Genomic DNA, 72005 nt, shown 5'->3' on the forward strand with positions numbered 1-72005 from the left:
CTTTCGCGAAATAAAATTGGGTGTGGCTCCGCTATCGACTAAGAACAACATCGGAATCTCCCCAATCAGCCCACGTAGCTTCATAGTCCTCGATTGATCATTTCAGTCTCTCGTGAGGGAGTAGAGATTTAACGTTGTGCATTCTGCCACCACCTCATCTTCGTCATCCCTCTCCTCATTTTCCTCTTCATCGCCTTCACATTCGACTTGGATTTCCTCATTCACCATGACCACCCTCAGCTGCTTAATAGGACATTGATGAAGGGTACACCCCATCACATTTGAAACATAAGCCCTTTTGTTTTCGGTCGAGAAGTTCTTGATAGGAAAGATGATTTGCTCCTCTATCATGTGACCCCCCATTTACTCTTCGCACCCCAATCCTTCTGAACACTTGGGCTAGGCCCATTTCCTCCCCAACTTCCTCCATTTTGTTTTGGATCGGTTTTTCCCACCACAGTCGAAATGGGTCAGTACCCTACTTGAGATTTGTCCCCTCGTGACTCTCCCATTCCCTGCCATACTTTATTTCTCCCTGATATCTCCACATCGATGGCGTGAGCTACATTCATCATGCGCCCCCTGGACAAAGGATGTGCCACGTGCAAACTTCGTATTCTCACATGTATTTCATACTTCAGCCCCTGTAAAATACGAAAAATATTGTTCATCGGGCATTCGTGTCACCTGGGCAATGAGACATTCAAAACTTGTGATATATTCTTCAATACTTCTTCATATTTGTTTTATGGCAGCCAATTGATCATAAATACTCCCTTCTCTCCTGCCTCCATATCGCTGCAACATCTCTCGTTTCAATTCTTCCCAAGTTAACTCATCATATTCATTCAACAAAGCATGGAAAAAATGAATCGTGCTCCCTTCCATACAAAGTTGAGCGAGATTCACCCGGACGACCTCTCGTGTCTCCTATACGTTAAAATAAACTTCAGCTCTTGTAATCCACCCTGCTGGGTCTTTTCCATAGAACGGTGGTAATTCTATTTTCTTCATCGATTGCCAAAATTCGGTCAAATCGTCCCCCTCAAGTTGTCTCATACTTTTCGTTCTCTGCGTATTCACCGATCCTAACCCCAACTCTTCGTTCTCCTCCTCATTAACATTGGTGAACTTCTACATTAAGTTAAGGAGCTTTGATTGGTTCTCAGCGGCTTCTCTGCGTACGGTTACGATCTGTTCTGCTGAATCGTTATGCAACTTTTCTAAGTTGGTTTGGCTCTGCAACGATTGCGCCACAAGCTCCTCGACCACCGCTTTGAGTTTAGCGACCTCACCCATTACAAGCTCCGCCTCATTCTCCTCAACTGGTGGTTCTCCTTGAACATTGTTCTTTCTTGGTGGCATGGTTTCCGATAAGAAAATATTGATCCGGCAGGTCGGACCAATTAATAGAAATCAGAGTTTAGGAATAAATGGAACAATCGAAAATATGAAGTGTGAAAAGTAGAATGGTGAAAATTCACTGTTATGATAAAACAGAAAGCTCAGAAGGTTCCAAGACCCTCTGCCTAGAGCCACGCTCTTGAGAAGAATTGTAATAATTCTTCTCCTCCCACTCCACCGAAAAACAAAACGTGTCCCCTCTGACCTCCTACAGCTTAGAATATAAAACAACTCATACTCTTTTTCTCTCTCTTCTAACTAACACATTTCTCTCACATAGCCACGTCACCCTTTTCTCTCCTCTTATAAACTTTGCCCCACTTATTTTTATTATTTCCTCCTCCTTGAATCAAGGGTTCATTGACTTCCTTAACACCTGGGTACGTATCAAACTCACTTCATAATAGTAACATGTCAACAAATACCATTTCTCAGTATTTCTAATGAACTATAACAACAACAGAAATGCACAAGTTCAACAGCTGCATTGGTCATTTCAATATGAATACAAATGGAAATGATTGAATACAGACAATAGAAAACAACATATATGCAAATACACAAAATTCATGGGCTGACTACCTCACTACAGATTATTTTCCAATTATACCTCAACCAAAGATCTTCCTACAAGATTTCCTGACCAGAAACATAGCAAATGAAATCACATTATAAAACCCCGTATAATATTTTGTTAGACTTCTTTTATCAACAAGTCAGTCAACCCAAAATAGCACTCAAGAACTAACATAAACCAATGGAGAATACTTGTATCATCGAATCAGTAAAAGAATTCAATGTACAACTGCCTCACTCAAGGAAGCATGAACCTTCCCTTCACTAGACAATGTTCCAGTACAATTTCAAAGATACAAAAAGAATCCCCTCCCTTTACAAATTAACTTCTATTTATACTATCTCTTATTTCGCCCAACTAAACAGATAACCAACACCTTTAATGTTGCTCCTGTTCCTGCTGTTGTTCCTGTAGCTTTTTCTGTTTTCTTTTATAAGTCTGTTAATTAAATGTTCAATTTGGTTAATAATAACTCAACCATTAAAAAAAATTAAATACACATAAACCTAACATGTAAGTGATTTTTTACATGCATAATCTCTATATTAGGCATGTTCATTGCTTCATGTATCCTTATTGGCTTAACATATAAAAGAAAACAAAAATAAGACCGTCACATCACTCAAAAATTGGGCCAATATTAATGAAGTATAAACTATTATACATAATTGTTATTCCTACTAAGTTAATGGCTTCCAGAAATGCATTATCCATTTCTGTTGTCCATGTTAATCGTTTCTTTAGGGATTTGGCTTTCTTCATTGTTGATATACGAGAAACTATGAAAGTCATCATGGTTTTTAGTTTACACCCATAAATAGGTTTGTGCCAATAGTCATTTGCACCCAAGTCATACGGCTTGCGCTGATCCGACCAATCATAACTGTGGGACATCATTGCATATGAGATGGTAAAAGGTTAAAAAATTTAAATAGTTATAATAAAAAAGATTAAAAAGTTGATAAACAACCAAGATACTTACTGATAACAGGAACATCAATGTTATCTTTAACATGCTTTAATACCTCGAAACTATTAAAAATTTCCAAAGTAGTATCAATTATGATAAGGTCAACCTTTGGCTTAACCGTTAAAAACACCATAAAATGCAATTCATCACCGAATGTTGTAACTGCACATTATTCAAATTAAATTAATAAGAAAAAAAAACTATTTATGGTCATAAATAAAATACTAACCTTCAAAGTGAAGTCTTGGATCAGTACAAAAAAAGTTAGAGGAGCTCTTGAAGAAATGAAGAGTAGCTTCATCATTATCAACTACAAATAAGTTGATCACACTAGGCATTCCAGAATTTAGTACCATGGCCTATGATAACAAGCAAACCTAATAAAAAGTGAAAAAAAATCCTAACATTATAAAGAGATATGCACGAGAATAATGTCAATAATCCAAAAGGTTATGCACAACTAAATAATGAAAATACTAAATGTGAACTCCAGTGACATTAACATATAGGACTAAGCCGAATTATATAAGCTTCTTTGAGCGTCGGAGTGCATTCGCAGGTACCTACCCCATTCTCCCTAAAAAGCTCTATGCAAGAGGAAGATATAAGGAAACATTACATTGCTGGAAGGAGAAGACGTCATTCATCAGGTTCGTATCTCGGCCTGAACAACTATACCGAAACATATAATATTACTAAATTTTCAACAGGTTATCTTTTTTTTTTCGTTTGTTTTGTATCTAAACTCTTAAAAAATAGAAGCACCATCATTTTTCATAGATTATTACTATTTTTTGAAATCCAAATCTTTGACAACATGACGCATGTTGATAACAATCCTTAAAATCATTGACAGAATAAACAAATAAATAACATAAGTTAATCTTATAATGTACATAATATGATAGACTTCTTTAATCAAGAAGTCGATCAACCCTCTATAATACTCTCAAGGAAGCCTGAACCTTCCTCTACTAGACAAAGTTTCCCGAACAATTCCAAGAATACAGAATCAATACCCTTCTCCTATCAATTAACTTCTATTTATACTTTCCCTTTTCCCTCCTAACTCACAACCAACTAATATATGGTATACTACTGTTTCCCGCCTTCCTTACTCTATATCATTCCCTTTGTTCTTATTCCTTCTTTTGTACACCTTTAATTCTCTAACAATACCCTCCTCCTCAACTACAACCTTGTCCTCAAGGTTGAAATCTGGAAATTGTTACTTGATCAAAATCTGTGATATCTCCTCGCCTTGTTGCTTACTCTTGCTTCGTTGCAACACTTTTAAAGGCCAGTGTAATGGTCCATCCACCTGTAGTCCCACTGGTAAATTGCCTTCCACCTGATGATTGCCCTCCGCTATCTTCAATTGCGAGACATGGAACACTGGATGAATCCGGGCAGTTGCTGGTAATAGCAGTACAGGTCCCAGTTGCTTTTCTACTAAAAAGGGTCCATAATATCTAGCAGACAACTTGGGATGCAACCTGGTAGGCATAAAAACCTGCCCTAATCTTGAGGAAAACCTAATCCCCCTCCTTAATTATGGACTCCTTCCTCCTTCTGTTTGCATATTGTTTCATTTGATCTGTGCTCGGGTTAAATGATGTTGCAATTCCTTCAATGCTTCATCTCTAGTCTGGAGATCCTGTGCCACCGCCTTCACTACAGTTTCCCTGGGAATGAACCTGGTTAGGGTGGGAGGTAGCCTCCAATAAACATCCTCAAATGGAGTGCATTTCGAAACTCCTTGATAACTGATATTATAGCAGTATTTTGCCCATGGCAGCACTGCATTCCATGCCTTGGGCTGTTATGAACAAAAGCACCTCAAGTCTCAAGAATCCAATTTAATACCTTTGTTTGACCATTCGTTTCAGGGTGGTATGCTGTATTTATTCTAAGCTGAGTCCCCTGCATTCTAAATATCTCCTATCAGAATATGCTAAGGAAGGTGGGATCCCTATCATTCACTATCGACACAGGTATCTCGTGCAACCTAATCACTTCTTTCAAGAAAACCTCAGCTATCATCTTGGCTGTATACAGATGTTTTATGGGTATGAAATGCCCATACTTACTCAGCCTGTCCACCACCACTAAAATCGTTTCATATCCTTGAGATTTTGGTAGTTTAACCATGAAATCCATACTTCTTCCTATATAGCTTTGGGAGTCAGTAAGGGTTGGAGGAGTCCTTGTGGAGATGAAGCCAGGTACTTATGTTTTGGCATACTAAACAAGCTGCCACGTAGTCCGTCACCATCTTCTTCATACCCACCCAATGAAAAGCTTAGGCAATCCTTCTATAAGTTCTGTACACTTTAGAATGTCCCCCTGTTGATGTATTGTGAAACTCTACCAGGACTTTCGGTATCCACTCCGATTTATCTAAAAGAACCAGCCTCCCCTTCAAATGTAACCGCCCATTCTTTAACATGTAAGCAGAATGAGAGTTGGGATTAGCTTCCAATTCCTCTATAATCTTCTTTAAAGCCCCATCTTTCTCTACTTCCTCCACCACCTCATGAAAATCTGGTCAATAGGACCCGGTTATCAATTGTAGAGCCTTTTCTTCCTCTTCCCCTTCCTCTGCTTTTTTGGACAAACCATCACATACTCGGTTAGAGGCTCCAATCCTATAATAGATGTCAAATTCGTACCCCCACTAATTTGGCTAGCCAATTTTGCTGGTTATACGTTGCCCCAACAAGTATTTTAAGCTCTTCTGGTCCGTATAAACACTAAACCGTTGGCCCAACAAGTATGGACGCCAATGTTGAATAGCTAATACTAATGCCATTAATTCCTTTTCATAGATAGATTTCCCAAGTGAAGATTCTGACAAAGCTTTGCTATATTAAGTAATTGGTTTCTTACCCTGCGTCAACACAACCCCAATCCCCTTCCTCGAAGCATTGCACTCTACTTGGAATGTTTTGGAAAAATCTGGTAATGCCAAAATAGGGGTAGTGGTCACTGCCCTCTTGAGTGTCCGCATTGCCTCTACTCCCTCCGGTCACCACGCAAACTTTCCTTTCTTCAGGAGATTAGTGAGGGGCCTTGCTATCTTTCCATAGTCTTGGATAAACCTCTTGTAGTGTCCTGTCAGCCCCAAAAATCCCCTCAATTCCTTAATGTTGTTGGGTTCAGGCCACTCCATTACTGCCGCCACCTTTTCTTTGTCCATTTCGACCCCCCTTTTAGATATCCTATGCCCCAAGTATCGAATTTATTTTCTGCCAAACTCACATTTTTTTAATTTGCAAATAATGTGTGTTGAACCAGCACCTCTAGCACCTGTCTAAGGTGCTGTTCATGCTCTCCCCACGTCTTACTGTACACCAAGATATCATTGAAGAATACCAATAGGCACTCCCTCAAGAAAGGCAGCAGTAAGGAATTAATCATGTCCTAAAATGTAGCAGGAGCATTTGGTGAGGCCAAAGGGCATTACAAGAAACTCATAATGCCCTTGATGAGTCCTTAAAGCAGTTTTTGATATGTCCTCCTCCTTCATTCTTATCTAGTGGTACCCAGACTTAAGATCCACCTTGGAGAAAAACCTTGCCCCTTGTAACTCATCGAGAAGTTCTTCAATCACAAGTATAGGGTATTTGTGAGGAATTGACTCAGTTTAATGCCCTATAGTCCACACAAAACCGCTAACTTCCATCCTTTTTTTTAACCAAGATCACCAGACTCAAATAGGGGTTGTTAGTGGGTCGTATGATACCCAGATTTAGCATTTCTCCAACTTGTTTCTCGATTTTGGTCTTCATAATATGTAGGTAACGGTATGGTCCCACGTTGATTGGTGCCACCCCCTCCTTTATGGGTATTTGATGGTCTACTCTCCTAATAGGAGGAAGTCCCTGAGGCTCCTGGAACACCCCTTTAAACTCCTCCAATATCTGTCCCAAACTATCCTCCTGCCCAGTTGACAACCTTTCTTCCCCTAGGTCTATGGTTGCCATTTCCGCCTGGCTCAGACTCCAAACTAAGGCCATAGTTTCTACCTCCATCTCCTTCAGTAATGCCAGTAATCATCCTCCTTGTCAACGTGGGATCCCCCTGATCATTATTTATTTGTTTGCTGGGCCATATTTCATAGACATTTTCTTCCAATCCACCTTGATTTCTCCTAAACTTGCCAGCCACACTACCCCTAAAATAATGTCCATTCCCCCCAATTCAAAAAGATAAAAATTCTCCTTAATCTCAGCCCCTTCCAAGTTCAATGTAACCCCTACACAGCATCCTCAAGCTTCCTTCCGCTATTCGTCACCCAAACTCACACGATATGGCGGTGTTTCTTCCTTCTCCAGACCTAGTTCTTCGACTAGTCTAGTTGAGATGAAGTTATGGCTGGCTCCACTATCAATTAGTACCAATACTCACCTTCCTCGAATCCACCCCTGCATCTTCTTGGTGTTGGATTGAGTCAACCCCCTGTGGAAAACATCGAGAGTTCCATACACCTCTGTTTCTTCTACCTCTCCTTCCTCATCTTTTGCCCCCATAATCATCACCCTTAAAGTCATCTCAGCACATCTGTGTCCAGGACTATAGGGTCCCCCACAATGAAAACAATGTCCTTCCTCCCTTCTCTTAATGTATTCTTGATAGGGTAATGTGCGCACTCTCAGCGTTGCTACCCACTTTGGAGCTTGCCGCTTTCGATACCCCTTCCTTCTTCGAGAAGTTTCCTCCCGCCACGCTCCCATGGCTATCCGACACTCCGCGATAAGTCTCCGTCCTCGAGAGGATGCCAAAGTTGGTTGGGTACCGTCCTAAGCTTGCCCTCCTTTATGCGTCGTTTGTCGCTACTCCCTCGCGGGTAAATCCCAGCCTTTTCCATGGCTGTTAGTAGATCGCACGGATCATGGGGTCTGATGAGATCCCTCAACCTTTCTTGCAAACCGAGAAGAAATACCCAAGATATTGCTCCTCCGTAACTCCCGTCGCCGGAGCCAACAAAATTTCGAACTCCTACACATAATCCTCCACCGCCCCTTTTTGCTGCAATACCGCCAGTTTCTCAAACATAGTTCCCCAATGCCTTTCGCTAAATCTTCTGACCATCGCCTCTGTAAGTGTCGCCCAAGTGGGGATCTTGATTTTCTTCGCCAAAAGCAGAACTAATAGCTCCCCATTCCATGCATATGTAGGCTAACTTCATGTTCTCCTTCTCCGTCACGTTCTGCAGTTCAAAGAATTTCTCCGCTCTGGCAATCCAACCCATGGGATAGTTGCCTTCAAAGGTGTATAATTCCACTCTTTTCATCCAACTTCTTTGAATGTCACCGCACTCCCGCGCCAGTTAGTCATCCGATTCCTCTTCGCGTTGCTCCCTTCCTCCATTGACAGAGTCGCGATTGCCCTCTAAGCTCCTCTCGTGGTTCCCTCTTCTTCTTCCAAGAGCGCGACCCAAATCTTGAGCCATCCCTCTCATCTCCGCACAAAACTCTTCCATCGTTGCTTCCATGGTGTCGCAACCAGAATCGCGACGGGACGACGATCCAAAAAAAGACGGGTTTTGAAAAGAGATTTTGGAGTCGCCACCATAGTTTATTATGGAAAACTACGGAAAAACCATAAAATAATAAGACACGGTCCACGAAAATCATATTCTGGGTTCAGGAGTCGGTTACGCGTAGGGAAGGCGTTAGCACCCTACAACGCTTGCCCTAAGGCAGTACCTTTAACTAAATGCACGAATATGATGTGGTTTTCAAAATGTTTAACTATCCCGTAAAATAAAATTATAAATAAAACACATTTTTAGTTTTTTGGGCCCGACAAGGATTGACATTGCTCCTACGTATTCTCATTCAAAATGAGAAATCAGGGTTACGTAGTTCTTTTGGAAACTATTTGGAAAGTTTGTTTAGGAAATTGTTTGAGAATTTTGTTTCGAAATGATGTTGGATTTTTGGGAAGTGAACCTGATAAGGACTGGCCTTGCTCTTACGTATCTCCACTCTTGATGGAGAATCAATGATCACGTAATTCTGGCTGAAAGGTTGATTGTTGTTTGAAGATGTGAATGTTTTATATTTTGGTATTTTCATATGAGAAGGAGAAACGTTTTTAGCACAAGGACGATGCGAACGATCACACATGTGCCTAAACCTTAAAAACATATTTTTTGTATTTTTTTATAAAAGAAATAGAAAAGATTTTTCAGCACAAGGACGATGCGTGCGATTACACATGTGCCTAAACCTTTAAAATTATTTTTTTATTATTATTTTTTCTTTTAGAAAAGAAGAAAAGATTTTAGCACAAAGACGATGCGTGCGATCACACATGTGCCTAAACCTTTAAAATATTTTTGTAAATTTTGTATATATATATAAATATTTTATTTTTTAGGTATTTTAAAATAAATAAATATTTAGAATAAATAGATAAAATAAAATGAAAACAATAAAAACCAAAACAACAATAAAAATAATAAAATAAAATAAAAAAAAACAAATAGAATAAGATAAATAAGGGAACAAAATAAAATAGATAAAGAAAAGTAAATAAATAAATAAGTAATAAAAATAAAACAAATAGCAGGGGTTGTCCAAATGAGAAAAAAGGGGTGTCTAAATCATTTTTCCTTTTATAAACAGATTGGGCCTAAACCCAAACTAAAAGGGGGTGAGGAAGTGAGAACAGGGCGCCTAAACCAAATTTATTTCTAACAGCAGACTGGGCCTAAGCCCAGACGGAAAGGATGCAAAATACTAATAAAAGGGAGTGCAGAAACAACTTTGTTTGATTTTTATTTTGGGCTCGGCCCAACAGTGGCCCGATGATGTATGGGGGTGCGCGGGTTAGAAGCGGGGGTTGCACGAAGGAGAAAGCGTTTTTTCTTCTTGGGCTTGACCCAGCACTGGCCCGGGGTGGCTTTTCTGACCTAGAATCCCTTAGGGGTTCAGCACTTCCCTTCCATTCCTCACCCACTCAGATCCAACACTCTCCCGTAAGCTCACTCCCTCAGCTCACACACTCTCCAGAGACCCAAGGTCTCTTACTCTCTCCGCAGGCTCACCGCCGCCTCTGCCAGAGCCGACCACCGTCGCCTCAGCCAGAACTCGCCTTGGCCTCGCCGGTGACAACTCGCGCCACCAGACCCACTGCCGACCGCGGCGCTACTGCCTTCTCTCCCTCGCTTCTCTCGCACTAGCCTAGGGTTGAGGCTTTTCCACCTTGGGCACCGCCTGCCGCCGCTTCTCTTCCGCCGTCGTCAAGAGCTGCCGCCACAGAAACACCCCCCAAGCCCTAAAATTGCATCGTCCGCCTTCATCGCAAGCGCCACCAGGACCGCCAACCCCCATGACCGTCGCGACAACGCCCTCGTCTCTTCCTCGGCCACCTCCACGGCCACCATAAGAGGTTTCATTTTTCTCCTCCCTCACAGCCTGAGTGGGAGGAACTGGCTTGGAAGGCAACTGAGTCAGCTTGCTCTGCTGAGCCACCGCACCCACGCAGGGTCCAACCTTTCCCTGCTCTTTCTTCGGCGCCGCGGTGGCCTCCAACTACTCAGCCACGATCAACTGCGACGGGTCCTCCGTGTTGTCGCCCAATAAAACAAAGGGGTTGGCAGTGGCCATTTTGAAAATCAGCCCCTCTTAGGAAAATCCCACAAAGCTTACTTCTTTTGACAGCACAGAAAAGGTTCATGGTTGATTTGAGACAAGAGATGAAGATGAAATGGGAGAATGAAGAATGAAGTATGGGTTTTTGTTTTGGTTTCTGAGTTTGGTTGATTGCAGGTGAGGGGGAGTGACACGGGTTATGTTTGTTGGGGTTGATGATGAATGTTGGCCGTGTTGAAGATGGTTACGGGTGAAGACGATGATGCTGGAGGTGGTATCCCGTGGGGAAGACGAGATGGATGTTGGCTGGGAGGTAAGGATGAAGATGGGGTGGCGAGCAAAAAGGGAATTGTGTCAGTGTGCTTGAGATCAAGTGTTTTGGAGGTGAAAACGAAGAGGGAAGGGATGAAGATGATAGATGTTGGCCGTGGGTGTCAATAACAATTGATGCTTAGAGGAAAAGGATGAACGAATGCTATAAGATTCTAGAATGGGGAATGTGGCAGACTCACCGTAGCATAAGCAAAATGGAATAAGCATAAACGCAAAATGGAATAAGCATAAAAGGCAGTTATGCAGTAAGCATACATGACCACACAGGTGAGCAAGAGGCTTACCTCTCGGAGCTCTATGACTGCTGCTAGCTGTGTGTATCCGGTGACTTCCTCTCCTTCCTCCTCTGGCCTTTGTCTTTCTTTGCCAGTGCCGGTGGATGCCCTTCATGAGTCCACAAATATGATAGGTTTCTTTAGTCAAGAATCCGATCTATACTCTCTAACATTCCTCTTTCTTCTATATACTCTTAAAGTCCTATAATATGTCAGTCTTTTTCACCCATTAATGGTTGCTTCTTGGTGAAAAAAAATAAAGAAAAGGATAAATAAAGTTTGATTGGCTAACTACATGAACACCTGTGCTGTGAAGTCTATCCTAACTATAACAAGACTATTATAAACAAAATAACTCTTCCAAAATTCCATTCTCACAATTTTTCACATGGATTCTCCGAATGTTCTCGTAACTCACTCTCTTATCTTCCTCGTTTCTCTTCCCTTTCAACCCTAACTTTTGTTTGTTTTTGCGTTCTTCAGTTCACGGCTCCATCAATAGGTAGGAAGAATGCAACCTTAATCTGCGTCCATGTAATAGCGGAATCAGTTGAAAAAATGAGCCAAAACCGAAGGTGCAAACCTCGTCGAACTTCAATTGGACTTGTTGAACACCTTCGATTCCTCTCAAGATATTACCAGTCTCATTCACCACCCTCCGCTCATTAAACGTTCATTCAATTGGACTCGTTAAACGTTCACCCGCTCATAATATTATAAAATGATGTTATATTTAATTATAAATTGTATTAATGAATATAATTTTTAAAACAAGTAAATATAATTGTAGAATGGATAAATATAAATATATATATATATATATATATAAATATAAAAGTAAATAAATAAGAGTATACAAATATTTTTATTAATAATAGAAGAGAAATAAATGCCTATTTTAAGACAAAATCATATTGAAGACTAATCACATTACTAATTAACTTGGAGACTTTAAATTAAATAATTCAAGTTTTATGCGTACAAATATATTTATATTTTAATAATTTAAAACGTTATTCTTATTTCATAATCTTTTTCATTTGTATTTTAATAAATATGTTATTATTAAAATAAAAAATAAGGGATAAATGACACCTAAAAATAAAAGAAATGAGTTTTATATAAAACTAAAACAATATAATTTTTTATTAAAAATATAAGAAAATCAAATTTTTACTTTAAAATTTTTATTCTTGTATAATTGCACCCTCCTAACAATTTGTGCTTTGGACCACACATTAATTTTAACTTTGGATCCGCTTTTTACTCTATTTAACAGCAAAAGAAAATTAAAATTCTAATGTAAATACCATTGTTCAGCAAGAATATTTTAGAATTAAATTAAAATGATTTCCATTAAGATATTTTTAATATTTTAGTTTTAACAAAATCTCTAGAATATATATGATTTTTCCAATAAGTTTTTCACAAGTATTTATAAAAGGAAAAAACGAAGTGAAGTTTTATGTAAATTTGCATGCATATATCATTTCATATATCATTATTCGCATGCATATTTATCTATAAATCTATCAATCATTCTCATATAAACATCATGAACTAACTACCATTCATAACATTCACAATATCATACATTAAACTTATCAAAATAAAACATGTACTAAAATAGAGTCAAGCTTTGTAATTTTTCTCAGCAAGAATATCTATTCTCTTAGCAAGTAGTGCTTGAAAGTTCACTCGCCCAACGACCAGATAGCTCGTCCATTGAAATAATCACTGAAACTCATAAACTTAAATTTTTCCAAAAGTCACCCAACAAGACTTGTCTTGCCCAACTACTATTAAGTCAGTGAACTTTCTAACTTTGATTTCGTACAACGCATATATTTTCGTCCAACAACACAAAGTCAATAGCTCTTTGACTTTGACTTCTCCTAACAAGTATCTTCTCTCCTAACGACCACCAACTCAGAAGTTCTTTGACTCTGGTTTCGCCCAACGAGTATATTCTCGTCCAAAAAATCTGCATAATTCTGCAGATTTATGTTATTCCAATCCTAAAAATTTAGTCCAACATTAAACACAGATGCCAAAATATACCAAATTCGAATTACACAACCTTCATTAATTCAAACAATATGATTTGCAATACCAATCAGACAACATTCCCAATTTCATCATACAATTCAAGTAAGCTAAATCAAAACCCAAATCTCAACTCAACTTATCATTTTTCATCACAGAGCTCAATCATGCAAGAAAATCATAGTATAATAATACAATTACCAGTTACAAGATATCAATCACATAAAAACTATGCAATTAGTTTCCTTGGAAGAGAAATACAATTTCTCTAAGGAATACCAAATCCCTTCAAGTTCACATAATGTCATATTTATACCTAAGAACAACACAAAAATGATCAGGACAACCATTAGAACCATTGATCAAAAGAGACTCGTATAGAAAACTCAAACACTGCATGCGAACCAAGATAACTCACATGCATAGAAAGAACGTACAGACCAAAAAAATAGACAAAAAACTAACTTATTATTGGAGAAACTGATCGAATAAAAATGAAAACCTCGTTGAAGGATCACACAAACGATCTCTGATATTCAAAGAGATAAATAGAAAGTGAAAGAACCATCTAGAAGAAAGAAAACTCTAAGAAAAAGGTTTTTTTAAAAAATTATCTTTTTAAATAATAAAACTCTTTTATAAAATTTATATTTATAATTTAAATTTTAATATTAAAATAATCCAGTTTTATCATTTTAAACACACTATCATTCTTAAAACACACTTTATATACTCTTATAGAAAATTTTATTATTACTCTTTAATAAGTTTTATCATAACATGTATCATAAAACTTGTTATGCTTTTCTAAATACAAGTATTTATTATATAAATTTATTAGAAAAATATTTTTAATAAATATCAATACACAATAATTTCAACCACAGAATGCTTAGAGAGTTTTATATTGTGTTATGACCTATGAAATAAAGATTACGGTTTACTGTTTATCCACATTTTTATTATATTTAAATAATACAGCTTTAACAAAATATATAATTTTGTAAAAAAGTTTAAAAATATGTATACGGTTCTTCTTTTTTATGCAAAAAAGTTATATAAATTATCTTTAAATTAAGAAGTTATGAAATTGAAGGACTACATATTTAATTAAATAAAAGAAATACTTTTGTTTAGCTAAAGATAAAATTATTTAATTAAAAATAATAAATGCTTATAAAAAAGGTGTATCTTCTTATATAAAATGGTAGAAATGAGCTTCTTGAATAATAATAAATGCTTTCTCTTTCGTAAATGATTTAGTTTTATTTTTTCTCAAGAAACAGTGAAATTATTCTATTTCTGAATCAACTTAGTCTCTTTATGAATTATTATTATACCTGTTACTAGTTTAGCAAAGAGACTATGGTCAGCCTCACCCAAGAAATGCTTCGCGTTGAAATGTGAAGTAAAATAAAAAAAAGTTCTTATTGTAATATTAAAATGGCAACAATCTATCCAACTTAGTGTTTAATTTGGACATGGAAAAGTGAGGAAATAAAAAAAAAAGTAAGAAAATAAAAGTAAAATTTTAGGTAAGGTGAAATAGAATATTGTTACTATATGGTCAGACCTGACCGATCGGTATGACTGTGTGTTATGTAGAATGGACCAAACGGTTAGGGTATGGAAAAAAACTTTGCAGCCATTCGGTCAAGACAACAGTTGAGCAGAGTTAAAGCGTAATCAATACGATAATTGTTATTGATAATTGGTTAAGGCACGTGTTAATACCTCCAGAGAAAAATTCTGACGTCGGAGTGTCTTTTGCATATCACCCCTCAAACCGATCAGTCAACCAACGCACGTAAGAAGCGAATGCTCATTGAGATAGGAGTGCAGCGCTCGTCCAGATAGGAGTACTACGAATGAGTCATTCTCGTTCTATTTCAACAGAAACAAATATAATCTTTTTATTTATTTACTTTAATTATTTATTATTATAATAACGAAAACAAAATAAAAACCTATAAATGATAATAACATATAACACTTAAAAAACGTTATTCTTACTACAAAGAACATAACGATAATGGATTATACAAGTCAATGAACTTATTTTTCTTCCATATGAGTAATTCAAATACGAAGTTATTCACACGAAAAATTTGAAAAGTAAAGTTGAAAATTTTATACTGACCAAAATGTGCTATATGCAAAATTTATAAAGAGAAATAATTATAATGTTCTAAAGCTTTTGGATGGACGAGTCTTATTTAAATTATCAGATTCAAATATTTTGAATCTGTTGACCATTAGTTATGATGTGATTTGAAATCGGAAGATTTTATCGTTTTGAAGGATGAAAATTCAATGCTTTTCTAAGGCCGAAATGGGAGGGTGGTATGTATGATGGTGACGTAAACAAACGGTTGGACGCACTAAGGGTAGCAATGGAGTTGGGAGCTGATTACATCGACGTTGAACTTCAGGTTCCGTTTAATGTTTTGCCCCCCATTTGATGAAAGCCAGATTATATAATGTTTGAACTACGAACTTAGATGAAACATTTCCTATATGTCATATTTCTAAAGGTGGCGCATCAGTTCTATGACTCTATACGTGGGAAAACATACAATCAAACCAGGGTCATTGTTTCATTTCACAAATTTAAATTTACTCCTTCAACTGAGGATCTGAGCAACCTTGTAGCAAGAATACAAGCAACGGGAACAGACATTGTGAAAATTGCGACAACTGCTGTGGACATTGTTGATGTGGCACGCATGTTTCAAATAATGGTGCATTCTCAAGTAAGGCATGTATGTCTAGGAACAGAAATTCAACAAGAAATTTTAACTTTTTATTCAACTTTTCTATACCCTATTGTTGATCTTATCCATTAGTGACTTTAATTTGTGTTATTGTAAAGATAACTACTGTTCTAATTTAGGTTCCGTTGATTGGACTTGTTATGGGTGATAGGGGGTTGATTTTCTCGTGTACTTTGTGCGAAATTTGGTGGATATATGACTTTTGGCACCCTTGAGTCAGGAGTAGTTTCAGCTCCTGGTCAACCTTCACTTAAGGATCTATTGCATCTATACAATTTCAAAGCACTGGCACCTGATACAAAAGTATATGGCCTTATTGGAAAGCCTGTCAGTCAGAGTAAATCACCCATGTTACCGAATGAAGCCTTCTAGTCAGTTGGTTTTAACGGTGTTTATATAATTCTATTGGTGGATGACATTTCCAATTTTCTCAGGACTTACTCTTCTACAAATTTTGTGGGATTCAGGTTCCAACTTCTTGTAAGAAATTTTCAATTTATATAATCTAACGTTAGATGATTTTTGAAATAGAAATTGATATTTAGCATTTGTATATCAGTGTTACCCTTCCTCACAAGGAGACGGCAGTTAAGTGGAACAATGAGGAATTTTAACAGTAATAGCATAATGGCAAAAGGACAATTGATAAGTCGTGAAATAAGAACCAAGTCTGTTTCAGATTGCACTTCCTATGGGTTCAAATGAGATCATAGGGAATCAATCCAATTACAGGAAGCAAAAAGAAAATGCAGAAAAGGAAGACAAAACCAGTGCACTAGCTTAGCAATGAAAAAGTAAATTACAACCAAGAGAGAGAAGAGTAATTCCCAATCATTGCCTACCTCCCTCCTACCCCAACCCTGTGCTATATAACTAATTTCATTTCCAAAGATACCCTCTCAAACGTGCATTTGGTTGCCTCACATGTTTCCCCTTTCCTTCCACATCAGCTCCCTAAGGTGATGCCACCTGTCCTTGGTTGTTTCTGCTGGCCTTAGCATTTCCTTTAGCTTCTAGACCCTCCTCATCACGTGCTCTAGTTACAATACTCCACCCTTTAAAACAAACCTTGTCCTTAAGGTTAAACTGTGGATAGCCCGAAACTATGTCTTCCTTGTCTTCCCAAGTTGCTTCATGTTCCATTAAGCCTTCCCACTGGACCAGTATTTGAGGAATTGTGGTTGCACCGCGCATAATTTGCCTTTGCCTGAGCACTCAGAATGGTGCTAAAATATGACCTTTGATAGCTGTCGTTAGAGGTAAGGGAACATAAACAACATTAGTAGTTCCCTTGTACTTTTTCAGTTGAGAAACGTGAAAGATGGGATGTATCTTGGCATGATGAGGTAAAAGGAGTTTGTAAGCAACTGTGTCAATTTTTTGCATAATAGGAAAAGGTCCAAAATATAGGAGGCCTAACTTTTGATTCTTTCGCAAAGCAACCGAGTGCTGCCTATATGGTTGTAACTTAACCAACACTGAGTCACCAACCTCAAATACACGATGAACTCTCTTCTAATCTGCATATTTCTTCATCCTTACCTAAGCCTTAAGCAAATTCAACTTTAATTGAGCCCAAACAACATCTCTCTGTTGCAACATCTCTCTGTTGCAACATTTCTTGGATTGAAGGGGGATCTAGTGATGAGTAATGGTACTTGAGAAGTGCAGGGGGATCTCTGCCATAAACTATCCTGAAAGGTGTCATTTTAGTACTTTGATGATATGAGGTATTGTCCCAAAATTCCGTCCAAGGTAGAAATTTTAGCCAGGCTTTGGGATTTTCATAAGTAAAGCATCGCAAGTACATTTCTAAGCATTTGTTTACCACCTCTGATTACCCATCAGATTGAGGGTGGTAAGCAGTGGTAAGGTTCAATTTGGTTCCACTGACCTTAAGAAGATGTTGCCAAAAGGAGCTAGTGAAGACCTTGTCCTTATCGGAAACAATTGAGTTTGGAAACCCATGAAGTTTAACCACTGTAGAGAGAAACACTTCTGCCACTTTTTTGCTATTGAAATCAGACTTGAGTGGTGCAAAATGTGCATACTTGGATAATTTATCGACAATCACAAAGATTACTGTAAATCCCTCAGATGGTGGCAACCTAACTATGAAATCCATGGTGATGTCTTCCCAAATTTGATGAGGAATTGGTAAGGGCTGCAACAATCCTGCAGCTAAGGTTGTTGAAGTTTTGGCTTGCTGACATACCATGCACTGTTGGACAAAAGCAATAATGTCTTTGTGCATATTCTTCCAAAAGAACCGAGCTGAAACTCTTGCCATTGTCCTCGCAATACCAGAGTGACCTCTAATTGAAGAGGAATGGTATTCACGGAGAATTTGGTCTCTGATTGTTTGTTCACTTGGAACCCGATTTGTTCTTTCCAATACAACACGCCACTTAGCCAAGAGTAATGAGGATGAACCAGTGTCCCTTGAGAACAATTAGCAATAATGGATTGCAACTCTGGATCTGAATGCAAGGCAACCTTGATCTAAGGAATGAGATCATTATTGATCTGAGAATAAGCCATAAAGAATGATCTTGAAAGGGCATCAACAGCTAAATTTTCCTTCCCTGGTTTGTATTCAATCGTGAAGTCGTATCCCAAAAATTTGTGCAGCCAAGCATGCTGCTCTAGGGTCTGCAAGGATTGATCCATGAGAGATTTCAAACTCTTTTGATCCGTGCGAATTATGAACTTGTGACCCAACAGATAATGCCTAAACTTAGCAATGGCTTCTATTATAGCATAAAATTCACGTGTATAAGCTGACTGCTTGGCTAATTTGGTGGACAGTTTATTTGAAAAGAAAGCAACAGGATAATAGGATGTCTGTCCTGGCTCAGGATTGCACCAATTCTTGACCCGGATGCGTCAGTCTCAAGCACAAAGGGTTTGGAAAAGTCGGGCAAGGAAAGTACTGGTGCAGTAGTAATGGCGTGTTTCAATGACAGAAAAACATTAGATGTTTCATTTGACCATTTAAAATTATCCTTCTTTAATAAGTTTGTTAAAGGATTGACAATGGTTGCATATCCTTTAATAAACCTTCTATAATAGTCAGTGAGACCTAAGAACCCTCTTAGTTGTCTGATAGTTTTTGGCACAGGCCACTGCAACACAGCTTGAACCTTGTTGGCTTACATTTGTACTCCACTGCTAGAAACAATGTCCCAAATAGTCTATTTGTTCGAGCCTAAATGAACACTTTGACATATTTGCATACAACGCATGATCCTCAAGAATCTGCAAGACCTGTTGTAAATGATGCAAATGAGCTGACCATGATGGACTATAGACCAGGATATCATTAAAGAACACCAAAACTAACTTCCTTAATAGTCCTTGGAATATATCATTCATTAGGTTCTGAAATGTGGCAGGAGCGTTGGTCCTCTTTCTCTTCGAGATTGCATTTCACTAGGGGACATTTTCTTAATGGTATTGTTTCTAAATGGTGCAACATTGGGTTTGGTGTTGGGCGTGGCCAAAATGGGTTGTTGAACAGGGTTAGTGTATGATTGAGTGGAGGCGTTGGTATGAATTTGTCTATTATAACTCACATACTGAGATTTGTTTTTGACAATATATTTTTCTTCGAATAAGCGAGCTAAGGAAATGGCCTTTAATATAGAACCAGGTGCTTATGCAATAACCTCACATTTAATGTTAGGTTTAAAACCACTTACAAAACAGTCCAATAGAGCTTCTTCGCTAACGCCATAAATCCGATTAGCAAGGTTAGTAAATTCAACATAATAATCATTTACAGAGTCTGTTTGTGTGAGTTTAAAAAGTGTTGATCTAGGTGAATCGAATGGAGAAGGACCGAATTCAAGTTCGAGTGACCTGACCAACATGTTCCAAGAAATAATTGGACTGGTTCTCTGCATCATTTGGTACCATGGCACTACATTCTTCTCGAAGTGGACTGTTGCAATCACAATTTGTTGTTCATCAAGTGTATTATAATACTCAAAGAATTGCACCACATGGAAAATCCATTGAAGGACCTTAGATCCATCAAATTTGGGGAAATCCAGCTTCACGTTCCTCACTTGCAAAGGATGTGTAAAACCTTTTGAGTTCATGCCCCCACCTTGAAGATTTGCTTTGAAATCTTCAATTTCATTTCTCAACTCTGTCATCTCACGTGCGTGGTCACTATCGCGTTTCTCAAGGATTTCTAGGATTTGGGAAAGCTCAGGTGAAGGTGTGCTCGTCGTCATGGTGGAGGTAATGAAAGCACCAAATGGAACAATGAGGAATTTTAACAGTAATAGCATAATGGAAAAAGCACAATTGATAAGTCGTGAAATAAGAACCAAGTCTGTCTCAGATTGCACTTCCTATGAGTTCAAATGAGATCATAAGGAATCAATCCAATTACAGGAAGCAAAAAGAAAATGCAGAAAAGGAAGACAAAACCAGTGCAGTAGCTCAGCAATTAAAAAGAAAATTACAACCAAGAGAGAGAAGAGTAATTCCCAATCATTGCCTACCTCTCTCCTATCTCAACCCTCTACTATATAACTAATTTCATCCCCAAAGATACCCTCTCAAACGTGCATTTGGTTGCCTCACACGTTTCCTCTTTCCTTCCACGTCAGCTCCCTAAGGTGATGCCACCTGTCCTTGGTTGTTTTTGTTGGCCTTAGCATTTCCTTCAACTTCTAGACCCTCCTCATCACGTGCTCTTGTTACATTAATTTTGTGATGAGGTTGATCTAGTGGCTAAGGTAAAATGATTTATACTATTCATAATTTTGGATCCATAATTGGAAATGATTTTATTTCGTTTATCTAAATTCTTCCAATTGGTTGTGAGCACAGTCTATAGGACTTGTGAATTGCATTATCAGAAGACCAACTGACAAGAAATTAATCAGGTATAACACATATTATGTTGGTGTTATTTCTGTAATTGAGGATGGGTTACGAGGTAGTTGTCATCTTTAGTGGCTAGCCAATGTTCAATCATTGTTCTTGGTAACTGTTATTCTCAAGATGTTGTGTGTGTGTGCTTCAATTACTTCTTGGTCAGGTAAACATAATGGTAGTGGCACAACTATTTCTCCATTAGCCGATAAGTTGTTTGTTGTAATTGGGGTCGGTGGTGCTGGAAAAGCAGTTCCTTATGGTGCAAAAGAGAAAGGAGCAAGGGTTGTGATTGCAAATCGTACCTACGGTAAACTTCATGATTTGCTTTTTTCTTTCTTAAAGTTAAAGTGTGTTAAACTTTCAAATTTACTTCTCGGATGTTTCTAACAAAACATCCTATGTAGGAGATAACTGATAATGTGCTCAATTCTTAATATTGATCTTTTGGATGATAAATGTCTTTGGGTTCAGAAGAGAACAATAATTTTAGTGAACAATTATATGGTGTTCAAGTTTTGGGTACAAAATCAGTGGTTTGAAGCATCTCAGTTGTTTTTCTTTTGAGTTATATCTCTCCTAATATCTTGATAACGAGTTTAAGAAAACTTGGATTTAGTTAATGGTAATGTCAAACCTGTTTCAATTTTTCTCTTTTGTTTACGTTGTATACACTATTGTGCTTTTTCCTTTCAACGTTCCTTTCTTTAAATGGTATTTTATGTGGTCCCAAATTTTCATTTTACGTGTGGATAACCTTCCAACATCAGTACTTACGAAACAACATTGTTTATGGTGTGATGTTGTTTGGTCCTCTAACAAGAATGTGTAGCTTTTTTAGCATAAACAATCACAACATTGTTTACGTTTGGATAACCTTCCAACAGCAGTACTTACATTCAATGTGTAGCTTTTTTAGCAGAAACAATCACAACTACTATTTCTTGTCAATTTTAAACATATTTAAGGACATATTACATATGTACTGCATTGTTTATATACAGATCGAGCCAGAGAACTTGTTGATGCAATTGGAGGAGATGCTTTATCCCTTTCTGATTTGGATAATTTCCATTCGGAGGATGGTATGATTCTTGCAAACACAACATCAGTTGGAATGATACCAAAAGTTGACGAGAGGCCTATTTCTAAGGTTTGCTCCTTTAATGTAGATGTGCCATACCAATTAGGACCTTGAAATACTGGTGGTGTAAGTTTTCAATTTGATATGTTATTTTCAATCATATATTCTTCTATTTGCTGATGAAGTTGGTTTTCTATTAAGATGAAATTTGTTTATTGGTGTCTGAAAATGCTTACTTCATTTCTAGATCTCACAAAAACTATGACCAATATGATAACTTCCCTTTTGTTTTTTATGCAGCATGCTTTGAAACATTACTCCCTTGTTTTTTATGTTGTGTACACACCCAAGATGACTAGACTGTTGAAAGAAGCAGAAAAAGCAGGAGTCACCATTGTGAAAGGATTTGAGATGTTTTTAGGGCAAGCATATGGTCAGTTTGAGAATTTCACTGGATTGCCTGGTAAGTTGAATGTAAAAATTTAATTGAAGAGAGTTTCACGTATTAATTTATCTGATTGATTTTGAAATCTTGTATTTCTTTGATTGTATTTTGAATTTGCACCACCAAAGAAGCTTTTCAGAAAAATTATGAAAGATTATTAATGAGGTTTGCAAGTCATTATCCTTATCCAATTGAATTTGAAATCTTGTATTTATTTGATTGTATATAAGAGTTTTAGAAGAACAATAATTGAATTGAATATCCTTCATTTCAAATGTGCTTAAATTCAAACAACCATTTATATTTTTATTTGTTAAAAAGTGGATTTTAAGCTTAACTCACCCCACTCCCTCATGTCGAGGTATATACATCTTGAACGTGAGACTAGACATTAATGGATGATCTAATAGCGAGTGGACTTTAAGCCTAACTCAACCTCACAAAACCGGCTTGTAAATAATACAATCTCTAAGTCAAGGTTAAATTGATTCAGCAACAACTTCATTTGTTGAATGGTAGTTTATATTTCAAGATAAGATATAAGAGTTTTAGAAGAACAATAATTGATTTGAATATCCTTCATTTTAAATGTGCCCAAATTCAAACAATCATTTATACTTTTATTTATAATTTTTTTTGTTAAAAAGTAGATTTTAAGTTTGACTCAGCCCATCCCTCATGCTGAGGTATATACATCTCGAACGTGAGACTAGACATTAATGAATGATCCGATACCGAGTAGACTTTAAGCCAAACTCAACCCCACAAAATCGACTTGTAAGTTAAGGTTTATATCCACTTATATACTCTAAATTTCTAAATTGGTCTTATCCCTACTCAATACGAGACTTCCAACATTTTTAACAATAATACTTTATACATACAACAAATATTCAAACAAGATATGAAAACTGCTAAAAGTAACAAATTTTATAATAAACTAAAATAAATAAAGTTTAAAATTCTAACTAGTTTTATAAGTCAAATTAAACCTAATCTGTACACAAATATGTTGAATGCATAATATGTGTAAACCACCCTAATAATAATCACATGAACAGCATGTGTTGGCAAGGATGTGGCAAGCCAGATCCCTAAAAAACTGAAACAAATCCTCTATATAATACTGAGCATTCATTATTGCTAATGTCAGAAATAGGTGAAAATAACTATACATCTACTTTTAACTCATGATAAAATAGGTAAAAATAACAGAAAAATGTCAATTTGAGATATAAATAATTTATCACTGAAATCATTATTGTAACAAAATCTTATTGTTAAGATCTTCACAAGTTGACAATTCTTAAAAGAGATTTTGAGTGTAATCAAATCTTGTGATATGGAGATATATTTTTTAAGAGATTTGGTTTGTCACAAGAGAATTAAACATTATAAATAGCCAAACACGTGACATTTTGGAATAAAAGTGTACGAAATGAAACGTTTGTTTAATATTTCAAGTAATTGCACACATTTAGAGAACAATTATTCAAGCTATGAATTAAATACAAGCAATTTGATCCTATTATATAACCTGATTTGGACCTAGTGGGGCCAATATTTATGCTTTTTGTTTTCTATATACGTTTTTCTTTTCAAAATTATTTTGTCTCATTTTAAAGATAATTGTTTTAATTTTAGTTTCTTATTTTAAATGATTTTAATAGAATCTTATTATTTAAAAAATGAATTATTAAAATTTGTTTTGTCAAATTTTATTACAATGTTACGCGTATTTTTGTGTGTGTTTATATTATTTTTGTTAATAAATTAATTTTAATAAATAATGCATCACATGTCACATGTCATTACCAAAGTTACATGAACTTATTTTTTACCTTTAGGATAAAATTGATCTATTTTAATAAATGCAAAATAGTTATTATAGTTTATCTAAATAACTTTTATATAGTTTATCTATTATGTAAGTTAAAGATTCAACGTTTGATTAATAATATGATAAAATAATACTATATAAGTAAATGTAAGAGTTTAATTAGATTTAAAGTTTATTCTGGCATAAAAAAATTGTGTTAAAAAATGCACATTAAGTAGTTATATGATTGTATTGTTTTTACAATTTTAGATTTTATCCAACCTAAATTATATCTTTATTATCGAAGAGTAGAATTTATGAAACATATAAAGTATATGGTTAAACCAATAACGAAAGTTTATAAGGGAAGATTACCATGAGACAATTTTTTTAATTTAAAATTAGATTGTATATTATGAAACATATTCATATTGTGAGCTCTGGAATTGAAAATGAAAAAAAAAATGATATAATTGAAATTTTAAAATGCATGAAGAAATTATGGAGGTCTAGGAAGAAATGGCCACTTTTGCATAATTGCAGGAAGTATGGGTCTTGACCCATCAACGCCAGGTGGTAGACCTGTTACCAAAAATAACGTAAGGTGAAAGCAGAGTGGTGAAAGCAGGTGGATGTTTATAGGGAATTTTTGTTAGGAAATAAAATATTTAAAGAATAATTTGGATGTATTATTTCAAAGACTAGAGTACCATATATATACATTTAAGGATCTTATATTTTTTCATCTATTAAAGGAATGACAGGTACACAAATATACACAAATTATAATAATATCTAAATTATAACTAACATAATATTTGATTGTCTAATATTCTTTAATAGAATATTTGGCATATCTTAACATCCCACTCAAGTTGGTGCATGAATATCACACATTCCCAACTTGAATAGAGACTCATTAAACAATCTTCTTGACACTCCTTTGGTGAAAACATCAGCCAACTGCAATTCTGATCTTACAAAAAGAAATGAAATTATTCCAGCTTCAAGCTTCTCTTTGATGAAATGTCTATCAATCTCCACATGCTTTGTTCTATCATGTTGCACATGATTGTGAGCAATTGCTATAGTCGAAGTATTGTCACAATACAAACTCATAGCTTCATTTTGTTTAAAGCCCAAATCTGATAGTACATTTTTAATCCACAAAAGTTCACATACACCTAGTGTCATGCCTCTGAATTCTGCTTCAGCACTAGATCTTGCTACTACAGGTTGTTTTTTACTCCTTCAAGTTACAAGATTCCCTCCTACAAAAGTAAAGTATTCAGAGGTAGATCTTCTATCATCTTTTGAACCTGCCCAATCTGCATCAGTGTACCCTTCACTAGTACAAAATGTGTTTTTAAACTCGCACATTAGACCTCTGTTTACACCAAACTGATGTCTATCCAGACGCGGTGGCAGTTTCGTAATTAAGGAGACCTTATAGGCCTCGGTTCAAAGAAGACCGGTGCAGAACAACTCTACTACTTCGGTTTCAAAGGCAACCGATGCCTAAACATATACTAACTTTCCAGGCTTTTCGTTTGAAATGGTCAGAAAAAATGATACTGCTTCGGTTGCACACAGAACCGAAGCATAAAGATCTGCAACACGTCAAATCAGTTAAGTCAATATTAATAGGCACCGGTTAAATTGAAGAACCGAAACAGAAACATAGTAATATTACCTCTGTTATATTTTGAACCGAGGCCGTATATGCCCAGATCCTTTCTCTACGATATTACCAAGTGGGCCTAGACCTAATTGAGGGTGAAGCTTCTTTCCCTTGAACGTGCACCGCACTAGATCCTCCTCTTTCCTTGGCGCACCAGATCCCTTTCGGAGCAAACCCAATCTTTCCCTTGAAGGCGCACCAGATCCCTCAGATCCTCCTCTTTCTCTTCAACGCGCACTAGCAGCCACGCTGTTTCACTGAAGCTTCTTCCCTTTCTCTTCTTCCCTTGAACGCGGACGAGCAGCGAGAGTGTTGTGATGGAGGTGAGTGGCCAGCGAAGACGTGGAGAGACGCAGCAAGGCGCGGCTGATAGCGGCGAGGTCGCGTCTAATAGCGGCGAGGTCACATCTGATAGCGGCAAGGCGCGGCTGATAGCAGCGAGGCGCAGCGAGGTCACGTCTGATAGCGGCGAGGCGCGTTGCGAGGAAGGCAGTGGCGCGTTGCGAGGAAGGCGGTGGCGCGTTGCGAGGAAGGCGGCAGCGGAGTGAATCGTTTTTCGATTTGGCATTTTAGGGTTTCTGAAATTTCATTTTCAGATTTGGGGTTTTTGTTCTTGTTTTTGCAACTTAGGGTTTCAGTTATTCATCTAATTTTAGGGTTCCAGTTGTGTTATCTGAGTTTGTTGAGTTTGTCAAACAGCGTGGTGGTTATCTCCTCGGATTATTCAATTTTTTATCTGAGTTCTTGTTCATTTTTAACATTTTTCAGTTTGGGGTTTGAAATTGAAATCTGAAATTGAAATCAGAAACGAAGTAGGCTAAAGAAAAAAAATATCCTACTACCTCGGTTTAGGTTCTAACCGAGGCCGTAGAGACAGACAAAATAACACGGTTTAGAACCGAGGCAAAAAGGCTACCACTTTTTGCCTCGCCTGAATATGCCTCAGTTCAAAAACCGAGGCCTATGAGTGAAATTAACCGGTGTCATATCCTCTTCGTGCATTAGTGCTTCTACCTTTAAGTTTTCATGATTTGAGAACAAAATTCCTTTTCCAGGAACAGACTTCAAATATCTCAAAATCCTTTCAACAGCATCCATATGAAGCTTCTGTGGGTCATGCATAAATTGACTAACAACATTCACTGCATAGGTGATATCTGGACGTGTATGGCACACATAAATTAATTTTCCTACCAGCCTTTGGTATCTTCCTTTGTCTATGCTCGCTGAATCTAAGCATTAAAAGAGTTTATGATTTTGTTCGATTGGTGTATCAGCTGGTTTACTCCCAAGCAGCCCAGTTTCCGACAGTAAATCAATAATATATTTTCTTTGACATAGAAAAATACCATGTTTTGATCTAGCTACTTCAATACCCAAAAAATATTTGAGGTTTCCAAGTTGTTTCATCTCAAATTTAGATGCAAGGTATTGTTGTAAACTAGAAATCTCATATTGGTCATTTCCTGTAACAATCATGTCATCTACATATATAATCAAAGCTGTAATTTTTCCTTTTCCTCTCTTAAAAAATAAGGTGTGATCAGAGTTACTTGCTCTATAGCCAAAAGCCTTCATAAACTTGGTAAACCTTCCAAACCATGCTTTTGGGAATTGTTTTAATCCATATAGAGCCTTCTTTAATTTCCAAACCTTCGTTCCAATTGAATCAATCATGCCTGGTGGAGAATCCATATAAAACATCTCATTATTATAGTTAATAATGAATGAATGTATATTTATTAAATGAATGTATATTTTTGCAAATAATTTATTAAAACATGTCATTATTATAGTTAATGAGTTTTAACTATGGATACATTAAAGATTTTTAAAATTATCTGTGCTGGTATTCTTTATAAGTTTTCTTTGGGAAACTACCAGACATTTCAACGTGATTGGATCAGACCCTAATGGAAATTTGGGTGAGGCTCGTTGGCCTGAACTGCGAGAGCAAGGTCGAATATCAGGGGCTTGCTTTGATGCTGCTCGTGGTATTGTACCTGGTTTAAAGGTATGCTGATACTGAAATTTTCATTTTTTTTTCTCTTTCATGGCTGAAAAGGAATTCTTTATAGAAGTCAGACTGTGTTTTCATATGTATAATGAAAAGTGGAATAAAGTTTGCATTTGATTGGTTTAGTAGGGTGTTGATTGGGTGGTGGCACTATGCAGGTAAGAGAAACAGACTATAAGACGGCTGATGGAACTTGCATACGAGATTATATCGATGTAACTGACCTGGTCGATGCTCATGTAAAAGCTCTAGAAAAGGCACAACCTGCTAAAGTTGGGATCTACAATGTTGGCACTGGAAAGGGTAAGTTAAACACTTGGATGGTGAAAACAGCAGAAAACATTCTGAACCAAACCAAACAAAACAAAACAACCTTGTACGTTTGATTATAGTATTAGTGTATGTTTATCAGGTAGTTCAGTGAAGCAGTTTGTGGAAGCTTGTAAAAAGGCGACAGGGGTGGACATTAAAGTGGAATTCCTTCCTCGTCGTCCTGGTGATTATGCTGAGGTGTACAGTGACCCGAGAAAGATCAAACGTGAACTGGATTGGAGTGCTAAGTACACTGATCTTCAACAGAGTTTGAGGATTGCATGGAGATGGCAGAAATCTCATTGTGATGGTTATGGGGTTTCAAATGAATTGCGTTGAATTACTTGAAATTCTACCAATGAAACCCCTGCTGCAATTCTATTTATCTATTTATATATTAGAAAATTTGTTCTTAGGGACCCTGTAGTTCATTCGTTACATGTATTCACCTTATTATATGATTCAGTAATATAATGCTGAGCCCCTATTATAGCTTTCTTCAATATCCTACCCCCCTATTTCAACTCTTTACACCATTCATAGCACTTGTTACAATGAAATTCTTTCATCTTGATTTAATATTTTATTGTCAAACAGAGAGAAAAAAGGTATCAAATAATTTTTTTTTTTCAAAGACAGGTAATACTTTGCATTGACACCATGATGCATGTAGTATATTCCAGCGAAATTAATTGCATATGATTTAAAATTAAATTTGAATTTAACTTATTGTAAGTATTGATGGAAGAATAGAAAAAAAGGAGAAAAATGTCAGAATCAAAGGTACGAGAAATGTGCACCAAAACATAAGTATGCAACTACTTTTTTATAGCATCGTATAATTACAAAAATCAATCACCAACATTTAAAAATTATGCCTATTCTAAATTAAACAAAAAAAATTATATTGATCTTTCAAAATTAAAGAAAAAACTGGTTTTAGAATCTGCAAAAATTAAAAAAAATAAATAAATCTGAAACTCTAAATCTTATATGTCCTAAATCCCAAAACTATAATTTTAGTCTTTTAAATTTAGTGTTTAAAAACTAAAATCGAAATTTTATCAGACTTTATATATATATATATATATATTATATGACTAATCAGAACTGATTTCTTTTCCCAAATTTATTTACTAAAAATATAATTAATCTCTAATCAATAGTAAAACCATATAGTTAGATTTTTTTTTATATTTTATTTTGAACAGAATAATTTTATGTTTGACTTTTATTTTGCGTTTTCTCTCTTCCGAGGTTTTTTAATCTAAATCATCACACATTCATATTTATTTATTTTGTCTCATAAATCGAACAGAAAAAATTCAGAGTTATAACTATGACGGTTTTAACTTTCTGTTTACATTGGATTTCGTTGTCATCAGATTCCACACATGATATCCATTATAATAATTTTTCCATGTATGTAGAGAGTGCCTATTCTAATATTCTTATCACTCTGGGTACGAGTTTCCTGATGGCCAGTGAGTCCAACATTACTTGTATTGAAATACTCGTTTTTTTTTTTCAATTATTTGAATGGTCTTCGGTTTTTGTCTCTGTTATCTTCTGTGTATCTACAAGTATATTTGTTGATTTTAATGGCTTTTTGTGCAATAACCATATAACTTTGATACCATGGATGTCAAGGATTATTTAAGTTGCATCTGACAGATTCAAGATTCCTGATATTCTTTTTAATCCATCTTTTGTTCAGGTGTGTGGCTTTTATGCTTGGATGTTTTAATTTTATTCAATGGGATTTTTAGCGGTGTTCCGTGCTTTTATGCTTCAGTTCAGTCAAATTTCCATTCAAGCTTTTAGAGTTAAAGTATTTGAATGCTACTGAAAGAAGGTTCATGTGAGATGTTCATCTGTGCTTGTCTGTACTTTTCTCAATTTCACGCGTCTCTGATGATATTAGGATGAGTTGGTTCATGTTGCAACATCTGCTTGAATGGTAGGTGTTATTTTCTTGTGGTTGTGTTGGCTAAAATGGTGCATGGTGCAGTTGAACCTACCAATAAACAGAATCTGCTTTCGAATCATCACGTATCCGGAATTGGTGGGGAGGTGCGAACTGTATTTTCGGATTCATGTTTCTGGAACAGTAATTTTACAATTTAGAAAACTCATTCTGGAAGCACTGAAAGAGTATTCCAAAATTGGTGGAGAATATTTTTCTGGAAAACATATTATGGGATTGTGTTCCAGAATGTTCATCTCGCTAACATATTTCGGAATGGTGACTCTGAATTGTTATTTTTGGTAAGCACCGACTCCAGTTTGGTTAACTTTTGAATTACCTATACCGAAAACTAAAAGAAAATTTCTGATCTCAACTGCCGTAATCACCACTATGGTCGGCTGCAAACCTAATCTTCGATACTCCAAATGCAATGACACAAGTGCAATCAAGGCCACAAAGAAGAGACAAAGAAAAGACAAAGAAAAGACAAAGAAGAGACAAAGGACAATGGTTTGAGATAGAAACAGAGAGAATAAGAAGGAGAAGAAAAAATAAAAAAACGAAACGAAAATAAAATAAAAATAAAAGTGACACAGACAAGCACACATCTCATAATCACTAGGCCAATTTCACTGACATAGTAATAATTTAATATTTATTTAAGACTCTTATTTTAACTTAACTAATTATTATTTTATTTTATTTTTCGAAAGACATAGGAACGGAGACCCTTACCCCACCTTGATAAGCTTTAAACAAATAAATATGATACTTTTATTTTATTTAAAAACACACAAGATTCTCATACGAATCAAATATTCAATAACGTCTACAATTAAGGTCTTAACAGAAAACGCTTGATCGGTCTTTGTCGTGCTTCTAGGCATGAATCATAGGATGGCTGGAGACAGAAGCACGCAGTTCAAAAGTGAGACTGAGCTGACTGAGAGACATCTATGATTAGTTATATGAACAACTGCAGCTAGAGTACGTTACTCGTGCATATTTGTTGCTTTTTGTTGGATGCATTATTTTTGTTAATAAAACTTTCACATCCATTTGCGTGTTTTACTTATTCAAAGACTTATACACATGAGATCGATATGCATAGAACGTTCCTATACTAGCGCACATGTACGAGCATTAAGGAGACGTGAGTTTGGTTTCAATAAAGCAAATGACATGATATTTGACTATTTTGCAAGTACACATATTTTTGCACTTTAATTTTCTCTAATTGTTTTAATTGTTTCAATGTTGTTGATGAATGATTAATTAATTTTTTTACAAAGTTAGATTTACAAGTACTTTCCTAGGATGGGGAGGAGGTGTGTATTGTCTTCTTACGATGGAGAAATATCATGTATCGCTTGTTGCGTGACGTCGAGGCATACTTGCAATCTAGTAGAGCGCGAGGTCACAACTAGATGGCTTACATACAATGCAATGATTTGGTATCTGCATGGGTCATATCGAGTCAATCATCCATTTATGGACATCTCTATGTTTTTTGTGTGGATAAAGATTAGCAGGAGACTTTACTGAAATTTTCCTTAGCGTGTCTTGAGGCAGTTTGGGTTTCAGCAGATAATCATATAAAGAGGCACACATACTAGCCATCGATGTTTTCTGGTTGTACTATATAGATCACATTATCATGCCTGTAACATTGGTCTCATTTTTGTCTGATTGTGTTCAAGATACCTACCGTGGTTCACGAGGGTTTCTTTTCTTTTCAACTAATCAATTTTTGTTCACATGTGATGAGTTAATTTAGGTTTGAGAGATTATTTTTTATATTAGTTTTGTTGTTGTACCAGCTCATAAAATTTATTGTCAACTTGGGAGAAAAACATGTATTTTAAATATGAAAAGGGTGAAAGGTAAAGGAAATACAAATATATACTTTCAATTTCTTAAAATATTCTTAATTAATATGTTGTTTATTTATTAATTTTATGTTTGTTGACAATTTATGTGCCAAGCATTGACTATATCTTATTTTCTCTTTATCACAAAATATGCACCGGCACACCCATTTCTCATGTATTAAAATGAAACCCTACATCCCATTGCAGCTCATTTGAATTGTAACTGTGATCATCTCTTGTGTTCTTTAATATTTTTAAATTTATGTATAAATTTGTATGAATTTATTAAAATAATAAAATTATTTTAGAATAAAAATGTAGTATCGAATATAAAAATCAAATTTTATCTATCGGATGTGGATATATAATATTTTTATTTTCGAATGTTATATCCGATTCATGTTTAAGATGTTATATAAAATTTAATTATATTAGTTATTTAATTATTTTATTTGTTTATAATTATTTTTAAATTTATGTATGAATTTATAATTTAATTACAAAATTTTTAAATGTTAAAAAATAATTTGTATGAGTTTATTAGATTTAATAAAAATATTTATAAAAAAATAAAATTTCTAAAATGTGTGTATTAAATATAAAAGTTCGATAAAAAGATTATGATGAACAATTGGATATACATATCCGATTTAGTTTTAAAAATGTTTAATTATATTACTTATATTATTTTACTAGTTTATAATTATATTTAAATTTATGTATGAATTTTTATAAATTTATAATTTAGTTAAATAATTTTTAATTGTTAAAAAATAAACTTTATAAATTTTTTAGATTTGATATAAATATTTTAGAAAAAATAAAATTGTAAAGATGTTACCGGATGAAAATACGAGAAGACTCGAATGGTATGTATCTGTAGTTGCAAAGTAAGAACAGAGTAAGAAGAGAAGAAGAGGTGGAGAGTGAGAAACACAGCGAATGAAGGAATGGAAATGGAGTCTGGTCCTCCTCCCAATGATCTCTGTTCAATCTGCAATGCCAACTTTCACATTCCTTGTCAAGCCAATTACTCTCACTGGTTTTGTGGTATAAAACCCTCTTCTTCGCTTTCTCTTTTCACCCTTCAATCTTTCATCCATCAATTCGCAACCTTTTCTTTTTGCAGCAAATTGCATCATGCTCATCAGGAACAAGCTCTTGCAAATGCCCTCTCTGTCGCCGACCCATCACTCTCTTAATCCCCACCGAACACTCCCTCAGCCAGCGTCATGATCCTGAAGTTGCTCAGATTCTCTCCAAAATTCATGCATATAACCGTGTCTTCGGTGGCCAATCCTCCTCTTTTTTTAAGGTGCCCATCTTCTTTCTTCTTGCTTTCTTCCCTTTCATTGTACTTTTATGTGGAATTGATTCCGAATGGTGATTCCAGAGAGTGCAAGATTTTCCTTTTCTGTTGCACAGGCTGCTTCGGGAGTTCCTAAACCCTCAAAGATCCCTTCTGTGTGTGGCTGGAGTGTGCTGTGTGCAACCAAGGAGAGGGAAGAACAAAAGAGAGCAAGAGAGGAGATGTTTCAAAATGTGCAGAGATATGCGTGAAGGAAAATATCTCCTAACACCCTAAAAAATCTTTGACCATTTAATTTATTAAATATTAATACAATATAGGTAATTTTGTGATTCTGAAAATATTTGGAATTGAAGAATGAAGTGCTTGGAGGAGGTGCAGGGTGAAACACCCACTCTTTATTATCTTTCCAAGTATTTCTTTGTCATATAATCCTTATATTTCTGAATCGTGCTATGGTTTTCTGTAGGATTCCAGTGGTAGAAGAGGATTTATAGATCTATTATGCCATATATGCTAGCAGCTTTATCGTTTTTAGGGCTCATCAGATTAGGGTTTTCTGATTGACGAAGCTCTTCTTCTTCGTTAGTCTCCTACGATTCACTCAGCACCGTGCTTTGTCTATGCGATTTAGTAGTCATCTCCTCGCGTTTCGCCCTCGCTCGCTTTTCCCCCTCGCTCGCAGTCGCCGTCGGCCGCAATCTCGCCGTCAGCGGTGGTCGCGTCGTGCCTCCTTCGGTGGTCGCACTGTTTCTCCTCTGTTCGTGTGATCTATTTCGTACTCATCTGCGTGTGCCTCTGTTTCACTCATCTGTTCACATCCCTTTGTTCGTGTCCTTCGTGTGGTATAATGTAATGAAATATTTTTTTTCTGAAAAGTAGTTTCACTCAACTGCTGCAGTGTTTTTTAGTTTCTATGTTTTGTAGTGAAAAAAACATAGAGCATTATGTCTGGAATAATTCAAGTGCATCTTCATCCTCTATCCATACATTTTCTCATCTCTCCCAAAACCAAAACTTTATTGTGTACCAATTTCTTAAGCTTGGTCTATATAGCTCTCTATCAACAGGTGCCTAATGGAGTGAGTGTGTTAGAGTAATAGAGTGAGTAGTTGGTTAAACTGTGCAACTCAACCTGCTTTAGGAATTTTACCAAAATTGAAAATACTTTTATGTTTGTCAGATTAATAATAAGTAGATTAGTATTGAGTTCTAAAACTAACTTTTTCATTTTAAATTTAATGGGCTTAATGAGAAATTAAGGAAAAGGTTTCCCACCGTGGACAAACCAATTTTTCCATTTTGGTGTGTCTTTTTAAGTTTCATTTGTCATCTATCTTTATAGAACCCTCTTTTTTTGCCTAATCAAACTTTCCTTTGCCAAGCACTCAGCTGCTTCTTGTGGATCCTCAGTGTCTTATGAAATTCACAGCCTCTTGGTTCTTCAATTCTGGGACTTACCTCCCATATGTCATTGTTTGCTAGGATAAAAAATTCAGTATCACAAGCTTTTCTCCATTTATCACAAAACAGTTGTGCACAAAACAATTTTGCACATGTTATGATGTTTATCATCGTAACAGCATACATAATAAATGATACCAAAATCCATTGATATATATAATTTTGCACATGTTTGTTTACCGTTTTAGGATTCCTATTTGATGGTGTTTTGGATTTTGGTGCATTCGGTTTGTTGCTGGAATGGAATGTGAGGTCTCGATTTCTAGGTGCAATTTTGTCTAGGTCCCGCAAGAGATGGTGTTTCTGGTTTGAATGAAGAATATTGGATTCCGGTTCCTGGTTGTCTGAATCTTATTTAGTATGATTAATTGTGGTAGAATGATGTAATATGCTTTATTGTTTTAATTTGATTTAGTTTGAGCTGTGACATTTGTCTAACATTCGCTTGTGCTGAAATTTGCTGGGTCTTTTTAATTACCCGGATATTTGATTTATGTTGTTTCAACCTTGGATCAGTTCAGTAGGGGATTTGGATTTTGTTAAACCATGCCATATGTATTCATTTCTTTCAATTGCTTTCTCCATTCCTAGTCTAAGGTGATAGTGGAGAGTGATGGCCGGAACTTCGTCTTCTGCAATTCACATCGCTGAATTTCCACCAAATCTCAATGTCCTTGTCATTGATACTGACCCCGACCCCGGAGCTCTTGAAGTCATCGAGAAATCATGCAAAGAGAATTCTCATCAAGGTTAGATATATATAATATTCTATTCGTAATCATTCTTTAAGAGAAATATGTAATTCTTATGCTTGAATTGTGTGCAGTGGTAATATGCTCTGAATCTTCAAGGGCTGTGGATGTTTTCTGAAAAAAGAAATAGACATTCGTTTGATCATCATGGAGCTTCATATGCCAATGATGGATGGCTATGAATTCCTGCAATTTCTCAATAAAGAAGAAATTGATATTCCTTTTGTCAGTAAGTAACTAGTCCTTTACATTTTTACTCAAGTTTACAACTTTTGACTGTTTAACCATCAAGTAACTAGTCTTACATTTTTACCAAGTTTTCAACTTTTGACTTTTAACCATCAAGTAACTAGTCTTTTACATTTTTACTCAAGTTTTTAACTTTTGACTTTTAACCATCTGCAGTGATGTCTGAGGATAGTACTTGGTTTTCCATGTCAAAGGCTTTCCATCTTGGAGCTATCCATTATTTCTTGAAACCCTTCAATAATGACAAACGGTTAGATTTGTGGGCACCTTTGTTAAAGCATTATTACGACAGGCGGAACTTAAAAGATGATGAGACAAGTGATGGTTCTGAATTTGCTTCTGATAGAGAATCTGATGGAGAAGCCGAAGCCGATGATACCCTCCACAAGAAAGACGATACCCTCCTCAAGAAAGAATAGCCGATGATAAAATAAAATTAATTTATAAATAATTAAATAATAATTAAAAAAAAATTAAATAATATTTAGATATTAATTTAAAAACTTAAAAGAACCAAAAACTTAAAGAAAAAAAAAACTAAACGGATGTGGGACATCCGTTAACGGATAGGACACATCTGTTGAAGGAATTTTTCTTCAACGGAGTTCAAGAGAAAAGGAGGGAGTGTAGGATATTTTAAAATATAAAAGATAGTTTTAGAATTTAAAAAAAATGTGATAGTGTAAGGAGCAATGTGTGGTGGTACAGGGAGTAACACTTCGAGATCTAAAATCTATCCAACAGCTGTCATTTTAACTTGCAGATGCTACTTTTGAGATCTAGCCCATAAAGCTTCCCATTGGGACAGAGTTAGAACTTTTTATTATCTAACCCTTGAATTTTTGAATCGCCTTTGTAGGGTTCAAGTGGTAAAAGAGAAGAATCGGTACCTTCGACAAGGTTAGTATTCATTTCAACAACTTGAGAATTATATAGATCTATTATGTCATATATGCTAGCAGTTTTGACGTTTTTAGGGCTTTTAGGGCTCATCAGATTAGGGTTTTCTGAGTCAAAGATTAGGGTTTTCTTATTCAGGTTGACCTGACGAAGCTTTTCTTCTTTGTTAATCTCCTACAATTCACTCAGCACTGTGCTTTGTCTCTACGATTTAGTAGTTGTCGCTCGTGTTTCGCTCTCGCTCGCTTTTTCCCCTCGCTCGCATTAAATAATTTTAACTAACTTCATTCAATGGAGAGCATTTAGGGAATGTGGAAATGCAGGGAGAAAGAGGTGGAGATGTAGGGGAAGCGGTCTTAGACCTTTTTCAAATTCTTAAAGAACACAAAAAGACTATTGTATTGTATTCTAAAGTGAGTAAAAGTCCCCTCGATGATACCTACATCGGAGAAAAGGAAGAGATACTATCCTCTTTCCAATGGAATTAGGAGGTTATGATTAGCAAAACAAAAAGTTCAACATGTGATGAGAGTTCACGGAGTGAGTGAAATCTGCATTGGATTAAGTCAACAAAATACTCCATAGATAAACTTTCATGTACCTGAGTTGTGACCACACAAGATATTCCAACCCACATGTTAGTATTTAAAAAGGATAGTTAATTCATCCTTAGTTATGAAGCTAAACGTAATGATTCCATATTTTCACCAGATATTTCTTATCCCAAGTAGCAAAAAGTAACTACATTTCATCTGCTTGACACTGAAGTTAATTGAATATATTCTGTGTTTCTAATTAAGAATTATGAACTTGTAGACCAAGATGCAGATATAAGCTAATGGCCGCAAAAAAAGTTCCTTCAATTCTTTTCAAATGTCCTATATATCACCTTGTCAAAGAAAACAAAGCACTTGTTCAATAATTTAGTAATGAATTTGTCACCATGCAAGGACAACATGATTTAGGAATCCTTCAAAGCATCAAGTAAAAATAATAATAACTGTTCTTACAATACATTTTTTATGACATTGTTATGGACCAAATTGTATTGCTTTGAGCAAGCAAGACAAGACAGAACAAGCACACACCCCTTTAACATGAAACACTGTCCCAGACGGAGGTCGTGTCGTTTGTCTTAACTATATAGTTCAAACTTCGTGTCGTTTGTCTTGACTATATAGTTCAAACTTCAGAGATCTGAAAATAATTGTTGTAAGGAAGGATCTTGGGCTGTTCATGTAGATATATCAATGATAGGCAAAGATATGTTTGGGTCATGATGGGACTAAGGATTGCAGCTTCAACAAACTAATGGAAAACAAGGGTAGCCAAAATAAGGTTAAAGTTTAATATAATTTAGAAAGAAATGGAAAATAAATAATTAGATTTGTTCTTGAAAAAAAGAAGAAAAGAAAAGAATTGGAGAAAGGGAAAGGATTGGTCATGTGTTTGTCAGAGGGTGGATGCATACACTTCCCATTCCATTATACTGTGATTTGAAGGCGAAAGGTCAATTTGGTGGCATGTCAAGAGAATGAGTGTGTTGTTTTTTAGAGAATAAAAACAGAAGAATATTAGCCGGCTGGAAGTATGTTTTCTTATTAAATGCAACTTAATTTAAATATATTTAGAAATAATTAACTAAAAATTACATCTCGTGATTCTAGCCATCACTATTAATAACTTGGCTACAAAATAGGAAATAACTAACCTATTAATAACTATTGACTAATTAAAATAAATAAATATGAAATCTTTCTAAAATCATGCAACTAACAAGGCAGTTCTCAACACTCCTCCTTGCTTTGGAGGTCCCAAACTCCTAGCTTATTCCTTAGGAATTCAAATCTGTTGAATGAAAAAGATTTGGTAAATATGTCAATAGGTTGGTCTTTCGTGCAACAGTAAACTAAACATGTCTTGCCATTTTCTTGAACTTTTTTTAAGTGAAATAACTTCACATTTAAAATGCTTGGTCTTCCCATGAAATACAGGATTATGTGAGATTGAAATTGTTGCTTGATTATCAACAAAAACTTCTGGGCATTTATCTTGCTTCATACCCAAATCTGTTAAAATATTCCTCAACCAAATAACTTGATTCATAGTTGCTACAGCTGAAATAAATCCAGCTTCTGCTGTTGATTGAGCTACAACCTCTTGCTTCTTGGAACACCAAGAGAAAACACCTGAACCCATACTAAAACAGTACTATTGATTGAGCTACAACCTCTTGCTTCTTGGAGCACCAAGAGAAAACACCTGAACCCATACTAAAACAGTACCCTAAAGTACTCTTCATATCATCGAAGCTACCAGCCCAATCCATGTCAAAGAAACCAAATAATTTAAAGTTTTGTACCTTGTAGTACTTAACTCCATAATTGACAGTTCCTTTGATGTATCTTACAACTCTCTTTGCTGCCTTCAAGTGCAATTCACTAGCACAATGCATAAATCTTGACAATAAGCTAACTGGGAATAATATGTTAGGCCTTGTGGATGTAAGATGCATTATACACCCAATCAAGCTTCTAAAATAAGTTTCATCAACTTTATTTGTTCCATCCTCCTTGATAAGCTTCTCTTTTTGAATCATTGGAGTGTTCATTGGTTTGCATTCACCAAGGTGAAATTTCTTTAGAATCTCCTTTGCATATTTTTTCTGGCAGATAAAAATCTCATTCTTCTTTTGAGTGATCTCCATGACCAGAAAATAAGTCATAAGACCAAGATCTGTCATCTCAAAGACCTTTTCCATTTCTTGCTTGAATTCTTCAATTAGTGCTAGATTGCTTCCTGTCATCAAGAGATCATCAACATATAATGAAATAATTAAAGTATCAGCACCATCATGTTTTACATAAAGTGTAATTTCAGATACACTCTTTTGAAAGCCCAAGTGCAGTAAATGATCATTAATTTTGTTGTACCACACTCTTGGGGCTTGCTTTAAACCATATAAAGCCTTTTTGAGCAAGTAGACTTTTTCTTCTTGTCCTTTGATAACAAAACCATCTGGTTGTTCAACATAAATCTCCTCCTGCAGAAAACGCAGAAAACCATTAAGGAAAGCTGACTTGACATCCATATGAAACATTTGCCACCCCTTTTGTGCTATAATGACAAGTAGTAACCTAATTGTATCATGTCTTGCTATTGGAGCAAAAGTATCTAAATAATCTATCCCAAATATTTGAGAATAACCTTTTACAACAAGTCTTGCTTTGTGCTTGTTTACAGAACCATCAGGATTGAATTTTGTTCTGAACACCCATTTCACCCCAATGACATTTTTGTCATAAGGTCTTGGAACTAGCACCCAGGTTTGATTTTTCTTAATCATGGACAACTCCTCCTGCATTGCAACTAACCATTTCTCCTCCATAGCAACTTCTTCAAAACTGGCAGGTTCACAAATAGCTATATTGCACAATAATACATTGCTTTTTTGATAGATATCAGAGAGTAACCTTGTTCCTCTAACAAATGGATCATCTATAGTGTCTTCAACCTTGAATCACTCCAGCACCAGTTTTCATCTTCCATGAAATGCACATCTCTGCTTATTAGAATTTTTTCAGTTTGAGGTTGAAAAATCCTATAAGCTTTAGAAATTGTGTTGTAGCCAATAAATAATCCCGCTTCAGCCCTTTTATCAACCTTATCACGTTTAATCTGATGTATATGTGAGTAACACAAGCAACCAAATACTTTAAGAAAGTCCAAAGAAGATTTAAAACCAAACTAGGCTTGAAAAGGAGTTTGATTTTGCAAGGCTCGTGTCGGAAGCCTATTCTGTATGAACACGATTGTATTTGCAGCTTCAGCCCAAAACTTCTTTGGTAATTCTTTTTGATGAAGCATGCACCTGGCCATCTCCATGATTGATCTATTTTTCCTTTCACTCACTCTATTTTGTTAAAGAGTGTAAGGGGCTATTAATTGATGCTCAATCCCAGCTTCATCACAAAATTGTTGAAATTGATTTGCTATATACTCTTTTCCATTGTCTAACCTCAATATTTGAATATGGCAAATGCTTTGAATTTTCAGAATACTGCAGCTACTTCTGATTTTTATTTAAGAAAGAAAATCCATCACATTCTTGTTAGGTCATCAATAAAAATAATATAATAAAGACTTCCTTTTATGGATGGAGTTCTTTGTGGTCCAACAACATCAGTGTGAATTAGCTGCAATTTTTTACTAGCCCTCTAACTACTTTTAGGAAATGGTTTCCTTGTTTGCTTCTCGAATCTACAAGCCTTACATTCAGCTGGTTTCTCTGTCATGGAAGGAACTCCACAAACTAATTGATTTTTCAGCATGCAGTTCATTCCCAAATGATGGAGATGAACCCAGCCTTTTGTGCCAAAGATTGACTGAGCTTGCTGTTATTGGAAATGCAATGTGCTCCTCCTTCATTGGATTAAATGAGAAACTCTTGCTCCTCATCTTGACTTTAAACATTTCAAGGCCTGTTGGATCTTTAATTGTGCAGACTTTATCTTCAAAGATAACTTTGAACCCTTTCTCTAGTAATTGTCCGACACTAAGCAAGTTTTGATTAATTTTAGGTACATATAAAAACATCAGAGAGGGTTTTTGTACCTATGTGAGTTGTTATAGCTATTGAACCCTTGCCTTTTATTGGAAGTTGTTCACCGTTTCCAATTCTGACCCATTTGACTTCGGTCATGTCCAAACACTTGAACATTTTTTTGTCATAGGTCATGCGGTTTGTGCAGCCGCTATCAATCAACCAAGATTCATTCTCAGCGGCTTCTCTGCGTAGGGTTACGATCTGTTCTGCTGAATCCTTACGCAACTTCTCTAAGTTGGTTTAGCTCTGCAATGATTGCGCCATAAGCTCCTCGACCACCACTTTGAGTTTAGCGACCTAACCCACTATAAGCTCTGCCTCATTCTCCTCAACTGCTGGTTCTCCTTGAACATTGTTCTTTCTTGGTGGCATGGTTTCCGATCAGGAAATATTGATCCGGCAGGTCGAACCAATTAATAGAAATCAGAGTTTAGGAATAAATGGAACAATCGAAAATATGAAGTGTGAAAAGTAGAATTGTGAAAATTCACTATTATGATAAAATAGAAAGCTCAGAAGGTTCCAAGACCCCTTTGCCTAGAGCCACGCTCCTGAGAAGAATCATAATAATTCTTCTACTCTCACTCCACCGAAAAACAAAATGTGTCCCCTCTCACCTCCTACAACTCAGAATATAAAACAACCCATACTCTTTTTCTCTCTCTTCTAACTAACACATTTCTCTCACACAGCCACGTCACCCTTTTCTCTCCTCTTATAAACTCTGCCCCACCTATTTTTATTATTTCCTCCTCCTTGAATCAAGGGTTCATTGACTTCCCTAACACCTAGGTACGTATCAAACTCAACTCATAATAGTAACATGTCAAAAAATACCATTTCTCACAATTTCTAATGAACTATAACAACAACAGAAATGCACAAGTTCAACAGCTGCACTGGTCATTTCAATACTAATGGAAATGATTTAATACAGACAACAGAAAACAACATATATGCAAATACACAAAATTCATGGACTGACTACCTCAGTAAAAATTATTTTGCAATTATACCTCAACCAAAGATCTTCCTACAAGATTTCCTGACCAGAAACATAGTAAATGAAATCACATTATAAAACCCCGTATAATATTTTGTTAGACTTTTATCAAGAAGTCAGTCAACCCAAAATAGCACTCAAGAACCAACAGAAAACAATGGAGAATACTTGTATTATCGAATCAGTAAAAGAATTCAATGTACAACTGCCTCGCTCAAGGAAGCATGAACCTTCCCTTCACTGGACAATGTTCCAGTTCAATTTCAAAGATACAAAAAGAATCCCTCCCTTTACAAACTAACTTCTATTTATACTATCCCTTATTTTGCCCAACTAACTACTAACAGATAACCAACACCTTTAATGTTGTTCCTGTTCCTGCTGTTGTTCCTGTTCCTGCTGCTCTTGTAGCTTTTTCTGTTTTCTTTTATAAGTCTGTTAATTAAATGTTCAATTTGGTTAATAATAACTCAGCCATTAAATAAAATTAAATATACATAAACGTAACCTTTAAGTGATTTTTTACATGTCTAATCTCTATATTAGGCATGTTCATTACTTCTTGTATCTTTTTTGGCTTAGCATCTAAAAGAAAACAAAATAAGACCGTCACATCACTCAAAAAATGGGCCGATATTGATGAAGCGTAAACTATTATACATACTTGCTATTCCTACTAGGTTAATGGCTTCCAGAAATGTATTATCCATTTTTGTTGTCCATGTTAATCGTTTCTTTACGGATTTGGCTTTCTCCACTGTTGATACACGATAAACTATGAAAGTCATCATGGTTTTTAGTTCACACCCATCAATAGGTTTGTGCCAATAATGATTTGCACCAAAGTCATACGGCTTGCGCTGATCCAACCAATCATAACTGTGGGACATCACTGCATATGATATGGTAAAAGGTTTAAAAATTTAAATAGTTATGACAAAAAAGATTAAAAAGTTGATAAACAACAAGATACTTACTGATAACAGGAACATCAATGTTATCTTTAACATGCTTTAATACCTCGAAGCCATTAAAAATTTTCAAAGTGGTGTCAATAATGATAAGGTCAACCTTTGGTTTCACCGTTAAAAACGCCATAAAATACAATTCATCACCGAATGTTGTAACTGCACAGTATTCAAATTAAATTAATAAGAAAAAAAACTATTTATGGTCATAAATAAAATACTAACCTTCAAAGTGAAGCCTTGGATCAGTACAAAAAAAGTTGGAGGAGTTCTTGAAGAAATGAAGAGTAGCTTCGTCATTATGAACTACAAATAAGTTTATCACACTAGGTATTCCAGAATTTAGTGTCATGGCCTATGATAACAAGCAAATCTAATAAAAAGTGAAAAAAAATCCTAACATTGTAAAGAGATATGCACGAGAATGACCTATGGATTATTGACATTATTATCGTGCATATCTCTTTATAATGTTAGGATTTTTTTTTCACTTTTTATTAGGTTTGCTTGTTATCATAGGCCATGACACTAAATTCTGGAATACCTAGTGTGATCAACTTATTTGTAGTTCATAATGACGAAGCTACTTTTCATTTCTTCAAGAGCTCCTCCAACTTTTTTTGTACTGATCCAAGACTTCACTTTGATGGTTAGTATTTTATTTATGACCATAAATAGTTTTTTTTTAATATGAATAATGTGCAGTTACAACATTCGGTGATGAATTGCATTTTATGGCATTTTTAAAGGTGAAGCCAAAGGTTGACCTTATCATAATTGACACCATTTTGGAAATTTTTAATGACTTCGAGGTATTAAAGGATGTTAAAGATAACATTGATGTTCCAGTAAGTATCTTGTTGTTTATCAATTTTTTAATCTTTTTTGTCATAACTATTTAAATTTTTTAACCTTTTACCATATGCAGTGATGTCCCACAGTTATGATTGGTCGGATCAGCGCAAGCCGTATCACTTGGGTGCAAATTACCATTGGCACAAACCTATTGATGGGTGTAAACTAAAAACCATGATGACTTTCATAGTTTATCGTGTATCAATAGTGGAGAAAGTCAAATCCGTAAAGAAACGATTAACATGGACAACAAAAATGGATAATGCATTTCTGGAAGCCATTAACCTAGTGGGAATAGCAAGTATGTATAATAGTTTACACTTCATCAATATCGGCCCATTTTTTGAGTGATATGATGGTCTTATTTTGTTTTCTTTTAGATGCTAAGCCAAAAAGGATACACGAAGCAATGAACATGCTTAATATAGAGATTAGGCATGTAAAAAATCACTTAAAGGTTAGGTTTATGTGTATTTATTTTTTTTAATGGATGAGTTATTATTAACCAAATTGAACATTTAATTAATAGACTTATAAAAGAAAACAGAAAAAGCTACAGGAGCAGCAGGAACCGGAACAACAGTAGGAACAGGAGCAGCATTAAAGGGATTGGTTATCTGTTAGTAGTTAGTTGGGTGAAATAAGGGATAATATAAATAGAAGTTAGTTTGTAAAGGGAGGGGATTCTTTTTGTATCTTTGAAATTGTACTAGAACATTGTCCAGTGAAGGGAAGGTTCATGCTTCCTTGAGCGAGACAGTTGTACATTGAATTCTTTTACTGATTCGATAATACAAGTATTCTCCATTGTTTTCTGTTGGTTCTTGAGTTCTATTTTGAGTTGACTGACTTCTTGATAAAAGAAGTCTAACAAAATATTATACGGGGTTTTATAATGTGATTTCATTTGCTATGTTTCTGGTCAGGAAATCTTGTAGGAAGATCTTTGGTTGAGGTATTATTGAAAAATAATTTGTAGTCAGTCCATGAATTTTGTGTATTTGCATATATGTTGTTTTCTGTTGTCTGTATTCAATCATTTCCATTAGTATTCATATTGAAATGGCTAGTGCAGCTGTTGAACTAAGGAATAAGTGGTTAGAAATATCTGGCCATGATATTGCAAATCACGGAACCAATTGACCTAGTATCAAGCACGACCGAGGGGTTGAGTTTTCCAAGTACTTAAGTTCTCCAACCAACCAAATTTTTAGGTAAATGATTTATCTTACTTTTAGATTAAATACGAAAAACCAGAAGAGAAAAAGGGACGTTTTTTATAATAGAAAAAGAGAGAGAAAAGATTATATTTTCATTATTGAACTAAAAGGTTCAGTCATTCCTTTTTCTGACTTGAGCGTCGGAGTGTCTTCGCAGGTACCCACCCCATTCTCCCTAAAGAGCCCTGTGCAAGGGGAAGATATAAGGAAACATTACATTGTTGGAAGGAGAAGACGTCATTCATCAGGTTCATATCTCGGCCTCAACAACTATACCAAAACATATAGTATTACTAAATTTTCAACAGGTTATCTTTTTTTTCGTTTGTTTTGTATCTAAACTCTTAAAAAATAGAAGCACCATCATTTTTCATAGATTATTACTATTTTTTGAAATCCAAAATCTTTGACAACATGACGCATGTTGATAACAATACTTAAAATCATTGACAGAATAAACAAATAAATAACATAAGTTAATCTTATAATGTACATAATATAATATACTTCTTTAATCAAGAAGTCGATCAACCCTCTATAATACTAACAATCAGAAAAATGAATAGCTCTCATGTTATTGAATGAATCAAAGAATTCAATATATAATAGGTTCTCTTAAGGAAGCCTGAACCTTCCTCCACTAGACAAAGTTCTCCGAACAATTCAAAGAATACAGAATCAATACCCTTCTCCTATCAACTAACTTCTATTTATACTCTCCCTTTTCCCTCCTAACTCACAACCAACTAATATATGATATACTACTGTTTCCCGCCTTCCTTACTCTCCTTCTCTTTGTTCTTATTCCTTCTTTTGTACACCTTTAATTCTCTAACAATACCCTGCTCCTCAACTACAACCTTGTCCTCAAGGTTGAAATCTAGAAATTAGCACCTTCCATTCCTTCCTGCCACTTGATCAAAATCTGTGATATCTCCTCGCCTTGTTGCTTACTCTTTCTTCGTTGCAACACTTTTAAAGGCCAGTGTAATGGTCCATCCACCTGTAGTCCCACTGGTAAATTGCCTTCCACTTGATGATTCCCCACCGCTATCTTCAATTGCGAGACATGGAACACCGGATGAATCCGGGCAATTGCTGGTAATAGCAGTACAGGTCCCAGTTGCTTTTCTACCTAAAAGGGTCCATAATATCTAGCAGACAACTTGGGATGCAACCTGGTAGGCATAGAAACCTGCCCTAATCTTGAGGAAAACCCTATCCCCCTCCTTATTTAGAAAAAAGAAAAAAAATTTAGCACAAAGACGACGCAAGCGATCACACGTGTGCTTAACCTTTAAAACATATTTTTGTAATTTTTATTTAAGAAAGAAGAAAAGATTGTAAGCACAAGGACGACGCAAGCGGTCACAAGTGTGCTTAACCTTTAAAACATATTTTTGTAATTTATATATATATATATATATATATATATATATATATATTTTAAAATAGGTAGATATTTAAAACAAATGAAATCAGATAAATAGAGAACAAAACAAATGAAATAAAAGTAAATAAAATAAAAATTGGAGGTGCCTTAATGAGAAAATGGAGTGTCCAAACCACTTTTTTTAGAGACAGAATGGGCTTAAGCCCAAATAGAATTGGGGTGCGAAAATGAGAATAAGGGGTAGAGGCAAGAAAAGAAATTTTGTTTTTTTTTTTTTATTATTTTTTAGGAACAGGATGGGCCTGAGCCCAAGCCAAGGGAACGGATGGGGTGTGCGGGTGAGAAACAGGGGTGCCCAAAGGGAAAAGGCTTTCTATTAAATTTATTTTTCATTTTTTATTTATTATTTTTTTTGAAAGCTGGGTCAGAAACAGGCCCAAGCCTTTTCGTTCTTCAGCGGTTCAGGAAACCTCAGGGGTTCTCCCATTCTATGCATCACGCCACTTCACTCAAATGAGACCCAGGGTCTCTTTCTCTCTGAGCGAGGAAAACCCAGAGACGCTCACCTCCGACCACGTCCCAGCCACTGCACAAACAGCCATCGCGGGAGGACCCTCTACCCGGTCCGAAGCTTCGCCGGCGACGCCAAGCGACACCCGGACCGCCGCTAGCCACAGCCTCAGATCCCCTTTTCCTACTATCCCATCTCCGCGCGTGAGAGCGTCTCCCATTTTGCGTCCTCGCCGCCGCTGCCGCCACCGATGACGGTCGTCGCGAGTTGCGGCGCAAAGCGCCAAGCTCTCCCATCTCTTTCTCTTCTTCGTTCGCAAAGGGGGCAATCCCTTTCCCTCTTCTCCGCATTTGAGAACGACAACCAGGGAGGGTTTTGCCTCTGCTGCACGTGCGCCACCACTTCTTCAAATTGACCCCGCGCCACCACCTTCTACTCGGTTAACGATCTTCTTCCCACTCCGATGAATGGTGGTGCCAAATGTTGAAGGTCGCAATTCTGAATACGTGATTTCCTTACGGAGTCTTCATCGTCAGCAAGCTCATAGATAACCGAAGATTGGACAATGAGGTGCTAGAGGTATGAAGCAGAAAGACCGCATTACCAATTTCTTGTCAGGATCAGAGAGCAAACAAGAAGTTGATTCTTGAGTGCCCTTGGGTGTGAGTATTTCGTGCGGTTGGCCAAAGGTGGAAATGACTCTATGCCGAAATCACTAGGGAAGGATGAGGGGTTTGGCTGGGATATTGATTTGGTCTCTTCTGTTTGTTTTTTTTTATATATACAAGGAGGAACTAGGAACAAGGTAACCTGGAGGGTGAAACTGATGATATTAGGGGCAAAATCATATATGGAGTGAATATGTGAGGGTGATAGTGATGCTGGGTAAGGGTGTAGGTTACTATAGTAGTCTGAGGTAATGGTGAAGGTTCATACAGAATCATTCTTAACAGAGCAATAGCAAGCGTAAAAGCGCAATAACAAGTATAAAAAATGCAATAGCAAGCATACAAGCTCCAGTGCTTACTCCATTATACATGACAATATGAATGAGTAAAGGAGTTGCTTACCTCACGGAGCTCCTGTGCTATTGCTTGGCGTTTCCAGTGGCTGCTGCAACAGGGGAAGTGAAGTTGGCGCTGGTATTGGAGATGTCCCTGAATCCCCGCCTCAGCTCTTGATGATGCTTCTATGAAGCCAAATTTTTTCTTGCTTTCTGATCCTCCTCCCTAAAACAAATCTCCCCTCTTCCCTTATCTCGTGCCCTTTTTTTTGTGCTTCTTCTGTATGCGCCAAATTGCCATGTAGCAATTCCGTACGCCCCAACGTCTCTCTGCCAATCCGTATGCCAAATCGCTTCTGCCGCCACTTTTGCTCTTTGCAGAAAATCATTTTTGTCCCCTCCCCTCCAACACACGTACACGTTGTACCCTCCAACCAAAACACTTTTCTTTTCTTATATATTTTTTACTAAAGACAAAATGCCCCTTTTTTTTTCTTTTTTTTTTCTTTTTAGCTATATTAATTATATTAAAACAAAATAAAATAAAAAGGTAAAACTAAAAAAACAAAAACTAAAGACATAAACTAAAAACTAAAAAAAAATATATACATAAAAGAAAGATAGAATAAAATAAAATAATAATAATAATAAAAATTGGAATGAAAAAATAAATAAAAAAGTAATAAAAAAATAAAAACGAAAATAATAATAATAAAAAAAGTAAATAATAAAACATAGGAGAACAGCCTACGATAAAGCCAAAAATCAATCCGGACAAAATTTGGTATTGACATTACTGATAGGTGCGAACACATAGTATAACATCTTGTTGGGATGATCATCGCTCAATATCTTAGAGACAATTGTATCTACCCTCACCTAGCCATGAAGTTGATATCTTTATCAAGAGACATCATCATAGTCTATGGGATCAGAAGCTATAAATATCACATAAAAATAACTCTAAATAACAATTAAATTACAATCATTGAAATAAAAAAAAAATAAAACAACAAAAATAACATATCCTTATTTTCAAAGGAGTCATAATTAAAGTTTTACTATATATTATCATCTTTTTGTTATCTTGTTAAAACTTTGGTAGACATTCGTGTTTAAATTTTTTTTATTATTTTCATTTGTTTCAAATATCATTCAATTTCATAGTCATTAATAAAGAGGTCTTGATTGTGATGATGTTATTAATGACCTTGGTTCACCTTAGGGTGGCGAAACAGGTCAACTCAAAGGTCGGCTTGTCAACCTATTAGAAAATAGGTGGGTCAGATCATATATTTGAACTCGTGAGTCTTTATTATCTCGATTTCTTTGATCCGTTAGTTCGTTGGGTTGCAAAATGGGTTGGTCGTGAGCTGGTCTATGGCTCGTTTTAGCATATGAAAATAAAAGTGAAATCATGTAAAACAAGCTAGCCTATTACCCATATATGAATTTTATTATTTTTTTTAACTAACCTTAGCTACATCATCGTAGTAATTTAAAATAGTGAATGAACAAAATAGGTTCACTAAGTCCCTAGCATAATATTGAAAGCAGATAAAGCAAAAAAAAATTCTAAAAAAAATCAGGCCCATTTAAAAAAAAAAAGACGGACTACCCGTTCAGAGATAATACGATTACATTTCATAATCCATCTTCAATGAACCAATAACGAGTTGGCCAAAATAGATTGAACTTACCACTCCTAATTAATCACCCACAAACGTTTGGATTAAGAATGTCATATGAAAGTGGAAGAATCATTCCATTGTCCTTGCATTTTGTCATGATAAAATTAATTAATATAAATGTTATTTTTTGTGACCATGAAAATATCTTCATGTAATAACCTTACAAATTTGTTGGCTCGAAAGCTCAAAATATGTAAATACGAGTAATGCAATAATTTGTCTTGTTTCAACCACATTTATGATATTTCGACCCTCAATTTCCAATCTCACCATAAAACTCAATTTTGTTTCATAATTATACTATATGTCTTTAAGGATGTCTGAAAATGATAACTTTTTTTATACATTAGATTAGACACAATAAGCCAACATGCATGTTTGATTTTGATTTTTCTCTTGTCAATCTTGTTGTACACCATATTATGCTTAAAAAAATATCACATATTCAGTTACGATGTTAATTGGTTATGTGGCTTATTTAACGTTAATCGAGAGACTCAAATAAATATACTCTTGAATTGATTATTATCATCTAATTTATACAAATATATACATACACCATAATCGATTATACATAATTACATATATTCCTAAATTATTCTATCCAAACACACTTATAATATTCTTAAAAAAACGAACATATACTTTAATTCGTTTAAGTGAAGGTGGGGAAATGCTGATTAGGGAAAAAAGAATTTTTATATATAAAAATGATTATGTTTATTGTAAGAGCGTAGAAAATACTTTTTAGAATTGGTAGAGTGTTCTAAATAATAAGATTTTCTTATTTTAATATTAAAAATTCAATATATAAATAAATTTTCTATTAATGAGTTTCGTTATCTAAAATGTTCTAAAATGTCTTTTATGTTAGAATAAATAGAAACAGTGCACCATTTCCTCTCCTAATTTGCTGCTTACCAATAACCCCATATCTTTTTGAGAACTTCAGTCGGTTCAAAATCCTAAAGCTTGGAAGGACCTTAAATGTCCATAGACCATAGGGCTTATATCTTTGGGTCATAAAGTAAAAGTAGGGTTTACACAAAAGTTCTACAGTGTTGTCGACAGTTTGCACTTTGCATTGAAGTCAGGGGACATATTAAATGACTCTAGCATCGGTACTCCATGAGATAGTTTTAGCATGGGGTAGAGTGGGTCTGTCTGTACACATCTACAATGGGCTCTTTGTGGGTTCTTCACCTTATCTCTTAGGTGATTGAGAGATGAGTCATTGACATATTTTATTATTTTCTTAATTTTGCATGCAATTATTTTGGCTTATTTAAAACAAAGTCAGTGAAGAAGATCGCATTCACTTCCTTCACAACCAGAGCACTGCAAACTTTGAATGTCTACATAAAGGACAAGTTCTTGTTAGTTTGTTTTTATACTTCATTTTATAAATTGATGATCAAATAATTGAATCTCTAACTGCAATCCTTAGCGATGTGACACTGTTTTTGTGACACCAACAGCTCGAACAATAGATATTGCTCATGCATGGCTCATGGTAATTTTCTATTATTCATCATTCTGATGCTCAGAAAATTTATGTGGTTATCTTTTCTTCAATTATCTTAATTATCATGTAGCTGATCACTTTCTTTCTCTTGTTGCTTTTTGATGGAAAAATGCGATAACATTAGTGGTTTCTCCGGAGACCTGTATGCCCATTATGGAAATGCTGAACAAGTAGGTAATTTCTTGTTAGTTGAAATGTTAGGATTTACCAACATAAGTAAAATTAAAAGGATAGAGAGAAAACAAATACATAGTTGTTTTTTTTTTCATAATGAGTATTATGAAATCAAATACATGAGTTAATATTTACATGTAATGATTTTAAGGTACATATTTTTTGCTGATAAGGTGGAGATTCAAGACATAACTAAGCAAACCAGCTTTTTTGCTATGGTGGGACCCAACAGTGGCCAAGTAAGGTACATTTTTATGCCTATTTATTGTCAAGATTTAAATGTTGGTAATTTTCAATATAATGAAATGAGCAGGTGATGGAGAACTTGAACCTTGGTGATCTTGTTGGAAAACCATATGGTACACATCAACATTTTAATGTAAGCATGATCAAGTAGGTTAATTTTGTTAAGCGTGTGCATTAAGTTCTAGTTGTCTTTCTCATTCCCAGTTTCTCTGTACGAGATACTGGTCATGTATGTTTAATGATGACTGCATAATTTTATCTCTTCTTTTTATTTTCCAAAACAGCTCCAATGATCAATCATGTCTTATTTGCCGGTTTTTAGCTTCATATATTTTGTTTATCACAGATAACTTTCATAGTATAAGAAATGCATATTTTAGTTATTTATATTGCTACTGAGTATATAATGACTTTTGTAATTGCAACTTTTATTTTTAGTAATAATGGGGAAAACTCTAGTTCATATTGACTGAAGATAGTGCTAAAATTACATGATATATAATGAGGGTACTCTTCATCTTACAAGCTGATTTGAGTTAAGCCTAAACCACTTTGAAAGATGATATTAAAGTCTATCATAATCATTCAAAGGGTCACTCACCAGTAATAGACTTACCAAGCCCAATAGTATTGGACGTGAGTGGGTGTATTGGGAAAAGGCCCAAGTCCTATATTGACAGGATATAGTGCCAAAAATACAATGTATAAGTGGAGACAATCTTCATCATACAAACCATTTTTGTAGGATATGGTTAGGTCTAAACCACTTTGTTAGAGGTAGCAAGTTCCCATGACCTGTGGTTGTTCATGTTTTACAGAATTTAAAAATTTAGGACGTGTTAAAGTGGAGTGCTAAAAGAACTCTTATTGGGTAAAAATTATGATAAGATACAAAATCAAGAGTGAGGTTAATTAAATAGTGGGCCTACACGATTTTTGTGGTTTTTATTAAATTTCAACCAATAATAGGGAATGTGTTAGAAAGAGTGTGTAGCTGGCATTTCTTGTTTAGATTTATGTTGTTACTTCCAAAGTAGTTGACCTTCAATGGCAAAACCAAAACCTAGTAATTACTTTTTATTCCCACTGTTTTCTCCTTTTGTTGAAAAGCTTGAAGACTCACATTATGTTTTCTTATTCTCGTGGACAACTTCTCAAATACATTTGTAATTGTAGGTTGATAAGCAGCCTGTAACTGTAGGGGTTGGAAACATAATTTCTGAAGGTGGTTTTTCATGACTGATGTCTCCAGCTGCTGCTCCTTCTATTTGGAAAGCTATTCTTGCTCAAGGGGCTATCCCACTGGGTTCTAATGCATGGAATAAATTACGGATTATTCGAGGTACTGAATGCTTAGATTTGTTCATATTTCCGTATCTCGTAGTTGTTTACTTTATTTTATTAAGGATATGCAGTTATATGTAGTTATATGATAGAAACTGTATCAGCCTAGGAGAAAATAAGTTAGTGTGCTATATTATTCCTCTGTAGAAGCCAATGTCAGTTTGATATCAGTATGTATAAGATGGATTTACATTGGAAAGTGCAGAGATGGCTTTAGAATAATATACTCTGGACATTTAAGGGACTATGTTTTCCCTCCAACCTTTCTATCCACTCTTTTTTCTACCCTGTGTCTCTTTCCCTTCCAAAGACCCAAACACCCTGAGTGCCATTTCTGTCAATTTGTTACACCAGTAAAGCCTATACTGTTATAGCATTGGAATACATTCCATCCGACCATCCACTTCCTGGTAGCATGTTCCAGGGGTTCTATCGGTGTTAGTGACATCTGATGAACGTGTACTTAGGTATATTATATATTTGATTAATGCTATGTATTAGGAGTTATTTTTGGAAGTTTTGGAGACTAAGTCATGTAAGCAGGTTCTTAGTCATCTCTTTATTGAGCTAACATAAATAACCAGAAAATCCTAGCCTCCATAGGTGCTGTGGCAAGTTCATATTAGCATTGGTTATCAGCACCTTCTACCATACATTATATTTGTTTATCCTCATTATCTTTTGTTCTCATTTTTAAGTTTCCATATGAAGCTTTATCTCATCCAAAATGGGACAATTGATGATTGATGATATGTCTGTCCTTCAAATTATTAGTATTTGGGTGTTGTTTCCCCTTTTAACCGGAAAATCAATTGTTGACTTGAACTATGTAAGAAAATAAGGAATTATTTTATTGATAACAATCCAACCAATTACATTCTTATCAGTTTTATTTGTAATAATCAAAACCTTTAAAAAAAGTTTAATAGATTTTTTTGTCCGAGTATTTGTGGGGGTTTATTCAATGTGATTCCTTGTTTTTTTTATTCTCGATTTAGTCCCCATTTTATTTATAAAGGATTTAATGTGATCTCTTCCATTAGATTCATGTTGATGCCCTAAAGAGGATGACCGAGAAAAGAGAAAGCGGCAGCTAGAATAAGAAGCTTGCAAATTCTAAAATTGACAATCTTGCGAAGAGTCATTATTTTTGGTTTATTGTATATTTTCTTCCTTTTGAGTCTTGGAATGTTGTCAACACCAACATCGTTGTTGGGTGATAATGTTAATTTTTTTCATTATTGTTGGTCATTTTCTATTAACAAAATCGACTCTTTCTTAACTTTTAAATTTGTTCTCATTTTGACTCATTATTTTGTAAGTAGTTGGATTTTGGTAACTCATCTAATTATACCGTTAATCCCCATTATCAGCAGCATCGTCATCATCCTCCTCCTTTAGCATCCTCCTCCTCATTTGCATCTGCACCAGCTAGAGTTATGTTGAGGAGGATGATGTTGCTGATAATGATGAGGAGGACTAGTGATGATAGCTTCTCATGAGTTAGAGCTAGAGACCCCTCCATTCACTCACAAGACCTTTTATTTTGCTTTTTTATGTTTTTAATTTGAGATAGATGTTTACTTCTCTAGTTTGGTTGAGCTTGTTTAAGTTGTCTGGCTTGATAGACTGTGCTTGTGCTTGAATATAAAATGATACTTGAGATAGTTCAATTTAGCCTAACTTGTGGTTGCTTTCATCATGAAAAGTTGAGTAATGCCTTGTATTTAACTGTGATCAATATTCATGGCAGTTTGTTTGATGATTTTTGTAATTTGAGATAATATCTTTAGAATCTTCCTAATTAGAGGAAATAGATACATAATCTTTTATTTTATTTTATTTTTCCTAGTTTTCCTATTTCTCTTTTAAGAAGAACTAGATTATTACAAATAGAGGGTATGAGAATGTATTTTTTAATAATTGAAAATAATAAAATAAGTCTTATTTTCAACTTGGTGTGAGAGCTCCTGATCTTGGGGCTAGATTCTGCTGCAACAAGTCGCACCACTGTCGTCGTCGCCGGTTGGGGTCGTTGATAGGGCACAAAGGTGCGCCCAACACCGACGATCACAACGCCGGAAGTCGCTCCGTGAGAGGAGTCGCCACGCTCCGCCACCATCACGTGTAGCCCACGTGCCCACCTCCGGCGAGACCCACTCACTGTCGCCGCCACAGACAGGGTTGCCGGAGCCCCCTGAGTCTATTCCTAGGGTCGTTGACGACTCATTTTGGGTGTATTTGAGTAGATTTGAGTTTGAAATTTTTGCTCTTTTTTTCTTGGGTATGGGATGACTGAAGAAAAAAGTATTCCTTTGGAGGTACCTAATGACCTACCAAATATAGGAAGTACCTCTTGGTTGGATGGTCAGAATTACTTACAATGGAGCCAATTTATTCTATGGATTCTCAAGGGTGGTTCAAAACTTGATCACATAGATGGAGGAGGACCAGGACCAGACGATCCTCATTTTTCAATTTGGGACAAGGAAGATTCATTAATTATGACTTGGATGTGGCAATCCATGATTCCTAAGATAAGGAAAAATTATGTGTTTCATTCTTCTGCAAAAGAAATATGGGATGATTTACAGAGTACTTTTTCTTTAAAAAAGGATCTTGCTCCTTACTATAACATCCAGAACAGGATATTTAATACAAAACAGGGCTTCCTTTTTGTATCAGAATATCACGGAATCCTGAATGGTCTTTGGATGGAACTCGATCAGATCCAAACAATAAAGATGTGTAAAACAGATGCTGCCGCTCTTGCTGAATTCATTGAAGGGGAAAAAATCTTTAAATTTCTCCAGGGCCTGAATCATGAGTATGACCCAATCCGGGTTCAAATTTTTGGAAGAGAAAAATTACCACCCCTGTCAGAATTTTTTTATGGTAAGAGGAGAAGAAACTCGAAGAACTGTCATGCTTCATGGAGGGATCTCCAACACAGGCTATGCCATGACACAATTGGAAAGGGAGTCCATAAGGGAACAAATGCTGGGGTAAAGACGTTTGAAAGAGGTACTCATGGGGATTATTGTTCATACTGTAAAAGATCTGGACATACCAAGGAAACATGCTTCAAACTCCATGGAAGAAAGAATGTTCTCGAGTGCATGGGAAACAACAAAGGGCCTACTCAAAGATGAGTAAATCATACTACCTTAGAACGGGAAGCCACCAATCAATCTAGTCCTTCCCAGTCTAATCCACCACCACCACCAGATCTTGATATGAAAGCTTATAAGGAGAAAATCGAGCGCTTGGAAGTAATAGTTGAATTAATGAGTAAGCCCTCTGGATCATGTACTCTGTCCATAAAAAGTAAGATTTGTCTCAATATTGTTGGTCATGTGTCTCAAGGTATTTGGATCCTTGATTCAGGTGCAATTGATCATATGACACTGTTTAGTGGGTATTTCAACTCATATGGAAAAAGAAATAAAGAACAACTTATTACAGTTGCAAATGGTCAGGGTATACCTATATGCGGCTCTGGAAATATATTTTTGGACTCATCTATTATATTGAAGGATGTTTTACATGTTCCTCAATTAGCTAATAGTCTTATCTCTGTGTGAAAACTCAAAGGATATAAATTGTTCAGTAATATTTTTTCCAAATTATTGTGTTTTTCAGGACCTTGCCACGGGGAAGACGATTTTAACTGCTAAGGAGCAAAGTGGGTTGTATTTTTTAGAGTTTGATGACCAAAGCAACACACAAATCATGAGTCAACAAGCTACATCTGAGACGTGGGCAAAATCTCAAATATGGTTACATCATAAAAGGCTTGGGCATCCTTCATTTAGTCTTATCAAGTCCTTGTTTCCCCATTTGTTTACCAAGGAGTTTGTTGAGTCTTTTAATTGTGATATTTGTCAACTGTCAAAACACCATCGTGCATCTTATCCTATTAGTAATAAAAAGAGTATTTCTCCATTTGATTTAATTCACTCTGATGTTTGGGGTCCTGTCATAGATTCTATTTCCGGAACCAAATGGTTTGGTACCTTTATTGATGATTGTACCCGTGTCACGTGGACATACCTTATGAAAAATAAATCCAAAGCTTTTCAATTTTTTGTTAATTTTTTTTGTCTTGTCCAAACTCAATTTGGAAAATATATCAAAAGAATTAGGTCTGATAATGGTACTGAATATGTGAATCATTAATTTCTCAATTTTTTGTCTCATAATAGTATTGTTCATGAACTAACCTGTGTTAATACCCCTCAACAAAATGGGGTTGATGAAAGAAAGAATCGTCATCTTCTTGAAGTAACTAGAGCTATTCTTTTTCAAATGTCTGTTCCAAAACATTACTGGGAGAAGTTGTGTTAACTGCCACATATCTCATCAACAGGTTACCTACTCGTATCTTAAATGGCATTAGTCCTATAGAGTCTCTATTGTCTTTTGTTCCTTCTTCTTCCCTAATAACAAGTATACCTAGTTGAGTCTTTGGATGTGTTGTTTTTGTTCACTCTCATCATCCTAACCGTGGTAAATTAGATCCCAGAGCTCTTAAATGTGTCTTTATTGTGTATCCTTCTAATAAAAAAGGGTACAAATGTTATCATCCTTAGAGTCGTCGCGTCTTTATCACCATGGATATCACCTTTCATGAAACAAAATCCTTTTATGTCAATCCACCACTTCAGGGGGAGAAAGTACTTGAAGTGGATGAACTCTCCTTATTGTCATTACCATGTTTGTCTTTGCAGGATGCCCAAGACTTGAGCAATGAAGCTACCATAGTCAACAGTGAGGAAGAAGAGGAAGATAGATTTTTTGGCAAAAAATATGAAAGAAGAGAACAACCCACTTCGACTCTCGAGCAAGAAAAATTGTCTAATCCGGAGGTGAGGATCCCTGAAGATATCAATGAGGAGGAGGTAAGTATTACTGAGGATTTACCCATTGCATTGAGAAAGGGAAGAAGATTATGTGCTAAATATCCTATTTCTTAGTATGTTTGCACTAACAATCTCTCTGATAAGCACAAAAGTATTATTGCTACCATTGATGCCACAGAAATTCCTACCTCAATCCAAGAGGCCATGAAACTTGAACATTGGAATCAAGCCATGAAAGAAGAGATGAATGCATTAGAAAGAAATTCAACTTGGGAGATTGTTGATAAGCCAAGAGACAAGAAGGCAGTAGGGTGTAGATGGATATTCACAGTGAAACATAAGGCAGATGGGACAATAGAAAGATGTAAAGCTAGATTGATGGCAAAAGGATATACCCAAACATATGGGATTGATTATGAGAAGACATTTGCCCCAGTGGTAAAGATGAATATAGTTCGAGTTATTCTCGCTTTGGTTGCCCATTTTGGATGGGACTTACACCAGCTGCATGTGAAGAATGCCTTTCTTCATGGAATCTAGATGAGGAAGTGTACATGGAGATTCCCCTAGGTTTTGAAGTGAAAAATGAAAGAAACAAGGTATGCCTGCTGAAGAAAGCATTGTATGGTCTTAAACAATCCCCTAGAGCATGGTTTGGAAGATTTACAAAAGCAATGGTTTCCTTGGGATACAGACAAAGCCAAGGAGATCATACTCTATTAATACAACACTCTTCTATAGGTAAACTCGCTCTATTGCTTGTCTATGTGGATGATATGATTATTGCAGGAGATGATGAAACAGAAAAATTTGCAGCTCAATTTGAAATGAAAGACCTAGGAAAACTCAAATATTTTCTTGGAATAGAGGTTTCCTACTCCAAGAACAGAATTTTCATCTCCCAAAGGAAATATGTACTTGATCTCCTCAAAGAAACAGGAAAGTTGGAATGTAGAATGTAAGAACCTGTATTTTTGAAATGGTGGGGACATGGTGGTCACCCACCTCTTGCATTATTAGAATGTAATTATTGGTGGTGCATTATTACGGGAAGCTTTGCACAAGGTGAGGGATTCATTTTTGGCATGAGAGGGAGAGAAAGAGAGCAGCCAGAGGGAGGGAACCCTTTCTTTTGTTTCCAGCCGTCCAAAGAGCACCCATGGGAAGTTATACCAACTTCAGAAGGGCTGAGAGGAGGATCTGGGTTGGGCATCTGGTGAGAGTGGAGTCCTTGTAGCAAGATTTGGGAGAGGAAGTGAAGAACTGTTGAGGTTGCAAGGAGATCTTGATCTGCACGTCTAGGAGGAGATAGATCCCAAAATTTACAAAGGAAGTCTTCAAGAGGTAAGGGGAGTTTGATTTATTTCCTTGATTTTTGAGATATTATGTGTTTGCTGCAAATCTGGGTAAAATCTGGGAAGAAGGGGATGAAATTGGGGTTTCTGGAATCTGGTGCGATTCTGCAGAATTCTGCAGAATGCGCGTACGTCCAATTTTGGTGAGTCAAAATTGGACGTTCGTCCCAACAGTGCTCGACCAATTAGTGGTCGGCCAAAACTAATATGAGCGTTCGGTTTTGTATTCTCATATAACGAGCGTCAGCGTTCGTCCTTGAGTTAGTTAAATATTAGACGTTCGTCAATGATATTATCCAGTGAATTAGAGATGTTAGACGTTCGTACTTAGTTTAGTATTCGCATTGTACAGATTGTGAGCGTTCGTTATCAATTGGTATTCTAGGCTTCAACTTGAGCGTTCGTCCCTAAACTGGCATCCACAAGAAGTAATCTTGGGCGTTCGGTATTGAGTATTAGTGATTGTAGTCGTTCGTCCTTAATATGGATTTTTAGGTTTGAATCCTGAACGTTCGGTTTTTTTGGGTATAACTGAGCGTTCGGTTTTAAGTTGCTTATTCTTAAGAATCTTGAACGATCGGCCTTGGGGTATTAGTGACTATTGAGCGTTCGGTTAAGTTTTGATTTTAGCACCGTTCGGTTAGCTGCTGATTTATGTCGTTCGGTCAGGCTTCTTTTTAATGTCGTTCGGCAAAGTGACCTAGGGGTTCGACTAAGTATCAAAACGTTCGTCCTAATCGTGTTCGGATTTATAGTGTTTGATTTAAGTGTTCGGTATTGAGATATTAGTGAGTATAAGCGTTCGTTCTTAACTTGGAATTCTTGGGTAGCAATCTTGAGCGTTCGGCTTTAAGTGTTCGGTTTGGATCTTGGACGTTCGACCTTGGTTTAATTGTGATTGTGAGCGTTCGTTCTCGACGATGTTAATCCTCAGGAAGTACTCGTCAGAGGTATTGTTACGACTACGCTTGATCTTGAGCGTTCGTCCTTTGAGGCTCGGTTTAATAACGTTTGGTGTTCATCGGCAGCGTTCGTCCTTTGATGATGATTGATCCCAAAACGTTCGTCCAGACAGCATCCGAGTTGAAAATAGCGTTCGGCGATAATGTATGAATCCATGGGAGTATTTTGAAGCAATTATTGAGAATTATTGGTTATTTCCTTGATCCAATATTGGTTTATTTATACATGTTATTGAGAATATGTATGAATTCGTGATTGAGCACGTTTATTCTGTTGGAGGTGGTACATACACTATGTTATTTACTTGTAACTTCGTCTGTCTTTTGAGCATTTTTGCTAGTCTCGCGTGAGACTGAGATTCAAGTGTCACCTTCTTCTGCGCGAGGAGGTGAATGTCTCGCCCAATGACTTCGGCTCGTGTTGAGTATAGTGCATCGTTACGCGTAGTATCGATGTTTTTACTCGTTAGTCCTTGAGGAGTCGGGGAGATAGATCTGAAGTCGCGATGGAAGACGGCTCAGGTCGCCTGTTATTGAGAGCAGGTTATGACGACGAATTACAAGTAAACGACATTAGTTTATGAAAGACTAGTCTGCAGCGTCATGTGAGTCGATTTATCATGGGAATTGTTATAGTATATGTAATGGGTTTATGATGTGATACTTCTGGTTATTCATCTTGCATGTTGTGGCTGTGGTTTCCAACCGTGATGATCGTACTGGTACGGGAGAGATGGTAGTGGAGATAAAGCTGGATTTGGAATAATTCTTCGAGAGAGACGGGAAGTAAAACTTGTTTGGGTCTATAGGTAGTAGCGAGCGTTCTTATTAGTGACGTTCGGTCTTGGTGTTTTTTATTTTCAGGTAGCGAGCGTTATTAGGTAACTGTTGATCTTGATGTTAGTTGCTCTCAGGTAGCTAGTGTTCGGTCTTAATTTGGTACCTTGTGGTTTAGTTTGATTACGTTTGGTCAATACTTAGGTGTTCAGCAGAGTACTCTAGGCGTTTAACCCAGACTCAAACGTTCGTTATTTTAGTGTTCTGTCTCGTAGCGATCGTTCTTAGAGAGTGATCTTTATTGGTGATGTTGCTCTGAGGTTGCAATCATTTAGGGGGAGTGACCGGCCTTGATATTCGTTGAGGTAGCGATCGATTAATAAATAGTGATTAGACGTGATGGTGCATGATTCAGGCAGTGATCATTCATAGGTAGTGCTCGGGTTGGATGACGCTTGTCTTAGATAAAGATTGTGAACAGTTAGTGGTCGTACGTAGGAAACATCCGGTCTCGATGAGGTTACCCTCAGATAGTGTTAAATCCAGTAAAGTGATCAATTAAGCGTTCGTCCGAATGGTACTTAATCTGGGGTGCGCGAGATTTGATCTTTGAGCGATCGTTTGAATAGTGTTCGAAATAATAGTAATTGTTCTAGTAGAGTGCGTTGTCTCAGCGTGAAGTCTAAGTGCTTGATCTTACTTAGCATTCGGTCTCTTGGTGTGCGACCTAATGGTATCCGGTCCAATAGCGTTTGGTGTCTAGTGTCGAGCCTAAGTGATTAATCTTAACGTTCGTGCAATCAGTATTCGATAAATAGGAAGCTCGTGGAGTTAGCGTTCGTTTCTGTGAAGTTTAAGAAAATAACGTTCAGCCTAATAGTATTCGATCTGGTGTTCGGTTTCTAGCGTTCGGCCTAGTGTTTGATCTCAGTGTTCATTATGAGTGTGTTCGGTCATTATGGTTTTCTGAGTTTAGCGTTCGGCTCAATAGTACATGATCACCTAGCGTTCGTTCAAATGAGATTCAGCCGAATAGTATTCATTAGATAGCGTTCGGCAGATAGCGCTCGGCAGATGGTGTTCGGTAGATAGCGTCCGTCCAAATAGTATCCGGTCTTAGAATGTTTGGGGAATAGCTTTGTCCAGTAGCGTTCGTCCTGATAGCGTTCGGCCAAATGGTGTTCGGTAAAGAGGGTTCGGTTCCAAAGTTTTTCTCTGCAATGTGTTTTGAAGATATATATTTTGAGGTGGTTTATGGGAAAAATATATGAATACATGAAATATGATAAAATAAACTGTGATGAATAAATTTTATGATGTTGATATGGAATTATACATGTGATCATGATATGAGTATGGTATGAGTCTCAGGAAGAAATTTAGTACTGTTACGGTATCTGTGTATATATTGATGTTGAGGGTACTGTAGTCGGATGTCTTGATTAGTGGACCGATTTTGGATATATTGAGGGGACTAAGAATAGTATTATAAGTGGGGAACCTTCCGTTGAGTAGCTCATCAATGTATCATCCGTATGAGTGTTTAGTAGAAATTTTGGTATGTTGGTATATGAGGATGTCTAACCTAAATATTTTATGATGTTTATATCAAAGCAATTATGCATATTTTTATAAATGATATATTGCATGTTAGCTCACCCTTACTTATTTGTGCATGTATCGGAAAAATCATATTTTTGCGATGATCGTATAACGTTTTTGTTATACGGGAGCAGATGAAGGGATGTCGCGTGATTCAGCGCAAGTGCAGGAAGAGATGGAAGATCGTATTAGAAGGATTCAATGTTATTTTTACTGTTAAGTCTGAGCTGTAAACTTATGTATAGATTTAAGTTTGAGGTTCGGGGTGTTTCCGTAATTGTATTATTACAATATTTTAAATTTTGAATTTTAAAAGGGCAAAATTTTTTTGGGATGTTACATAGAACCTCAACAGTTCCTATAGAACAGAATCACAGAATTGGAAGTGAAGAAAGTGCTCCTGTAGAGAAGGCCCAATATCAGAGATTGGTGGGAAAATTGATTTATCTATCACACACAAGACCAGATATTGCTTATGTAGTTAGTGTAGTGAGCCAATTTAGGCATGATCCAAGAGAGAGACACATGCAAGCTGTTGACAAAATTCTCCAATACTTGAAGTCAAGTCCAGGAAAGGGGCTATTATTCAAAAGGAAAGACACATTGACAATGAAGATATATACTGATGCTGACTATGCAGGTTCTATTACTGACAGGAAATCTACTTCTGGGAATTGTGTATTTCTTGGAGATAGTCTGGTAACATGGAGAAGCAAAAAGCAAGATAGAGTATCTTGTTCTAGTGCAGAAGCTGAATTTCGAGCCCTTACTCAAAGAATGTGTGAAGGACTCTGGATAAAAATCATTTTGGATGATCTTAAAGTCAAAGTGGAGCACCCGGTGCAACTACACTATGACAATAAGTCTGCTATGAGCATAGACCATAATCCAGTACAGCATGACAGAACCAAACACATTGAAATTGACAGACATTTCATCAAAGATAATCTTGACAGAGGCTTTGTGATTACAACTCATGTTCCTACAGAACTTCAAATAACAGATATTTTTACAAAAGGGCTTCCTCAGGGTAGATTTCAAGATCTTGTAGGCAAGTTGGGAATGATTGATATTCATTTCCCAACTTGAGGGAGAGTGTTGTAATTTGAGATAATATCTTTAGAATCTTCCTAATTAGAGGAAATAAATACATAATCTTTTATTTTATTTTATTTTTCCTTGTTTTCGTAGTTTCCCTATTTCCCTTTTTAGAAGAACTAGATTATTACAAATAGAGGGTATGAGAATGTATTTTCTAATGATTGAAAATAATAAAATAAGTCTTATTTTCAACTATGATGTTTGTGGAACCCTGAGTTTAAAACATGGGAGATGTTGTGCCTTAGAATGTTTGGGCTGGATTGCGTTACTTTGGAATACTTAAGATTGAAACTGTAAAATAATTCTAGAGGGCTTAATTGATCCCTCTCACAATCTTCTATTTATAAGAATAAATTGATACACAAGTACATGATAAATAGGGTAACCCTAAACACAATATAATCATGATAAATAGGGTAATCCTTGACACAATATAATCATGATAAATAGGGTAACACTTGACACACTATAATGATGATAAAATAGGATAAATATCCTAACACTCCCCCTCAAGCTGGAGTATACAAATTGTATGTACCAATCTTGGAACAAATAAACTCAATCCGAGGACCCCTTAATGACTTGGTCAATACATATGCGAGTTGATCGTTTGACCCAATAAACTCAGTACATATTTCTTTGGTCAACAACTTTTCACGAACAAAATGACAATCAATTTCTATATGTTTAGTCCTCTCATGAAACACTAGATTTGATGCAATGTGAAGAGTAACTTGATTGTCGCAATACATCTTCATAGTATGGATGTCACAAAATTTAACCTCTTGAAGGAATTGTTTCACCCATATAAGTTCACATGTTAGTGATGTCATTGCCCTATACTCGGCTTCCGCGGTTGATCGAGCTACTACATTATGTTTCTTACTTTTCCATGAAATAATGTTTCCTCCCAGAAAAACACAATATCATGTAGTAGACCGTCTATCAATAGGTGAACCTGTCCAATCTGCATCACAATACCCAAAGACCTGAATGCTTCCTTTATCTTCATATAACAATCCTTGCCTGGGAGCCTTCTTTACATACCTTAGAATGCGAATGAGAGCATTCCAATGGTCAACACATGGAGCCTGCATGAACTGACTAACCACTCCAACTGCAAAGGATAGATATGGCCTTGTAATAGTGAGATAAATCAGTTTTCCAACAAGCCTCCTATACCTCTCTGGATCGGAGAATAATTCACCTTCTGTCCTTAATTTCTGGTTTGGGTCCATGGGACTGTCTACCGGTCTACAATCAATCATGCATATTTCTTGTAATATATCAAGAGCATACTTCCTTTAGGAGATTACAACTCCATCTTTTGATTACGCTACTTCAATGCCTAAGAAGTATTTGAGACTTCCAAGATCCTTAGTTTGAAAATGTCTACACAAGTACTCTTTTAGTTGAGATATTCCAACAACATCATTTCCTGTAATGACAATATCATCAACATATACTATTAAGTAAACACATTTCCCGAGAGAAGAATGACAATAAAAAACTGAATGGTCTGCTTCACTGCGCTTTAGCCCAAATTTTTGAACAATGGAGCTAAACTTTCCAAACCAAGCACGAGGGGATTACTTGAGGCCATATAGATATCGATGCAATTTGCATACCATACCAGACTCCCCCTGAGCAACAAACCCAGGAGGTTGCTCCATATAAACTTCTTCCTCAAGATCACCATGTAGGAAGGCATTCTTGATATCCAATTGATGAAGTGGCCAGTGACGAATAGCTGCCATGGCAAAGAAGAGACGAATAGTAGTCATCTTGGCTACAGGAGAGAAAGTGTCACAATAATCAAGACCATAAACCTGAGTGTAACCTTTTGCAACAAGCCGAGCTTTGAGCCGATCAATTTCACCATCAGGGCCAACTTTAACTGATACACCCATCGACAACCAACCACCTTTTTTCCTGGGGGAAGGGGCACCAGCTCCCAAGTATTACTGTGGTCAAGAGCCTGCATTTCTACAATCATAGCTTGTCGACATCCAGGATGATCAAGTGCTTCTTTCACATTCTTGGGTATAACAACAAAGGACACTGAGGATAAAAGAAAAAAATAGGAGGGCGACAATCGATGATAGCTTAGAAAATTATAAATGGGATGAGGGTTTGGAGTGGAACGAGTACCTTTTCTGAGGACAATAGGCCATGCTGAATCATTTACACTAGGAGGCGTGGGAGGAGGTGACGAGGGAGAAGAATCTGAAGTAGGAGATTCACCATTGTCTTGGGGAGGTGGACTAACTATTGGGGCTTTGTGTGGGATGATCTCAATATGTGGAGAAACAGGTGTAGAAGGATTGTGATCAAGACTTGGAATGACATAGACAGTGGAGTTATTTGACTCGGCCATTGGAATAGGAAGGACCTGCTGGAGGATAGAAATATCCTGAACAGATGGAAAGAAGTAAGGAGTCTGTTCAAAGAATGTGACATTGACAGACATGTAATACTTCTTAGTTTCAGGAGAGTAACATTGATATCCTTTTTGAAGTCGAGAATAGCCTAAGAAGACACATTTGAGAGCACGAGCGGAGAGTTTGTCTAGACCTGGAGACATGTTATGAACAAAACATACACAGCCAAACACTCGGGGACATGTATGAAAGAGAGGATCATTAGGAAACAAAATGGAGAAAGGGACTTTATTATCAAGAGAGGAGGAGGGCATCCTATTAATAAGATAACATGCAGTTAAGATGGCATCCCCAGTGATGGACAGGAATATGGGCACCAAGCAAAAGGGTACGAGCAGTTTCAACCAAGTGTCTATTTTTTCGTTCTACTAGTTACCTCTAGGAAAAACCCCATTGGTTGTAGATGGGTGTACAAAACTAAATACAAAGCGGATGACACCATAGAAAGATATAAGGCTCGCCTAATAGCTAAAGGCTATACCCTACAAGAAGGAATAGACTATTTGGACACCTTCTCCCCCGTAGCCAAGCTCACTACTGTTACGTTATTGATTACTCTTATAGCTTCAAATAACTGGATTTTACACCAACTTGATGTGGACAATGCTTTTCTACATGGGGACCTAAATGAAGAAGTTTACATGGAGCCACCGCCTGGCCTAAATGTCAGCAAAGAGGGACAGGTTTGCAAGCTTACTAAGTCTTTGTATGGACTGAAACAAGCTAGTAGGCAATGGTTTGAAAAATTATCTTCTTTCCTTATTTCTGTCAATTATGTTCAATCTAAATCTGACCACTCATTGTTTGTCAAAAAGACTCCTACAGATTTTACAGCCTTACTTGTCTATGTGGATGACATCATATTGGCAGGGAATTCTATGACAAAGATTAACCACATAAAAGTTCTCTTACACAACAAATTTCAGATCAAAAATCTAGGAGAATACACTCTTGGGTTTTGAAGTGGCTAGATCTAAGAAAGGTATTCATTTATGTCAAAGGAAATACACTCTTGACATCCTTGAAGAAACTGGAATGTTGGGATGCAAGCCTTGTTCCACACCTTTCTTAAGTGATACTAGTTCTTTATATAAAGTTGAAAGCTACTTGGACAATCCTAACTCATATCGAAGACTAATAGGGAAGTTGTTTTATCTCACTAATACTAGACCTGATTTGTGTTTTTCAGTTAATTTGTTAAGCCAATTTATGCAATCACCCACTGACTACCATTATCGGGCTGTGCAACACATTCTTAGGTACATCAAGTCCAATCCTTCGAAGGGACTCTTCTTCCCAACTGAGTCACAGGTGCAGATAAAAGCCTTCAGCGACTCAGATTGGGCAACCTGCCCTAATACCAGGAGATCTACTACAGGTTTTTACATTTTCCTTGGCTCATCCCTCATCTCGTGGAAGTCCAAAAAGTAGAACACTGTTTCCAAGTCTTCTATCGAAGTAGAGTATCGTGCCTTAGTTGCTACTGTGTGTGAGATACAATGGATACTTTATCTTCTCCAAGACCTTCATGTTCAGATTACTAACACTCCTGCTCTCTACTGTGACAACAAATCCGCAAGGCATATAGCTCATAACCAGAGCTTCCACGAAAGAACGAAGCACATAGAACTGGATTGCCATGAGGTTTGTGAAAAAATTCAGGTCAATCTCTTACATCTCCTTCCCATTCGCTCGGATGACCAGTTAGCTGACATATTCACTAAATTCCCCCATCGTGTTAGGTTTCGATCCATCGTACCCAAGCTTGGATTAGTGAGTATACACCATCCAGCATGAGGGGAGGCTTTTGGGTTGTTAGAATTTGTTAGACTACTACCTAAAATGCAGTAATCAATTAATAATGTTAGTTAGGTTTTAGATTTTTCTGTTTTCCCCCTCTTTGTCTTGAACCCTATATATAGGGTTCCACTTTTCTAGCTTTCAGTATGTTACAGAATAGAAGAAGATATACTTCTACATAAATAAAAGTTTGAGTTTCTCTTTTACCTGTTTTTCCTTTGCTCTTCATCTGCTCTCGCTCTCCCATGACTCAGGTCTACTTCTCCCGCAGCAGAGGAAATGTCGGGACTTTCTTTATCTCGCATACCATTTCTAAAACAATATATTTTGTTCATACGAACGTAGCCTAAAGATGAAGTCCTATTAGATTTTATAAAAAAAGTTATGCCTAAGAAAAAGTACTATGTGTATGGTAAATTGAGTATCATACTCACACGTAACTATATTGAATAAAAGATTATCATCATCTTATGAAACTCTAATAAACCAACAAAAGAACTTGTTCACAATCTATAATAATTTTATTCAAGATATTCATAAATAGATGTTAATTGGTTCAGAATCAAATATGATTCCTATACAAAATTAAAGTAAGTGTTGTACATGTTTATTAATATTTTCTTATTGTGACTTTTCTTATATTGTAAAATAACACCGATAAACCTTACTTGTTGTCATTAAAAAAATGCATAATTTATATTCTCTTTTAGATAATTCTTTTTTATATTTTCCAACAATATATTTTTTGTTTTGCTACAGTAATAATCAATGTTATAAAATGTTTATGAAAGTTGGAAGTAACTCAATATCATACAATAAATGTGATTTTTATTTTAAAGAAAGACGGAAGAAGATAGTTTTTACAAACAATAATTTATATATTTATTGTAAATTATAATTGACATTAACAAAAATGCTTATCTAATATCTACATTACAAATAAACATTTCCTTTGTTATTAAAGGACTACATGGTAACTTTTCACTAATTTTATGAAAATTTTATTTAAATTAATAAATATTCCTTTGGGCGGTATAGTTGTAGTTATTTTAGAATTTGTCAATGAACTTAAAAATAAACTTTTCTTAAAACCAATCAAAACTAATAAAATAAAAATGATAAATATGTCCTAAAACCAATAAAAATAGGAGACTTGCAACAATAATTTAAAAAACGTTCACATTTGAAATGGTAATTTGAATATAATTAAAAATAATTATAAGATAAATAAAACTATATATCGAAATATTATAACAAATATAGCAATATGTTTATGTTATAAATATATTTTACTGCCAGAAACTTCAGGGACTGAAAGCATTGAGAAACAAGAGCAGTGGTACTTTGAGACAAAAAAGGGGTTAAATAATAATATTTTGATTATAATTATATTATTTTTTTTATTTAAAATCATAATATATATTATTATATTATTAAAAGTAGTCTCAAATGAATGTATTTTTGCAGAAACAATATTGTAGTCTAGAGTTCTGTTGTGTGGCAGGTTTGGGAGTAAATAGTAACAATTTAGGGTTGAGCAGTCTCCCTATAGCCTTGTCTTTCAGCTATTCTGCAACCGTTGATTGACATCAAACTATCAATTCCAGTTTGTTCGCAAGGGAAACAGAGAGCCTTCATTGACATCAAACTGCAACCGTTGATTGGGTTTTTACCTTTGACTAGTCGATGGCTCACCTAAAGCACTTTCGGAAGGATCATCTAACACTGTAGAAATAGTAGGACTCTCACCATCACAGAAATTGCAAGCTTTGGGCTGAATGTTCTGCCACTTGTAGATTTTGTCATGACAATGTCAGTGATCACTCGATGGATAGGTAAATTTCTCAGGATTTATTGTGTTTTATACTTTATAATACTATTTTATCCTGATCATCTGCTTCGTCATCATAAAAGCAACATTGGAAATTATGTGTTAGCGCTGCTGAATATACAGCCTATAGGGCCCATATCTTCATGTAAATGGATTTTCAATGGTGAAGTACTGTTGCAATATGTCAAAATATATTTTAGAAAATTTTAGATATTATTCTTATTTATTTAATTTGTTATATTATCTATATCTTTACAAAGATTTGTTTCGAAAAATAGACTATTCATTCAATAAGTTTTTTCATATATATCCAATATATATAAAGAGACAAATAATAAATAATATGAAAAAAATATTTTTATGAATTCTAAATTTTAACATTAAAATATTTAAATAATTTTTTATTTTTTTATTTTTTTATTTTAAATTAAAAATAAAGATTATTAAAATATTCCTCTATTTAAAGTATGTATTTTTTTATGAATATGAATTTTTTTTCATTAAAATTTGATATATTTTAAGAAATTATATAGTAAACCTCATATTTATATATATATATATATATATATATATATATATATATATATTATGATGCTTATCGTCCTTGTCCTTAATTCAATATGCATGCTTAAGACTTTGAATGTCAGGTGTTGTGCATTGTCTCTTTTGATTTATGAATTTGTGGTCCACTTATGTAAAAACAAAATTTAGTATCATACAATTCATTTATTTCAGCAGCCCTTTTAATTAGAAATTTATGTGTACGAATCTACAATTTGCATTTTTTATATATATATAATATGGAAAAATGTGTATAGACTTCTTCACTCTACGTCTACATGCATTTTCAAGGAGAGAGTGACGGGAAGAGAAAAGAAAAGATAGAGAGAAAAAAAGTGATGAGTAATGTGATAGGCCAATAAAAGAAAGATAAAAAATAAAATGAAAAGATAAAAAAATAAAATGAGAAATGAATTTATAAATATAATTACTCATGTAATATTACTTTAACTCTGCCCTTCTCCATGTTGATGTATTAATATAAAATTGTTTCAAATAAGACTGTAAAAGTTGTTAACATCTCACTTTCTCATTCAACAAAATGACGTTAAACCTTGATAGTATTAATAGGATTTAATCAAAGTATATTCTCTCATTCCATCATGATAGACTTTATGATGATTATTTTTATAGTGACAATAAACTTTAATTAATTACTATATTAAAAACTTTAATCAAATTAAATTCATTTTTGCTAGATGTTATTATCTCAACTACACTTAATCCTATATATAGTCAATCTTACATGTACCAAAAGTTTTTTTTTCCAAATCATCTTGTTAGGAAAATAGGAAAGAGTATTCTTAAAAAAAAAAAAAATTCCAACATCAGATCAATACCATTTATATCTTTTGAATGAATTGTGCTGAGTTGAGTTATATAAAATCTCCTAATATCATCTGATCAAAAGATATTAGAATAATATAATTAAATATTATAGATAATCAGTTATTTAATTTGCAGATATTTTTGATATTATATATAATTAATTATTTTATTGTTTCCTCATTAATATATTTTGCTATTCTATAAAGCTATCATTTTTACATAAACATTCATTTAGATTTAATAAATTATTTTATTTCTTTTTCTCTTGATATGATATGAAAGTCATATCTCAGTGGAGATTTGAGTCTACTGTATCATAATTTTCTTAATTCTCATACTCAATATCCTTGTTTAAATAATTAAAATGTGTATGAGATTTTATTTCGATTAATAATAAAGAACAATTTACATTATAAATGGAAAAAAACCTCGGTTAAGTTATATTTAAACCCATTACTTAATTAGATATCATTAGAGGTTTAAATCAAGATTAGGATGGATTCTAATAACTTTGATACCATATTGTAATTGTAGTTGGTTTAAGATTACCATACTAAGTAGTTCATTTTTTACTAATTTTTATCAAGGATCTTGATATGTT

General features: G+C 35.5%; 1 protein-coding gene and 1 pseudogene across 1 annotated transcript; both read left to right on the forward strand.

The window, feature by feature from the left end:
• The first annotated feature begins 15531 nt into the window (after positions 1–15531).
• On the forward strand, positions 15532–22486 carry LOC108321872 (bifunctional 3-dehydroquinate dehydratase/shikimate dehydrogenase, chloroplastic-like; annotated as a pseudogene).
• A 3733-nt stretch (positions 22487–26219) lies between these two features.
• LOC128193360 (probable UDP-arabinose 4-epimerase 3) lies at positions 26220–28739 on the forward strand. The gene is made up of 4 exons (XM_052872744.1): positions 26220–26446; positions 27787–27916; positions 28078–28222; positions 28332–28739. Exons 1-4 carry the CDS (start codon positions 26220–26222, stop codon positions 28568–28570), a joined length of 741 nt encoding a protein of 246 aa, XP_052728704.1. The 3' UTR covers positions 28571–28739.
• Positions 28740–72005: the final 43266 nt, after the last annotated feature.

Source organism: Vigna angularis, chromosome 1, assembly GCF_016808095.1.
Source record: "Vigna angularis cultivar LongXiaoDou No.4 chromosome 1, ASM1680809v1, whole genome shotgun sequence".
NCBI lineage: Eukaryota > Viridiplantae > Streptophyta > Magnoliopsida > Fabales > Fabaceae > Vigna > Vigna angularis.

What these genes read in the sequence shown, in the direction of transcription:
- LOC128193360 (XM_052872744.1), top strand. Translation starts at nt 26,220, where the DNA reads ATGGAGGTGAGTGGCCAGCGAAGACGTGGAGAGACGCAGCAAGGCGCG. An exon ending in GTATTGTACCTGGTTTAAAG is followed by an intron (nt 27,917 to 28,077) that starts GTATGCTGATAC and finishes GGCACTATGCAG; the next exon opens with GTAAGAGAAACAGACTATAA. An exon ending in CAATGTTGGCACTGGAAAGG is followed by an intron (nt 28,223 to 28,331) that starts GTAAGTTAAACA and finishes TATGTTTATCAG; the next exon opens with GTAGTTCAGTGAAGCAGTTT.